The 72,089-nt window shown below is 38.1% G+C and overlaps 1 pseudogene; it reads left to right on the top strand.

Annotated features, from left to right (window-relative positions):
• The first annotated feature begins 17,883 nt into the window (after window positions 1-17,883).
• Window positions 17,884-37,849, top strand: LOC116744752 (annotated as a pseudogene).
• Window positions 37,850-72,089: the final 34,240 nt, after the last annotated feature.

Raw genomic sequence — 72,089 nt, 5'->3', positions numbered from 1 at the left:
CTGCTCTTTGAGATTGATTTAAAAAATGACACGACAGGGCTTCCCTGGTGGCGCAGTGGTTGAGAGTCCGCCTGCCGATGCAGGGGACGCGGGTTCGTGCCCTGGTCCGGGAAGATCCCACATGCCGCGGAGCGGCTGGGCCCGTGAGCCATGGCCGCTGGGCCTGCGCGTCCGGAGCCTGCGCTCCGCGGCGGGAGAGGCCACAGCATTGAGAGGCCCGCGTAACGCAAAAAAAAAAAAAAAAAAAAAAAAAAATGACACGACAACCAAAAGTAAAGAGAATAATGAAAGGTTTGTGGTTCTCATTCTGCTTTGACTTCGATTTTAGGAACATGACACAACTGTACGTCCAAATATAACCTAAAGAAAGCATCAGTAAATGAGAAGCTAAAGAGGTAAACATGAGGGGAGATGTGTCCCCACAGAAGATTCTGCTTCAATGAATATACAATTCAGAGTACTAGCACTTGTAACACTTAACCAAAGCAGTGCATTTTACATATGTGTACACACACACACACACACTCACGCTTGTTTGACTGCTCAGTAATTTATAGTGTTTTAACTGTCTTATATCCCCTAAGCTTGAACAAGCATTTTTGGATACTTTTTAACTGGAGACAACATCTTTTTAAAATTATGAACTGTTTTAACTGTTTTAACTGTTATGACCACATATAAAATCATTAAGAGTTTAACCAAGATAGAGTAACAAGGACGGGATTTACCCTCCCACCTCTTATAAATGAGATGCAATGTGTGAAACAACGGTGTTCAACACACTGGACCTGAGAGGACAAAAGTCAATGATCCCTGAGAAATGGGAAACAAACACGGTGAGCCCTACGGGGCCTGGAGAGAGATTCCAGGTCACACAGCATGAAGCACAGAACCCAGGAACAGCCCAGTGATCCGCTAAGTTAAAGAGATGCAACTGAGAATCTGGGGAGGCCAGGCAGCTAGAGTTCTCAGAACAGGGTGCTAGAGAGGAGAAAGCTGCCTAGTGAGAGAATTTCAGAGATCTCCAGGCTCCTCATCAAGGTTTTCAGGAGAACTGACCAGCACACAGTGTAAAGAAGCTACCCAAAAAAAACATGGCTGGGGAGAAAACCACCTGAAGGATTAGAGGGAACAAAACTTGGAGCTCACACAGGGTCAAGAATAATGCCTGTTCCCATCAGCCAAACTGGGAAGCCTCATAATTCAAAGGGCTTTGGACAGAGAACTCAGAGGGTCTTGCCTTGGTAGTGGAGGATAGTTAGGCCTAGATTATATACAACACTGGTCCTTCCTAACAAATCTTAAAAGGACTGAACAATTTCCAAGAAACTGTGTCCCAAAACACAATTAACAAACTGCCCAAAACCTCAATAATATATAAATACAAAAATATCCGGTACCCAACAAAGTAAAATTCCCAATGTCTGCACGTAAAAAATTACCAGGCATGCAAAGAAGCAGGGAAACAGGATCCATAATGAAGAGAAAACTAATCCATTGAAACCCAGAACTAAAATCCGTAGCAACAGAAACAACTGAGGGACTAAACTCTCATGAGAGTTCTTGTAACCAACTCATTTGCATAGCATAAAATTTTCTCCTTTTTGAAAAAACAAAACCCCAAACCACTAATAGATCAAACCTACTAAGCTTATATAATGCACAACATCTCTACACCACAGAAAATAAATAAATCATGGTGGGGGGGATAAATTGGGAGACTGGGATCGACAAATACACACTACTATATATAAAATAGATAACTAAGAAGGACCTGCTGTATAGTACAGGGAACTCTTCTCAATACTCTGTAATGACGTACATGGGAAAAGAATCTATAAAAGAGTGGATATATGTATATATATAATTGATACACTTTGTTGTACTGCAGAAACACAACATTGTAAATCAGCTATATACTAATAAAAGATTTTTAAAAAGAAAATAAATAAAAGAACAAACAAACCACCCAAAAAAAGTGATAGTTACAATGAAAACGGTAAAAAACTTAAAAGAGCTACTTCAAAATACCGATGACTGGGCTTCCCTGGTGGTGCAGTGGCTGGGAGTCCGCCTGCGATGCAGGGGATGTGGGTTTGTGCCCCGGTCCGGGAAGATCCCACATGCCACGGAGCTGCTGGGCCCGTGATCCATGGCCGCTGAGCCTGCGCGTCCGGAGCCTGTGCTCCGCAACGGGAGAGGCCACAACAGTGAAAGGCCCGCGAAAATACTGATGACCAGCACACGCTGGGATCACACACAATAGCGAGTGTTTCCTGAGACACCTGCCACTGTTCTCACCTCAGTGAAGCACCTGTGATGTGCTATGAACTCAAGCAAACAAGTGCAGATTATTCCTCCTCCTAGAGTAAGTATATGTCCTGGGCCACATATTAAGCATAAAGGGGGCCTAGGGTCATTGCTGCTTAGAAATAAACAGTCTTATGATCTTTCTCATATTCATATTTCCTTCTCTATTAAAAACAATCACCCGTGACAACCTGTTTCCCTTTGTGTTTCTCATTTTCCCAGATCACTGGTTCTCAAACTTTGTCTAACGTGCATCAGAATCCCCAGGAGGACCTGTGAAAACACAGATGACTGGGTTCCAGTCCCAGAGTTCCTGATTCGGTAGGTCTGGGGGGAGGGGATAGGGAGGTCCTAAGAACTTGCTTATCTAACAAGTTCCCAAATGATGGTGATGTTGCCCGTCTGGGGACCACATGTTGAGAACCACTGCCCCTAGATAATGTGTACAGTCTCTGATCTATTGAACCTGGACTTGCAGGAAGGACACAAGCACCAAAATTTTTAGTAGGGCTTCTCTGGTGGTGCAGTGGTTGAGAGTCTGCCTGCCGATGCAGGGAACATGGGTTCGTGCCCCGGTCCGGGAAGATCCCACATGCCGCGGGGCAGCTGGGCCCGTGAGCCATGGCCACTGAGCCTGCGCGTCCAGAGCCTGTGCTCCTCAGCGGGAGAGGCCACAACAGTGAGAGGCCCGTGTACCGAAAAAAAAAAAAAAAAAAAAAATTTTTTAGTAAGCTAGACTCTTTAGGGGTTATGTTTAGTAAGTCACAAGAAGCCAGGAGTTCACTGGGAAAGTGTACAAACCTTCGCAATTTCAAAATTATCTTGTCTCTTCTGATAATGTTCTTTCCCCACCCTCACCTCCATGTCCCCCTCATGTTATGGAGGATAAGTAGGATGCTGTGTTGGAGGGGCTGAAATCAGAAAACTGAGATGTTGTGCTTAGTTAAGGACTTTGTTATATATGTATCACTCTTAGTCCTAGAATGATATGTATAATACATATATAATTCTTTGAGAAGCCTGAGGTACTACACAGGGGATAGGATCTCTCAAGGATTTCACAAACAAAATAAAACCTGCCAACTTACTGTCTTCTTTTAAATTAACCCAGGATCTACTGGACCACCAACTACCGTATTTTATCAGATCTGACCTTCCTCAAATCATTATTCTATGTAACACCAGGAAAGAAAAAAAGAAAGCTACAAACTATGGTACACACCATCAATTATAAGATTGATCTTGATTTCTGAAAGGTTAAAATATGATCTTAGAATCAATAAAACAGTATAAAAAAGTGCCCTGGCCTTGGTAATATATGGTAGCATTTTTTTATGTGTTACCATGCTTTCTTAGAGCAGCTAATATACTAATTGTTTAAAACAATTAATATGCTTATATGAGCCTATATGAAATCAAAGTGGGAAGCTCCAGCAAATCTGTAGATTTTTTTTTTTATGGAGAACACCTTAAAACATTTTATTCTGAAAATTTTCTTAGTTTAAAATTTAAATTTTTAATTAAATTTTTAATTAAAATTAATTTTAATTTAATAAATTTAATTGATTTTAATTTAAAAAATTTTGTTTGTAAGAATAGTATAAAGAACTTCCATAAATTTTTTTTCTTAACCATTTAAGAATAAGTTGTAGACATCATGCCCCTTCAGCACTTAAATATTTTAGAGTGATAACATCTTTGTTCTTAGGAAATACAAAGTCAGAAATTTAATATTAATATCATTATCTATTGAGTAGTCTATATTCATATTTCTCATATTGTCTCACTACTATCCTGTATAGCATTCAATATGAGACGCAATCTGGCCTCACACATTATATTTGGTTGCCGTGCGTCTCTAGTCTCCTTTAATGTGGAGATTCATCTTTGTCTAGATACAGACATTTTTTTAAGATAATAGAGAAATTAGTTTGCAACATGTCCCTCAGTTTGAGTTTGATGATGCTTCCTCCTCAAGATTAGATTTAGGTTATATGGAATACATTTTTGGCAGGAATACCATTGAACTGATATGGTGTCCTAAGTGTATCACATATCAGGAAGCACACACTATCACTTTGTCCCATTGTTGGTAATATTAACTTTGATGACTTGGTTAAAGTGGTGTCTGTCAGGTTTCTTCACTCTAAAGTTATTCTTTCTCCCTTTATAATTTGTAGGAAGAGAGTTTGAGACCATGTCAATATCCTGTTCCTCATCAAACTTTGTCCCAATAGTTTTAGCATACATTGACAATTCTTGACTGAATTATTACTCAGATGAGTGTAAAACATTTTCAAAAAAGATTTAAGCAAATCCTACTTTATTTTAATGATGACTTATTTTCCATATCCATGAAGCTTTCTTTATATTATGGTGCTGTCTTACAGTGTTTGCAAAGTTGCTTTGAAAAATAAAGAGACAGAGGGAGGAACACAACTCTTTTTCCCCCCCGCAGCTTTATTGAGAGAATATGGTTCTTATTCAGGGAAATTCAGAGAAGACTGGTGGTGGAATCCTATCCCACTACCTCACTTTATCTTCACTAGAGTATATAGATCAATAGAGTATAAACAAAACTGAAGCAAATTGGGACAAAAAACAATCCTAATTTGGAAATAGAGATGATTTTTAAAAGGTATAATTTTGAAGTAATGTGTTCAATTGCTTTTTTTAATACTCACCAAGAGTAAAAAAAAAAAAAAAAAAAAACACAGAGGAAATGTGAAACAGAATAGTGTACCAGAGTTGAAAACTCTTCTCCTGAACCGTTTTTATAATATTCCTATGTAAAAATAAACCATATGATGCTGCCATTGTATTTGTTAAAAATGCTTGCATATCAGCAGTTTCATACCCCTGCTAGCTTCCTGACATTCCAAGTGTTTAAGTCAGATGATCCCTGGCCAAGGAGGATGTTACAGAGTAAAGCAATCTATGCATCATTATGAGGAAGGTGGACAAAAATCAACCCTAATGCCTCTTCTAACCACGTTTTTGTGAATGGCTTATGCAATCCTCTTTCAAGCTGAGTCCAAAGAGGGACTTCTCTCTGCTTCCTTAACATGATAGAGTTACCTTTTTCACGCTGTTTTGCAATTGTTTACTCATTTATACCTCTAATTATAGAATATATGAGGGCAGGTTATTTGGGTATAAAGGGAGACGGTAATCCCTGAAGGCTGGAGATTTGTTATAAAAATTATATAAGGTTATAAAATAGAAAACTTTATAACTGGCTGTAGGAAGAAAATCACTGTTTTGTCTACATATTGACTCAGACCAAATACCTAAGTTTCACTCAGTGTCTTTAATGATAAAATTTGAACAAATGACTGCATGTGTAATTTTTACATCTATAAAAGTTATTATTATAACCCCAAACCTTGCCTTCATAACAAATGTTATGGTGCTAACCAGTTGATCATTGTGAAGAATTTGAGTTTCTTGCAGAAAACTATTACATAAAAATAAAGAACGATACACTGCATAGATGTGTTATGTCCAGACTACTCATTTCCCATTTATAAAAGTAGACCTCTAAATACACACAACAAGCTGTAGTTACTAAATTGAAACACCATAAAATGATTTTTTAAAATTTAAATTGTGCTAAATAACCACGATTTAGCACAATAATATTTATTCCTAAATAACCAAATCCTCATTTATACTGCTAACTAACTCTTTAGTACATATGCAAATAGAACATATTACATTCCTATCATCTAACAACTCTCCCATTAGCTACAGTAAATACTCTGCACTTTCATTACCCATCAGTTCCCCCATAGAGTTATGGGTTATAAGTTTAATCGTTTCATTTGCATATCCAGCTGAGGTAAATTAGAAAAAGTCACCACACTCATTACACTTTATTGCATTACAAACACAGATGTCTGTTTTTCTAGACCTGCTTAACCTTGACCTAAAGAAAGAGATTAGAGTAATACAGTGAGAAAATAGACACTGTTCACTTGGCTTCTCACGTCTGAACTACAATGAATTTCCTAGAAAATAAGAGAATTTGTTTTTTAATTAAGAAGGTAACCACAAAAAAAATTGTAATAATCAGATATTGCTTTCCTTAGTTATGGATTATCTGGGTTTTTTAAAATATTTATTCATTTATTTGGCTGCACCAGGTCTTAGTTGAGCATGCGAGATCTTTAGTTGCAGCATGCGGAATCTTTTAGTTGCAGCATGTGGGATCTAGCTCCCTGAACAGGGATCGAACCCAGGCTCCCTGCACTGGGAGCGTGGAGCCCTAGCCACTGGACCACCAGGGAAGTCCCATGGATTATCTGTTTAAAACTCTTTGGCTATTATTTCCCTGGACAAGTAGACATGAAAAACTTCTCTATAAAGAGAAACTTCACTACATTAAGAAAAATATCATTTTCTTTAGTGAAGAAAGTAACTCCCAGCCGCCATCTAGCTTAGTGTGAAAACTTGGGGAGTCATATCACAAAAGTATAGACCAAAAGGCCAAGGAATAGGCAGCCAAGGGCTCTCTGAAGTTTGTGGCTTTCGCTCACTAGTAGTGTCATAAATCTCCATCTCTGGTACTTTTATAACCTCTCCTGGTACCCTCATATCACCCCTAGAAGATTCTTTACAACACGCCTTTATAGTCACAATCACATAGTTCACAGAGGCAGACCATTTGTTTATAATTATGTGGCGAATCTTTGATGAAGGACCATCATCCCAGTTGTCATATCCTCATACACAATGGGGGCTAGCCATTTGTACATCTAACTTGTTAATAGCTGTAATCAAAAATTCAACACAGAATTAATCTTGAAGAAGTATCTTTAAACTTCACATGAAAATCAGCAAAAAACAATGTCTATGATGCTTAAGGTAGCTTCAAGGGAGCCTCTGAAACTCAACCAAATGAACCATTTTCAAGTTTAACTATGAAGGACACGGAAAATACTTGGCTTCACACTCAAGTTAAAATCACATTAAGTACATGAGGCTCAGAGAGATGTCTCCTTCAAGATAAACATATGAATAAAGGGAACCGAAAAAGGAAAAAAAAACACCAAAAAAACAGAAAGAGGTAAGTATTCTTGAAAATATTTAAATGCAAAAATTAACATAGGTAACATATGAAAAATGTATGACCCAGAAAGACATATCAATGACCAAGAGAATACCTCAATAGAACGTATAAAATTGTGTTTTATCTTTACAGCTAAGGCATCTTTACTGTGAAGCTAATAAAGTTTCAGCTTTAGGGCCTCTCACTTGTACAGGCCCCTTTCAAAGCTCTGGACAGGCCTTAGAAATATGTTTTTATAAAATTTTCAAAGCCAAGCTATTTTTTAACCATAATCAGTTAAGACACTGTCTCTTTCCACTCCGACTTCCCTGTCACACTCCCCTTGCGTCAGATGGCATTAGAGTGACTGTAGGCATTTTTGATGTTTAGTAAAGGAGTTAGGAACACACTGATTTGGGGTTTATGGGCTATAGGATGTGTTTTGCTGTCCCTTCCATGTATACTCGCTCATCTTCCCAGAGGAATGGCTTCCAGGAATACTCCTTACTTCCCACTGTGCCCACTCACCCAGCTACATAAAGGAGCAGGGTCAGGAGTTGTATCGTGACATGACAAGGTTTGAAAGGTATGAAGCCAGAAGCTAGTCTGTAAAAAATTCTTCCAATCATTAGATGTATAAAATTGCAAACAGAGGATTCAATTCTCATCAATGCACAGTCAAAATAGAAGCTCTCTCCTGTCAGAAATGATACAGTGTGTACAATTTGAAACACATCATACATATCTTTCTTCTCTTTAATAGGAAAGCTTGAAAATACCATTTTAACCATAATTTAGAAAGATGTCTTATAAGATTTTAATAAATAGGAAGAAATTACAGACCCCTGATTTAGATGAATGTTAAGGATATCTTCTTTGGGCTTCTTTAAATTTATTTATTAAAGAGCTGAAAATTCAGATAAATATAATGGAATATTTAACAAAAGAGGTAAAGATGAGAGTTGAAATCAATAGAAATTACTCTGACATCAAGAAAAGAACTGTATCAAAAATGTTTAAATCATACCAAAAGCAGTAATTCATTACAGGAAGAAATAAATGTTGCCTAGTCAAAATGAATACATTCTTGGATTGTTTGATCACTAAATTGATAAAGAGGAGGAACTCAAATGAACACTTTGGGGAAAGATTAAGTGTCTTCCTGATTCCTTAGGAAGCTCTGATATTGATGAAATAACAAACCTTACAATGCACAAGGATATCCACAACGAGTGTTGTCAATTCAAAGACCAAGACTGTTCACTGTCCAAGAAATGCCTTCAAATCTCATAACCCATACGTATGGGAACAATTTTCCTAAATTTGAATTATAAACATTCTTAAAATATTACATGGCATTACCAATAAAGAGTAAGGACACTAAAATAAACTTTTCTAAGATCAACAATTTTTTTAAAAAATTGTCAATCAACCATGCTAAAAAAAAAAAAAAAAAGACTGAGTTATCTTTCTGTCCTCTCAATAGAAAGCAAAATTATTTAAAAATCACTATCAAATACATGTATTAAATCATGTTGAACACCCTAAACTTTACAATATTATGTATTAATTATATCTTAGTAAAGTTGGGGGAAAAATAAAAATAATCACTGTCAAGACTATGCAGTCAAAAACTATAAGGAAAAAAGTATCACAGAGCTGTGTTGGGCAGTTAATTAATACAAATGATATATAATTTTCCTGGATCATGTGAGTTTTGTTCTATTTGTCCACTTTTTAAGCTTTGTAATTTTGTCTTCTTTTTTCAATCTAAATATTTATTTTCGTACTTAGTTTTGTATCCACCATGTTATGTTTTCTTAAAAGAGGGCTCTAAAATCATATAAGCCCCACTAATCCTGATTCTGCCCCTGCCTCAAAGCCACAGTGTCTATTTCACGTATGCTCAAGAGGTTGCAGCGAACATTCACAATGAAGCAAGGTTTGCCCTGGCATTCTGTTCAGAATCTTGATGGGGCAAAAAGTAAATATCAAAGTGAAACTTCCTCATGAAAATGGGACTGACCTTATATCTCAGTAGATACATCCCTCCCCAAAAGAAACAACAGCAATCCTTGTCTTTGCCTAGAAATTAAGAGTTATAGCTGCTCGCTCAACTGTTGCAATGTTGATCCTCAGCTAAATATCCCAGATCATGATGTCTGAAGAACTGTGCACAAACCATATTGTTCAGGTTATGTTTCCCCCTCTGAAGCACAACATTTTTCTTTATTAAAAAGTTACTAATGTAAAAAAAAAAAAAAAAAGGGTATAGGAGAGTCAAACTATCTCTGATTTTTGTTTAGGTTACTGAAAAAGTGGAATTTTCGGGCTTCCCTGGTGGCGCGGTGGTTGAGAGTGCACCTGCCGATGCAGGGGACACGGGTTTGTGCCCCGGTCCGGGAAGATCCCACATGCCGCGGAGTGGCTGGGCCCGTGAGCCATGGCTGCTGGGCCTGCGCGTCCGGAGCCTGTGCTCCGCAACGGGAGAGGCCACAGCAGTGAGAGGCCCGCATACCGCAAAAAAAAAAAAACAACACAGAAAAAAAAAAAAAAGGTGGAATTTTCACTAGCCTCCAGTGTTTCCAAACACATTAGGTCCACAATTGTTTTCATTCCTGTAAAATTTCTTCGATTCTCATTCCCATTTCCTGTGTTATACCTCCCTCCTTTTGTCTTCCTAAACTTCCTCTCCAGTTTCCTATGTGATAAGACTTAAGAGGATACCAACATGCACTAATGGCAAATTCATTCTGAATGCTTTTGTAAACATAAAATCTTTGGGGGGTATAAAACAAAGCCTTAGAATATAAACTTTACTTTAAGCCAGCTGGTTATCATTTGGCCTGCCTTGAAACCCTTTCATCCCCAGCAATGAGCCAGTCTTTATCCTCAGAGCAGCGAAAGACTCTCAAACGTAAAACAACGAACACTTATGAGTCCCTTGTTGATCTACTTCTGCAAGAGATTTGGTAAGTTTTGCCAGCAACAAATCTTAAAATCACACTACTGAAAAGGGCTCAAAGAGGTCATCTCCTGTACCAGACTGCCAAAAACGACAGCACTTAAAATAATCAAAACAGATAGTCATTGCTCCAGTTCTTAAAATTTTTATGGGACAGGCGTTTCTGTAAAAGACCACTCTGCATTTGTTTTGGATGCACTGTTGCTGAATGAAAATCTATAATGCTGGCAAACTGATCAATAATCCCTCAACTGAGAGAACACTGTAAAGATGTCACATCAGGAGAAACAACTAGCTCAAAGAATTAAGTTAACATGTATAACTCCCAATGGGAAGGTTTCACCTCCTTGAAACATTTAATCAAATTAGGCACGGGAAACCACAGTAGCTTATATGGAAAAGGACCTTTTCATCAACGCTTTAATTAATATCCTTATTAATTATCCATCCAATGGAACACTAATCTATATAGATCAAGCTTTACTGGACTAAAAGGAAATCCCCTGAACAAAGATTCCTTTGGATTTGCCCAATATATTGTAAAGTTTTTTAAATTTTAAAAATAAAGTTACATAACATACCATGTAAAGTATACACAATGACTGGCCCTAAATCTTCACCCTTACTTGTATCTACATCCTTGCCTTACAGTGGGTTTGGGTGAGTGGCACATGGGCAGTAATACCAGTGAAGTATCTCTCCTGAATGTTGTTCTACAACTCCCACAAGGCTGCTTTCTGTGTTTCTGCCCTCTAGTGGGCACAATTCTGTTATTGTGCCATCTACATTCCCTTATTCTATAATCATGGATGCCTGTTAAATGGACACAAGATTTATTTCACTTTCTCTATTTGTCTAATTTATAATCCCACACAGACAGCTAGAACACAAAGTAACAAATGCCAAAAGAATTACTGTTGCCGTGATAGTTTTCACAAATAAATTAAGTGTTAAGCTGCATTCCACAAAGACCTAGTAATTCCTCTTTAAAGATAATTGAATAAATTAGTGGTATTGGCAACTTCTAAAGCTTTAACACATTTTAGAGATCATCATTTAACAGGACTGAGGCTAAATGATTTCTCCAAAGTATCCAATTCTACTCAATGAAAAACCCAGGGAAATAATGTACCCAATGCTGAGAGAAATTCCTATGTCCTTAGACTCAAATCAAATTCTGATAGGAGGGTGAACACCAACACCTTTAAAAAGACAAGTCAGTGTAAACCCAAAGGGTCTCTGGAGAGAAAAAGGAAGAAGAAGAGCATCAGCAGGCTTTGATAAAGAAATGAAAAAGAATTTCACCACAGGCAAATTCATTTCAAAAAATGTCAGTGGTAATAACCAAGTCGATGTTCATCTCAACACAAGATTTTGGGAGCATACATTTTTTACCTTCACAACTCTAATATGATTGCACATATCTTAATGTATTTATCTAATGGCTTTCATCCAGTATTACTCAGGGTTCTCCAGAGAAAAGGAACCAACAGGACATGTGTATGTGTGTGTGTTTGTAGATAGATAGACAGATTTTAAGGAATTGGTTCATTTGATTATACAGGCTGACAAATCCCCAATCTGCAAGACAGGGTAACAGATAAGAGACTCAAGAAGTTCCTATTTCATCTCAAGTCCAGAGGCAGAATTTCTTCTTCTCAAGGGAAATCAGTCCTTTTCTATTAAAGCTTTCAACTGATTGGATGAGGCCCACCCATATTATGGAGGGTAATCTGCTTTACTCAAAGTCTACCGATTTAAATGTTAATCTCATCTAAAAAATACCTTTACATAAACATCTAGAATAATGTTTGACCAAGTATCTGTGTACCACAGCCTAGCGAAATTGACACATAAAATTAACTATCACATATCCATCCATTCATTCAAAAAGCTTTTATTTGATGCTACAATGTGCAAAGCACTGTGCTAAGTGCTGCTGACACAGAAATGTTAGCTTTTACACTAAAATTTTTATTTATAACACTTAATGAGGGGAGCTACATTGGTTTGGCATACTTTTTGACCTACAACTTTTGCACATTTCTTAAAACTGTTATTGTCTTTATATAACTTTCTACAAGATTAATTGGCTTATGTGCTTCAGAAGCACATTAACACTGCTCTTAAGATATGAATAAGAAAAATACCTTAGTGTATACTGCAAATCACAAACAATGCACTAATTTTAATACAGATACATGAAATATAAATATCTTCTTACCATTATGGTGTAAACCAAGGTTTTAAAGTAATTTATTTATAATTCTTTTGAAAATAATGCCTTGAAGTAATTAATTTTTTAATGGCCAACAGAGCTTTGGAAAGTGCAAAATGGTATGGGCAGAAAGGGCAAGAAATAGGTTATTTTTGAAAAAGAGACAGTGACTTAAATGGTAACCTAAACCATGGGGTGTTCTTTTTATCATTCTTTTTTTCTTAGGTTAGGAGGTTATTAACCTGTATCCTGGGGTGAGTGAGCACCAATTACATCAATGGGAGAGATAAATGAAATGCAAATTAAAAATTAAACATTCTGACAACATTAGAGTCCTAACAGTATTTTTAATAAAAAATGAAAGATAAAAATGTTTTCTCCATTTTGATTTTTGATACAGTGATGGGGGAAGTGGTTTGATATATAAACCAATGCCAGCAAAAACAAAAGATTTTTGTTTTTGTGTTTTCCTTCTTTCCTTATTTTACACACAGCAGTTTAACAAATGCATTTCAGTATCATTCAAATGGACCCTCTAATCTGTATTTTTTTAAACAGCTTTCTTTGGGAAATTATTGACTACTCTGTTTCAAATTAGAATGGCCTATCTAAGGGTCAGGCCTGGGTTTTCACAAATATTTAACTACTTAGGGACAAAAGCAATACTTTGCACCAATTGTCACCACTGATGTCATTTCAGAAGCCCTACCTTTTTACCCACTTCACTATAAAGAATACTTTTCCCTGGATAATCAGTCCTGTAGTCTATTAAAGTCCTGCAAATTCCAGGATCTGCCACTTATCAGCTATGTGGCCCTGATCACAGACTTCATCTCTCCCTGCCTCAGCTTCCTCATCCACAAAATGGAGAAATTAGGAAGTTGTTATGAAGAATAAATGAGTTAAGATTTGTAAAGGATTTAGAACAGTGCCTAGTACATAATAAGCACTACATAAGTGTTAGTAACTACAATTTTTATTATACAGACTAAGACCAAAACTAATTACCCACAATGGTAACTTGCATCACAAAGAAATGTTTATTAGCTACCTTCCCTTCCTTTTTTCACTTCCCTAATGCCCTACTGTGCCTCAGATTCAGCTTCTGGGAGAAGCCAAATTAAAGTAAGCCCATTGAAATGACATGTTAGAAAACTCTGCAGTTAAAGAAAAGAGTTTTAGATCACGTTAGAGATGTTAGAATAATTAGAACTCATTGGGAAAAGCATCAGGCAGCCTGATGATATCAGTTTTGATCTTAACCTTTATCATCTATATGTATCCTGACCTTCAAAATCAGTGAGGAAAGGATGAACTAGTCAATAAATTGAAACCACTAGCTAACCATGGTCAGGGAATTAAATTAGACCTCTTACCTCAGATTGTACACCCCTACAAATGCCAAAACTGTAATCTTGATGTGGAAAAGGCCTTCTAAAAACAGAAAGCTTATTTCTGTACCCCAAGGTCTGCTTCCCAGCTTCCCACTGACAATGGAAATGAGGGGATGGAAGGAATAGAAATTGTGAAAGTGGCAGCTATAAGATTTGGAAACATTGCACATGAAGGACCTGAGGTTAAGTTTCAGAGGACTGTGTAACCTTAATCTTGGATGACAATCAAACAACCTGTACAGCATCATCTCTGTCTTACTCTCATGCTCCAAAACCTTCCAAGGCTCTTTACTATCTCTCAAGTGAAGTAAAAAGTCCTTTAGCTGAATATTGTGGATTCAAGACCCTAATCTACTTCTCAGCCTCATTTTTAACACTCCCCTAATGTTTCTCCTACCCCTCAGTCATGCTGATCTTTACATTGCTGTACACACACACACACACACACACACAATGTGTCCTTCCTTACTTCCCTGCCTAGACTTGAGCTAGGTTCCCTACCTAGAGAGTTTTCCCTTTCACATCCCAGGTCCCTCTCAGAGCCACGGTTTCTCCACATACAGTGGAATGCTAATGAGTGTTTAATAATCACCTCTGGGTGGAGGGAGCCCTGAGTTGTAGAGTTTGCCAATTTCTGTGGTGTAAATACTTTCACAGTGGGTGATTTCAACCTAATAAGGTAACATTAACCCACAGGCAAAATTCCTGAAAACATAACGATAGCCTGCAGAGACGCAATATAAGCCGATTACAGCCTGTCATCCTTCCTAATCCTCCCCTTCATGTCCCAGCACCCCTGCACCCAGTAGACATGATTTGAGCCTCCCTGGAACTTCCTCTCCCCTTAGAGCACTTCGTATTTAACTTGCATTATTCTCTTCATATGCTTCTTCAAGAATTTGCTTTATCTCCCTATAGATTAAAAACTATGTGAGGGCTGTTTCATTGTGTGTGTGTGTTTTTTTGTTTTTTGGGTTTTTTTTCCCTTGCTAAAGCCCCTACAGAATTTGAGCAAGGGGGCCTGGACAATGGAGTTCTGAAGCATTGACTTCCCAGGGCCCAGAGCAAGATGGAGCAAAAAAACCAAAGATTCATAGAAAATGGTCAGGGAAATTTTTTACCTGCTCAAAAGTAGTAGTATGAAATTTGTCTTCTACTACAAAAGAACTGACAGTCTGTTGCCTTGAATGTTTGATCCTGCTTATCTACCCAATGTATTGATAGAAGTGAGTCATGGAAAAGAGAAAAGATAATCCAGGATATTTGCCTCCTGCTTTCAGTTTTGTCCTCTAGGCATGCCACCTGGGCCTCAACACCCAAGGAAACGTCTTGTCCTACAGAAAATGAATCCCATTCTCCTCCTCTCCTTATCCCCTAAGGAAGTTTGCTCACTGAGAACATGATAATATTGAGGGTAAGGATCATGTCTTCTTTGTTATTATAATCCCCAGGGCCAGCCTAGTGTTTGGTATCCAGCAGGAATGCAATGAAAGTATAGTAAGTAAGCAAAATAATGTTTTCATCCAAAAAAGGCAATGGATTTGGACTAATAGTAGAGTGGGTGTTATTCATATGATATCCTTCTCAATTGAGCCAAATTTTAGATTCTTACCCAGGGGATAGATTGTAGCAGTCAGGACACCTGTTTGCCCCAAAACCTAAACACTGCAAGACTTCTGAGTTCTCCATGTGCTTGTTATTAGGGTGATGTCAAGACTCAAATGACTTATATTCATTCTTCCCTCCTGCCAATACTTATCTAGTACCTTTCATGTGCCAGACCCAGTGCTAGACAATGAGCACATTTCTTCAATGTTAGCACTCATTTTTGCTCAATACAAAAGAATAAAAGAAAGTTTCATGAAATTCTTGAATGCCCTGAAGACACAAGGCATGACACAATAGCATAACAATCTTAAAGAAAGTACCTACTTCCAAATGCACACTCGGTATATAAAACACACGTAGTTGCCAATTTTTTCTAAACTACACATCTTTGAATTACACACGAAGAGAATTAATACTGGAAGGTTTTGAACACTATTAGTATGGTATTAAACATGTTTTAAGGTATAGTCCTAAGGAGACAATGAGCTCAAAGGGCTTGAAAAATTCAAGAAGGGTTTTCTAGATTTCTCAGAAAGTCTTTCCATCATGCAGCCTAAAATGTTGTCATTTAATGGTGGGATTTATCTGCTAGTCATAGACACTTGTCTGTGACAAACAATATGATAGTTCATTATCAATAAGTATTGTCATTTTTACTGACAAAATGTGTGCCTTATCTAACTTCTCACCACCTCCACTGCTGTCATCCAGGTTAAGCCTCCATCATCTCTTATCTAGACTATTGCAGTAGCCTCCTAACACAGCAGTCAATGTCATCTTCCTAAAGCAGAAATCCAACCCACTCCAATGGCTTCTGTGGACTTAGGGAGTCTCCACATCACTCACTTCTGACACCAACTACAAAGTTCAGGGGTCTCCAAGATCACCAACATTATGACACCAACTGCAAGTTTGGGAGTCACCATGACTACCTTCAGGTTTGATAATTCTCTAGAAGGACTCATAGAACTCACTGAAAGCAGTTATACTCATGGTTATGGTTTATTACAGTGAAAGGATATAAACTGAAATCAGCCAGGTGAAGTGGAATGTGGGAACTCGAGGAAGATTCCATGCACAAAGCATCCAGTTGTCCTTTCCAGGGGAGTCATGTAAAGCACTAACTTCTCCCAGCACTGATGTGTGACAGTACTCTTGGAGTATTGCCAGCCAGAGAATCTCACCCAACACTTGATATCCACAGATTTTATTGGGGTTCAGTCACCTAGACACAATTGATTGCCTACATGGCTGATCTTTAGTCTTCAGTTTATTTGGAGGTTGAGCTGCTCTTGCATGGCCCCAGATCACCATCATAAATCACACTGTTAGACTATGTGGTGTGGCTCAAGATTCTCGGGTAAACAAAGACACTCTAAGTAAGCAGAAAATCACAAGGAGCTGCCAGAAGCCAAAGGCAAGGGCCAGACCTCTCTTTAGGTAAGTTTAATTGTTCCCAATACATTTAAAACAAAAACTTATCACAAAGCCAGGTAAGATCTGGCCCCTACGTGCCTTTCCTACATCTCCATTTCCCCATCGGGTGCTGTGTTCCAGTCACATCAGCCTTCTTGTAGTTCCTGGGACACATCCAGCTCCAGCTCAGGGCTATTGTTCTTGCTGTTCCTTTTGTCTAAATGCCCTTCCCCAGATCTTCACATGGATGCCTGCTGTTTATCAAATTAAATGCCACCTCCTCAGAGGTGTTCCCTAAACACCCTAGCAGAAGCAGCTGCAGCCTGCCTCCTAACACACACATGCACATGTGCACAGTGTACATACACACATGCACACACTACACATATGCACCACACGCAGAGATGTGTACATGCACACACTGCACGAATGCACCACACACACACACACACACACATGCTCTCACTCTACCACATTTCCCTGTTTTTCATCATAGCACTTTTTAGGACCTAAATTATGTTAACTATTTGTTTACTGCCTCTGTTGTTTACAGTAGAATGTTGTAAGCTCCATCTTGTTCACCAATCTTTTCCTGATATACAGATTGGTACCTAATACCCAGTATGTGGATTGAATATGTGCCTGATATTAGACAGATATAGACACACAGAATTATAATTTACCTGAGCTGGTTTCAGATCAAGTATATACCTGCAGCATTAAGAACAAGTCTCATTTTCTTAGCAAGAGACTAGACATTGTATTTATAATAAACCAAGGGAAAATGCTAACAGGAATATATGATCAAATGAATGAGTCTGTTTTCCTACGCGTACTGTTTAATCAGTCTCATTATTTTGTGGCCATATATTACAATGATGACTTAACTATAAGGTCATCAGTGGTAGAAAGAAAATACAAGATGCCAGGATGGACTCAGGAGAGCAAAAGGTGAGTCTCCTTATCTTTTCTTCCGTATGAGAAAATCTGAATTCCTACGCAATGTTACCCAATAAAAAGTACAAGCTGATTATTCAGCGATTAAAAATAAATGAACTGGGCTTCCCTGGTGGTGCAGTGGTTGAGAATCTGCCTGCCAAGCCAGGGGACACGGGTTTGAGCCCTGGTCTGGGGAGATCCCACATGCTGCAGAGCAACTAAGCCCGTGCGCCACAACTACTGAGCCTGCACTCTACAGGCCGCAAGCTACAACTGCTGAAGCCCGTGTGCCGCAACAGAAGCTACCACAATGAGAGGCCCACACACCGCAACGAAGAGTAGGCCCCACTCACCGCAACTAGAGAAAGCCTATGCACAGCAACGAAGACCCAACGCAGCCAAAAATAAATAAAATTAAATAAATTTATTTTTTAAAAAGGAGCTATCAAGCCATGAAAAGACATGGATGACTCTTAAATGCATATTGCTAAGTGAAAGAAGCCTATCTGAAAAGGCTACTTACTGTATGATTCCAACTATATGACATTCTGGAAAAGGCAAAACTATGGAAACAGTGAAAAGAACAGAGATTGCCACCAGCGGTTGAAGGGAGCAGGTAAGGATGGGTAGGATAGTGACAGATGGAACACAGGACAGTGAAACTGTTCAATACGATACTGTAATGGTGGATAATGTATTATACGTTTGTCAAAATCCATAAAAGATACAACACCAAGAGTGAACCCTAATGTAAACAATGGACTTCAGTTAATAATGATATATCAACATTGGCTCATCAACTGTAATAAAAGTACCACACTGTTGAAAACAAGGCAACAGACCCAAAATGAAATCACTTATGCTAAGCCCCACTGCACCAAACCAAGACATAATTACAGTTTTGGCCTCTCCCAAAAATGGAATCTTAAACCAGTCAGTCAGGAATCACCTGATCAGCACTAGTTAGGTAAACTGCCTAGTAGACGCCTGCCACCCCCTAAAGGAAAGTGACCTTGCCATAACCAATCCACTTTTTGCTAGTACTGGTATCCCGCACTTTTTGAAAGTTTGCTTTATGCCACTTTGCTTTTACAAAAGATCTACATTAGTACCTGTTTTAGTTAACCATAAGAAATCTGAAGAGGATTTTCACTTTTACAAAAAAAAGGCAAAAAATGAAAACAGGGTTCAGCATTTGTTTTGCAGCAAGCCTTTATAGAGGCAGCAGGCAAACAGAGCAGCAAAAGTGGCACCACCAAGCTCTTTCCCCAGGAACTACACTCAGCATCTCAGCAACAAGAAGCCATAACTTTGGGCTTCCCTGGTGGCGCAGTGGTTGAGCGTCTGCCTGCCAATGCAGGGGACATGGGTTCATGCCCCAGTCTGGGAAGATCCCACATGCCGTGGAGTGGCTGGGCCTGTGAGCCATGGCCGCTGAGCCTGTGCATCCGGAGCCTGTGCTCCGCAATGGGAGAGGCTACAACAGTGAGAGGCCTGCGTACCGCAGAAGGAAAGAAAAAAAAAGCCATAACTTTGAAATGTGTCTGCAAGCGTCTGTGCTTTATCTAGATTTATTTTGTGCATCTGTTAGCAAGATATGTCTTAAGGTAATTGTTTTTTTTACTTTACACCATTTCGGCTTATGAAAGGTTTCATAAGAATGCTCTATTTTCGGATTGAGAGCAAAACTTGTACAAATTCCTGTCCCACTCCCTTCTGTCTATAAAAGTCTTTAATTTTGTACAGCTCCTTGGAGCTCCTTTCTGTGTGCTAGATGGGATGCTGCCTGATTCACTAATTGTTGAATAAAGCCAGGAAGACTTTATAATTTACTTAGTCAAATTTTGTTTTTTAACAACACTAATGCAAGATGTTAACAGGAGAAAGAAGGCAGGAGCATATGGGAACTCTGTACTTTTCCCTCAATTTTTTATAAACCCAAACTGCTCCAAAAAATAAACCCTATTAATATTTTTAAAGTATAAGCTTCATTTCTTTTCATGGAAATTTAAAAGGCTATTTCATCAATTCTAAATGCATTAAGACACAGAGAATCTTACCCATTTTTTAGCTAATTACAACCCTGTTTTCTCATCACATTTCTAGATTCTATGTAACAGATGGTGAAAATGTCTATTCTAAAGGCCTAAAAAGTACTCCTGTTCAAGAATGGTGGCTATTATCCAGCATCCTCCATGCAAGGGTTAGAATACCCAGGGTAGGATGCGGGGAGAGGGGGCCACACATCGGGAGACAGGGGGATAAACAGAAAGCAAATCCTCTGGGTGCTAACAAGAATAGAGGCAACTCCTAGAGGAATTAAAAGGAACCCCCACAAGGAACCTAGAGAAATCATCTATACAAAGAAAGAAATGACTTGTTTGAAATTCATTCACACTGGCAGGGTCAATAGAAAAATTTCAATGTAAATAACTGGCGACCTTAAATATATGTTTGCTGAATGCTGAAGCATCGGAGGCAGAAATAAGCAGAGGTTTCTGCAATGGCCAAATGTTGCCTCTTATCACAGTGGAAAGGGCATTAAAAGAGAGGCCCTGAGAATGTAGCAAATGTAGATGGAGGTCAATCAGATACCCCTGCGAGAGATTTTTAAAGATTTTTTTTTCCTATTCTCTTTGTTGTCCATTAAGATTGGATAAGATCTGGGGGAGTGATATGCACCATTATTTTAACCTCAGAGTTGAAGCAAAATACGAAGGGATTAATGTGGCTTTTTCCCCCTCCCAGGAACATCTTCACCTTTGCACCACCATCTCCTCATTTGTCATCAGGAAGCTGGGGACAGTTATGCAGGGAACAATGGCAGCAGCGCCACAGCACTGTGGGTTTCATGCTATTTCTGTCTCTATAAAATCTTCAATAATTTGTTTACGACTTCCAAAATTCAACAATAGGGTGCAAATGCGATTCCACTTATGTTAATGTGTGCTTCCTTCTCGCATATCAGATTCTGAATAAAAATTAGGCAAGTACTCTGTTTTGAAAATATATAAGATGTGAACTTGCTGAGAGGGAAAAAAAAAAAAAGGCCTCCAAATGCACTATCCTATCAAACACATTTTTTTTAACTTAATAACTTAAGTGAACTGTTAGTGAAATTACAACCTGCTTGTGACACAATAAATTTACAACAAAATTCATTCCATAAATTATTCAATTCTGCAACTGCAGTCAAGGAGAGAAATATCACCAGGAGTAGGTGATTAGCATGTGAAAGGAAAAACCCATCTCCCCACCGAAACAATCACTGTCAAATTCTCCTATTGGAGTTTTGTAAAAATTACCATTAAGAACACACATTTAAGTCTTTGTAGTTCCTATAAAAGGACTAAGTATTTGATTTACATTAGATTCATTTGTTCTTTCTTCAACTGTCTCTTTCTCCTACAAACCATAACTGCCTCAATAAATACTTGCTCAATCAAGTGTGCATTAAAACAAAAGAATTTAACTTCAATAAAAGTGATGAATCAGGGCCAGAAGTTAACTTTCCTTTCCTCTGTATATTTGGCTTCCAGGTAAGCAAAGCAGAAATTTACATTCGCTGTTCCACAGGGGAGTAATATAGGTTTCTATTGTGTGGTTGGTCACATTTGTAGATTATTTCCTAAATCATTTGAAGCCAGAGTTGCAGGGCAAGGGGGTTTCAACCAAACTACATCAGCGAACATTTTCTGCGGGCAACATATCTATGTAAACGGAACCATACACTTTCTACCAACTCAACGCACAAAAGATGGTGCTAGTGGATTAAGAGTTCCAGGATCCAGATGGCTTTCTGAAATCTGGGTTACAAACCCCTAGGTGTTGGTATTTTTAGCCTACTATTGGGGACATTCCTGGCCCTACATCGTAACTGTTCTTCAATAAACCAAAAGGTAAATGTTGTCACCTTTTTTCCTAAACAACTGAAAAAAGAATGGGTTTATCTTCACATATTAACACATACATTGCTTTCATTTTAGCAGATGCCTTGGAACTTGTTTTTCTTGGGGATTGTTCTTTTTCTCTTAAGTAGTATGTGGTAGGCAGAATAACATCCCCCCCAGCCCCGCCAAAGATGTCCATGTCCTATTTCTCAGAACTTGTGAATATATTACCTGGCAAAGGGGAATTAAGGCTGCAGATGGAATTAAGGCTGTTAATCAACTGACCTTAAAACAGAGAAATTATCCTGGATTATAATCCAGCGTTTTTAATCACAAGGGTTTTTAAAGGTAGAAGATGGAGGCAGAAGAGTGAGTCCCATTGTGATATGATATGAAAAAGACTTAACTGGCCATTGCTAGCTTTGAAGATGGAGGAAGGGGCCATGAACCAAGGAATGTGGGCTGCCTTTAGAAGATGGAAAAGGCAAGAAAAGAAATTCTCCATCAGAGTTTGCAGAAGAAATGTAGCCCATTGACACCTTGATCTCAGACCAATGAGACCCATTTCAGACTTCTGACTTGCAGAACTGTAAGATATTAAATCTGTGTTATTTTAAACTCCCAAATTTGGTGTAATTTAGTAAAGCATCAATAGGAAACTAATACAGAGTACTGAAATACCACTCTCTATTCTGAAAGGCAAATAGTGTGGCGAAAGGAAAAGAATTCTGCCAATTGTTAGCATTTGTTCATAAAGGAAATCATAGAAGAAAAGGCCTAAACATTAATTTTCTACAACTCTTCCTAAAATTACATAGAAAGGAATCATTTGGATGGGTATTTATGTTTTGATTGCTATAACCTTTTTTCGAATTATCAGAAAGATTCCTTAGAATTTATGAGTCTATCTTCCACCAGTAGTGCAATACTTAACCCCATATAAAACTATCCTTTTTTTCTTAGGTAATGCCTATTTTTCACCTATCATCTGGTTCTCCAGAACCATCAGCTACTGCCTGGTATTTAGTTTATCCTTTGATACACAGACACCATCTAAAAGAGCACCTTTACCTACCTATAAGGTAAATTCTTATGAGATTGTATAGGGAAAGAAAAACTCTTCCTCGACTCTCTTAAGATCCCTGGCTGGACCTGAAAACTAAACTAATGAAAAAACTTAGAATAAAGACATAAAAATTTATTTAATATAAGTTTTGAGTTATACTGGAGCCTTCATAAGGAAATGAAGACCTGAAGAAGAGCTTAAGGCTGAGTGTTTTGATACTAGGTGTGATGAAAAGTGGAAAGTCGGGGGGGAATGTGATAGGTTAAAAGGGTACAGGCTAAAGGTAATAACTGGGGAAAATTTAACAGGGCCTGTTCATTGGTACTCCTCTCAGCATTCCTCCATCTTCAGAGATAAAGATGCTCATTCCCTCTGGGTACAGGACGGGTACCTCTCACATGAGGGTCTTATGACTTGCTTCAGCAAAGAAGGGGAAGGTCAGAAAGATTTTCCTGTACCTGCTGTTTCTCAAATTTCTTCAACTTAAAATATTCAATATGCCACGGTACCATATTTGGGGGTATCATGTCCTGAACCCTACCAATTGTCCAGCATGGAAGAAAACAGACATCGAATCACAGTTTGGAAGAGAATAAATAAACCTTATGTGATCTAGTTAAACTTATTTTATTAGAAAAGCAATCAAGATCCAAAAGGTGGAATTCTGTCCCAAGATCACATAGTCCAGAGTAAAAGTAGCTTAGAATACTGGCCTGGACCTCTTTCCACAAGGCAGAGCGCTACCTATATGGGTTGTTCAAATTCACTTCCTCCTTCATCCAACAAATATTTGAGGGACTGCCTGTGTACTGGGCACTGCTTTAGACATTATGTAATGGGGAATGAGAAATAGCTACATAGTAACTATGTGATAACTGCAAAGTAAATATGTAGTTATCTTCATAACAGAATTAACTATGTAAACTTAGTCCAATGGGAGAAAACAGACAATACACAATAAATGAACAAACAAATAAATAACAAGTGCTATAATGAAAATGTAACCAGTTGATGTGACAGAGGACAAGGGACATTTCAGATTGGCTGATCAGCAAAGGATGCAAAAAATCTGAAAGACAAGAAGGAGCCAAACACAATAGGGAAAGAACATTCCAGGTGGAGGTAAGAGCCATTGCCAAGGTTATAGAGCAGGAAGCAATCTGACCTTTTGGAGGAATGTCCTGAAGGCCAGCTTAACAAGAACCTGGTAATAAGGGCGACAGAAGTAGTAGACGGGTGGTAGAAAGGTAGGCAAGGGCCTGATCAAGGTCTAGAATCTCCCTATGTTACATGTGGCAATATTCATCCGTATTTTTATTTGTATTGACTTCCATGTTGTAATGTGAAATGTTCATGGAGACAGGTTTGTTTAATACCCAAAGCACCTAATTTTACCAAGTAAATATGAACTCAGGCCTGCCCTTCTTCTTCATGGAGAAGGACTAGTTTCAAAGAAATCAAATCAACAGTAACAACAGCAACAAAAAATGAGTGGATTATTGGCACTCATGATGACATTGTGCTAGGTTTAATAAAGTGAAGGCTCACAAGGGCACTGTAAGATAGGCATGAAACAGGGCAAGAGAGAGGCATGGACATATATACACTAACAAACGTAAGGTATAGCTAGTGGGAAGCAGCCGCATGGCACAGGGATATCGGCTCGGTGCTTTGTGACCGCCTGGAGGGGTGGGATAGGGAGGTAGACGCAAGAGGGAAGAGATATGGGAACATATGTATATGTATAACTGATTCACTATGTTATAAAGCAGAAACTAACACACCATTGTAAAGCAATTATACCCCAATAAAGATGTTAAAAAAATAAAATAAAAATAAATATGCTATGCAAGCTAAAAAAAAAAAAAAAGATAGGGATGAAATAAGGACTTCTCTGGTAGTCCAGCAGTTAAGACTCCACACTCCCAGTGCTGGGGGCCTGGGTTCGATCCCTGGTCAGGAAACTAGATCCCACATGCTGCAACTAAGAGCCTGTACACTGCAACTAAAAAGCCTGCACACCACAGCCAAATAAATAAATATTAAAAAAAAAAAAAAAGATAGGAATAAGCTAAAGGAAGGCATATGTTCCCTGCATGAGCAAGCCCATTAGTGATTACTGAGCACACATTAAGTGCCAAGCACTCTAGTAAGTTCTTTACCTATATTATCACTAAACAATTTAATATCAGAAGCACTTAAAGTAACTGGCTCAAACCTGCACACTTAGTAAAGGAATAGAAACTATACATTGGTCTGCCTCCAAACATCATACTTTCCCCATTTTACCATCTACCACTGACACTGACCAAAAACTCCCCTGCCCAAGTCACATCACCCCTAAACAACATTTTCTTCATTCTTTTCTTATATGACCAGATGATCTCAAAATCCCTCTCACCTCTAACATTCTGTGATTCCATGATTCTATTATATTGGCACGAATTGCAAACAATACAACCAACAAGGACTTAATTTCCAAACTATACAAACAGCTCATACAGCTCAATATCAAAAAACAAACAACCTTGGGCTTCCCTGGTGGCGCGGTGGTTGGGGGTCCGCCTGCTGGTGCGGGGGACCCGGGTTCGTGCCCCGGTGCGGGAGGATCCCGCATGCCGCAGGAGCGGCTGGGCCCGTGAGCCATGGCCGCTGGCGTCCGGAGCCTGTGCTCCGCGGCGGGAGGGACCGCGGCAGTGAGGGCCCCGCGTGCCGCAAAAAAAAAAAAAAAAAAACAAACAACCCAATTAAAAAATGGGCAGAAGACCTAAATAGACATTTCACCAAAGAAGACATACAGGCACACGAAAAAAATGCTCAACATCTCTAATTATTAGAGAAATGCAAATCAAAAGTACAATGAGGTATCACCTCACAAGGGTCAGAATGGCCATCATCAAAAAGTGTACAAATAACAAATGCTGGAGAGGGTGTGGAGAAAAGGGAACTCTCCTACACTGTTGGTGGGAATGTAAATTGGTGCAGCCACTATGGAGAACAGTATAGAGGTTCCTTAAAAAACTAAAAATAGAAACTAATACAATACTGTAAATCAACTATAGTTTTTTTTAATTTTAATTTAAAAAAAAAGGAAGAAATGCTTCCTTCCATCAAGAAGTCAGATTCTTGCCTACACCCTCTGAACACCAAGGAAAGCAAACCAATCTGCCCCTGCTGGTGGGGAGAGGACAATAACAGGGGTCAGTACTAACTGATGGTGTTCTCTTTTATTTCCTTATCACCAAATCATTATCTACCTTCACATCCACAAGAGTCAACCTCAACAGTGTTTGTGTACTGAGACACCATTATGAGGAAACTGCATTCATAGACCAACTTTAAGTACAGCTCTCAGTAACTCAATTTGTAAATGTCTGTACTTTCTCTCTCCATACTCGGCTAACCGTCTTCTATTCAAAATCAAGTAGCAACAAACACAAAATTTGTTTCTAAGAAGCACAAACTATCTCAGGGAAGTAAAGTTCTCTGCCTTAGAGATTTCTAACAAAAAAGAAAAGATTCAATGGGAAAGACAGGTCAGCCTGGAGCCTTTGGGCACCATCCTGCCAACACAGGTGCTAAGAATAGACCAACACAGGAAAGCAGAGTAAAGAGGCAGAGAGAGTTTTTGAAGTCTTGATGACCCAATTTGAACTCCTGGATCCAACTGTGTCTGAAGCCTATTGTACTTTTCAGGTAGTTGAACCAATATACTCCTTTGTTTTGCTTAAGGGAGTTTAAGTTGTGTTTTCTGTTGCTTGCAAGCAAAAAAAGTCTAATATCCCATTTTATACTACAGTGTTAATATAACATTCTTCAATCACAAAAATTCCATGAAAAACTACTGTGTCTGTAGAACAGACACACACTTAAACTCTTAGAGAGCCAGTGTGAATCCTTTTCAACTAAAAAGAAATGTGTTTATAGAATTACTCTAGAAGCAACTACATAGGAGTATCTATATTCCTATCTCTGCAGCAGAAGAAAACTTCAGCAATATGTTTTTTAAAAAACAGGTTCTTCTGTCCCTCTCCCCATCCTTCATTTTCATTTTTAGTAGGTCACCAGCATGTCATCTTTGTGATACAACATATATGGGACTCCACTGAAAAATAGATATAATGTAGAAAAATACTTAAGATTAAATACAATTTTCTAACAGGTATCCAAATTATGTATACATATAAATACACTGTCCCATGTATGAACAAAAAAAGCCTTCCCCCACTAGACCATGTATGCTTTGCCTTTACATAATTGCATGATTTGGCAAAATTTGTTTTTCCATTCTCCTAGGAAACAAGAACGTTACACTTTAGTAATTAGTAGTAAATCTAACTGTAAAAGCAACCTGTATCTGGAGATCTTAACAAGCGGTGAGATCACAATCCATCTGGAGAAAGACGGACTGATAGAGAAATGTAAATCAGTACACAGTGCCATGAAGGCAAATCCTGTGTAGCCCACTCAGAGGAATGTTCAAGGAGATAATGTAAAGAACAGATGGGGAAAGCAGTGGACATAATCTGCACTGATGTTCACAGTAACATTAAATAGATCAAGAGATGACAATAATGACACCACACATTTATTATGAAAAGCCTGTTCTCAAAAAATTCTAAAGCACTTTGCCAACTCTTAGGTCGAATGCTGATGGTCATAAGCAATATTGAAAGGTGTGATTCCTATTTTTCCTATATTCGAGACCTGAGGCACTCAGATTCTGAGAGTTGAGCCATATGAAAGCATGTGTTGTAGAATATTTCTAATGAGACATTAAAAGACAACCACCAGGGGCTTCCCTGGTGGCACATTGGTTGAGAGTCCGCCTGCCGATGCAGGGGACACGGGTTTGTGCCCCGGTCCAGGAAGATCCCACATGCCGCGGAGCGGCTGGGCCCGTGAGCCATGACCGCTGAGCCTGTGCGTCTGGAGCCTGTGCTCCGCAACAACAGTGAGAGGCCCGCGTACCGCAAAAAGAAAAAAAAAAAAGATATACGATCAAGCTTCCATGAAACAAATGTGAGCTATTGTGTCTATCCTGTGGTTCAGAGTAGAATAGAAATTTAGGTCTCCGGAGCAGGAAATTGTTTACTTGCACACCAATTTTCCAGGACCCATCTTGGAACCACCTTACAGAATGTGAAATGGAAAAGCTGTGTGACAAGATTGAAATGATGAAATCCTGAGATTTCTGCTATATGGGAAGATTGGAAGTAATGCTTACCAGGAAAAGATGGTTCAAAATGTATAAATTATGTCATTAAGATGCACAATAAGATTTTGAAGGGAGGGCTATTACCAAGGAGGGGCATTAAAGGTGATTTGTAGGAACAGCTCAAGTTTGAAATAGTGTGTTGAATTCAATGGGTCCAGTTGGTTCACCAAAGCCTAGTTTTTAACAGTTTGCTAATCATCTTAGTTTTACGAAATATTTTACAATACAACCTTATGCATCACTTAGTAAAAATTTAATTAGTACTTCTACATTTATTAAAACCAGTGGGACCCATGTAATTTAGAAACCACATTACTCTTTGACTACCACCTATTATAATTATTTAGTGACTATTTGATGAAACTTTGAAACACCTAGGAAACATTTATTATATTCTCACAGTCTAGGCACATAATCTATCATTTAAAGTACAGTGAAAGCTATTATCTATAAATTAGCTAAAGAACACATTTCTAAGGGCAATGAAAACTTGAAGTACCACTGATCCTGGAAAGGGAATTCTCAAATTATTGGAGGATTTCAATATCATTACTAAAAAGCAGTCTGTGAATACTGTTGGAGGAATAGCAAAGTTACCATACCTTTCTATTTTCTGGTAGCTTTTTTTTTTTTTTTTTTAATTTTCTGGTAGCTTTGATTGGGCATTGTCACCCCGGCAGGCCTAGTAGGGCATCACTTCCTTCTTATGTTTATAGAAGACAAATCCAGTGAGTCAGCTATAGCCCATTCAGGATTCATCTCTTAGGTCCAGCTCTACAGTACCTCATGTTTGTAATTCACTTTGTTTTCCTAATCTTGAGCCCGCTCGGCTGGTATGTCATTCTCAGTCCCAAGTATATCCATAGTCTACAATCTTCAGCCATGTTTGTCCAGGTGATTCAATTGGCTTTCTGCCTTTGCACAGCCATGTTCCACACTGAGCAATGCCTTGTCTCCAGAATGCCTATTTCAGTCCCAGACTCCATAAATCGTTCTCCATAGCCCCTTTCGCTGAAGCCTAGACCTGTCCCCTGAACTCTTAGCACTGACTCTTGTTCTATATCAAAGGAGGGCCCCTGGAATTAAGACATGAAAAGTGGCCAGGACTATTGTAGGCAAAGAGATCAGCATGAAGGATGCTCAGACATAGGAGGGACTCAAAATGCTCAAGGAACTGCTGGGAGATCACACAGCACATTCAGCATGGCAACTTTAAAAAAAATTTAAAATCTCAAAAGCCTGCACCACCTATACACATAGATCTAAAAGTAATGTTCGAAATCCCCAAGAATCCAGTATTATATTACGTTATGCACTTTCTAAACCAAGAACATAAGTTCATGTATTTTTGTAAAAGTTTTTTTAAAGAATCTTAACCATAAGAATTTAAGCAAAGTGGGTTTGGTGATGGCTTGGGGGTTGGTGGTGGTGGTGGTTATTTCGGAGGTTTTTTGGGGGTTTTGGTTTTGCAGTGGTTGTTTTTGTTTTGTTAATTAGGAAGATCCATTTCCATTTTCTGAGCATTCTGGTTAATTGTGATTTAAGAGCATGTAAATGCTGTGGTCATCTATTGCTGAATAATAAACCACTCAAAACTTAATTGTATAAAACAACCACCAGGGAATCTCCAATATAAAGAAGAACACACAACCAAGAATCACTAAACATTTTAGGAAAACCAACACCACAAAAGAGAAGTATCCAATAGAGGAAGAATGAACACATGGAGAAACTGAAACCCTCTTAAATTGATTGCTGGTGGGATAGCAAAGTTGTGCGGGTGCTCTGTAAAACAGTTTGGCAGTTTCTCAAGATGTTAAACATAAAGGTATCATGTGATCTTGCAATTCCACTCCGAGGTATATGCAAGAGAACTGAAAACATATGTTCACACAAACACTTATACACAAATGTTCATAGCAACATTATCCATAATCACCCCATGTCCATCAACTGATTAATGGATAAACAAAATGTGGTATATCCGTGCAATAGAATACTATTCATCAATAAAAAGGAATAATAAAAAGTTCTGATACATGCTACAACACGGATGAGCCTTGATAATGTTATGCCAAGTGAAAGAAGCCAGCCACAAAGGCCACATATTCTATGATCCCATTTATGGTCCCCAGTAGTCAAATCTGTAGAGACAGAAAGTAGAGTAGAGATTGTGAGAAGCTGTGAGGAGGGTAAAATGAGGAATCACTGACAATGGGTATAGGTTTACCTTTTAAGTAATGAAAAGGTCCTGCAACTAGATAGTGATAATGGTTGCACAGCTTGGTAAATATACTGAAAATTACTAAATTGTACATTTTAAAAGGGTGGATTTTTTGGTATGTGAATTATATCTCAATAAAGCTATTATAAATATATATGTAGTTATAAATAAATATGTCAACAGTAAATATATATAACATATATAAATGATAAAACATTGCATCCATAAAAAAAAGAGTAGGCATCTATGAGAAAAAACAAATTAGAGATACAGTAGACAGAACAATTGTCACCGAGACAAATAGATCAAGAGAATAGAATATAGAGCCACCCAAAATCCACACAAATATAGTCAACTGATCTTTGACCAAGGAGCAAAGGCAATACAATGGCGGAGCAAAGATAATCTCTTCAACGAATGGTGCTGGAACAAGTGGACATCCACATGCAAAAAAATGAATTAGACACAGACCTTATACCCTCCACAGAAACTAACTCAAAATGGATCATAGACCTAAAAGTAAAATGTAAAATTATAAAACTACTAGAAGATAAAGTAGGAGAAAACCTAGATGACTTTAAGTATGGCAATGACTTTTCAGATAGAACAAAGATAAGATCCATGAAAAAACTAATTAATAAGCTGGACTTCATTAAAGTTAAAAACTTCTGCTCTGCCAAAGACAATATCAATAAAATGAGAAAACAAGCCACGGACTGGGAGAAAATACTTGGAAAAGAGACACTGAAAAAGCACTGTTATTCAAAATATAAAAACTCTTAAAAGTTAACAAGAAGAAAACAACCCAGTTTAAAAATAGACAGAAAACCTTAACAGACACCTCACCAAAGAAAAAATACAGATGGAAAATAAGCATATGAAAAGATACTCCACATTGTACATCATCAGGGAAATGCAAATTAAAACAACAAGATACCACTACATGCCTCTTAGTATGGCCAAAATCCAGAACACTGACAACACCAAATGTTAACAAGGATGTGGAGTAACAAGAATTCTCATTCATTGCTGATGGGAATGCAAAATGGTACAGCCAATTTGTAAGATAATTTGGCTGTTTCTTACAAAACTAAGCATATTGTCACCATATAATCCAGCAATCACACTCCTTGTTATTTACCCAAAGGAGCTGAAAACACGTCCACAGAAAAATCTGCTCACAGATGTTTAGAGCAGCTTTATTCATAACTGCCAAAACTAGGAAGCAAGCAAGATGACCTTCAGTAGGTTAACAGATAAACTGTGGTATATCCAGACAAAGAAATATTCAGTGCTAGAAAGAAATGAGCTATCAAGCCACAAAAAGACGGGGGGAAATCTTAAATTCATAGTACTAAACAAAAGAAGCCAATCTGAAAAGGAAATGTACTCTATGATTCCAATTATATGACTGACATTCTAGAAGAGACAAAACTATGGTGATAACAAAAAGATTAGTGGTTGCCAGAGGTAAAGAGTGAGGGGGTGGGTAGGTGGAACACAGAGGATTTTTAGGGCAGTGAAAATATAGTATGATACTATAATGATGGACACATGTCATTTTACATTTGCCCAGTCCCACAGAATGTACAACACCAAGAATGAACCCTAAGGTAAACTATTAACTTTGAGTGATTATGATATGTCAATGTAGGTTCATCAGTTGTAACAAAGGTACCATTCTGGTGAGTGATGTTGATAATGGAGAGGTTATGCATGGGGCTGGGGGCAGAGGGCTGGGGCAGTGGCAGGGCGGGGGTTGGGGGGCAGTAGGGGATATATGAGGAACCTCTATACCCATCTCTCAATTTTGCTATGAACCTAAAACTGCTCTTTTAAAAAATAAAGTCTTTTTAAAAATCATTGAAATTAAAACCTCAATACATGATCTAAAAAGAAAAGCTGACAAAGCTGTAAACTAAAATAGTCAACTGGAAAATATAACCAAAGAGTTGTCTCAAAACACAGCACAAAAGCTATATAAGTTCAGGAAGGAAAAAAAAAGAGATTTGAAGGATAGATTCACAAATTCTAAATCCCTGTGCTGTACACCTGAAACTAACATGATATTATAAATCAACTATACTGCAATAACATTTTTAAAAAATTAAAACTAAATTCTAAAAATTCTACATTTGCTAATAGGAGTAAAAGAAGAACAGAGAGGAATGGGTGAGGGTGATAATCAATACACACACACATAACTGTGGGAAATTTTCAGAATGTCAAAGATAAGAAAGAAATCCTAAAAGACTCCAGAAAAGTTCTCCTTCCATTATGAGCACTGCCTATATGTGTGCCACAAAAGATCCCTTGATTTGAGAGTAGCTCTAGGGGTTCCACTTCATCTGTCCTTAGACAGACTGTTCCAGAGAAGACTAATCAAGAATCAATATAGCTGGGTACCCAGGACCATTTGGGTTAAGAACCCCGTCTTCCTCTAATATAGTTCTATGCAGGCTCTCCACATAAAAAACATGCAGAGTGCCTACCATATGCCAGACGCTGGCCGAGACTTGAACCTAAAAGTCTACTGAAGGTATAATTATTTTTCAAAATAACGATACTTTCAAACATGCAAGGATTCTATTTACCATACACAAACTCACTCTAACAAGAATATCTCAAAAATGTACTCCAGAAAAAAAAAATATCAGAGAGAGACTGGATATAAAAAGCAAGGGTGAACAAAAGAACCAGCAAAACTAATTAAATTTAAATAAACGTTGATTTCAAACAAACAAAAAATGTTAACAGTTTGGAACTCAAGACTTGAGAAGCGTTGGAGAAAGTGGAAAGTGACAAAAGCAAAACTACATCAAGGTTTTCACATTATTTAGAGACAGGGTAGGGATAGCCCATACAATGGCAGAAAGATATACAATCACTATCTATGTTAAAATTTTAAGTGTAATGACTAGAAAAAAAGAAGTGGAACATATAACTTACAAACCACAAGCGGAGTGAAAAAAATGGAATAGAATAATCTGATCAACCAAAGATAGGCAGAAAGAGGGAGAAACAAATAAGGCACTGTATTGTAGAAAAACAAATAGAAAACATAAATAAGTCCAAAACACTGGTAATTATAATCTGGGTGAAGGATCGCTGTCTATTAAGAAAAGGAACTTAAATATTCCAGTAGAAAACCCACAAACTATATTTAAAAGACGTATCTAAAATAAGACAATACAGAAAGAGTGAAGATAAAAGTATAAGATACACTAAGCAATTCTCAGTATCAGAAAAAAGGAAACCATTTTAGACAAATGCACTAAAAGGACAAAAAGAGGTATTTGCCAAGAAAATGTAACACATGAACTTTTGGGCATTTCTAACAACACAGCTTTCAGGAACCAGCATATAAAACAGATAAACAAAAAGTAAGAACACTGAGTATTTGAATAATATAATTAATGAGTTTGACCTAATAGGTATAAAGTAGAACATTGAACACAACAAAGAACATTCTCCTCAGTCAGGGACACTCACAAAAGAATACTGACCACATATTAGGTCATGAAGAAAAATCTCATTGACTCCTGTAAAGCAGAAATCATACAAAGCTATACTGAATGATCACAATGAAATAAACTTAGATTCATCATCAAGAAGATAGCCCAAAAAATCTACATGGACACAGAAACTTTCGCCTAGACAGTAACTCATGTTTAAGAGAAAAATCAATATATAACTCAAAAACTACTTAGAAATGAACGACAATGAGACAATTGTTAAACGCATAGGATTTAGGTAAACAGCACTCAGAGGAAAATTTAGGGGCGTTCCATGACCCTGCTCTCCTACTTCTTGGCATCTTCCCCCAGAAAACATTTCCACTGTGCACAGAGGTATGCACAAAGGTTTTTATTGCATCGTTGTTTGTCGCAGTTAACACTCCCTTAAAGATGGATACTTAGGTTCTTTCCAGATCTTCCTAGCTCCATGTTATAGAATACTACTCAATACTTCAACAGAATATAGTTATACGTATTGAAATGGAAAATTTTCCAATATATAATGTTAAGTAAAATTTTTAATGCAGAAAAATTAAAATATTGTAACACAATTCATGTTAGAATAATTTAACAAAAATTAAAACTAATGTATTTCTACAGGTATAGGTCTACTTTACAGAGAAAAATGTCAGGAAGAATAGCTGAGGACTAGTGTGTTAGTTTTAGGTAAGAGAGAAGGATAGGAAGAATAAACAAACAGTAATGTTTGAATTTTTTTGAACAGGAAAGTATTTACATAAAATCTGTGTAATAGAAAAAGAAAAGTTAGCTATGTGAATTATCATAAAATAATCATAAAATTCTTCTGTTACAGACAAATTTTGCTGGAACCATTCATTCAGCTTACATACTAATTTTTGCTCAGGCAAATTTTGCCCAGAGAAGTTCTTATTAATAAAGCTAGCTTCTTTTCATTTACAACTTGGGGGGAAAGGAAAACATCAGAAAGTTTTCATTAATGGGTTTACTTAATTACATCATTTCACATTCTAAATTATCAGACTAGAAAAGCAGCTAAGATAGAAGGGGCAGAAGACATAAATAAAGCCCAATTTTACAAACCCTATTTATTGCTTAAGAATTGTGATGATATTGTCTGCAAAATAAATCTTCAAAGCACTCAGTTTCATCAGTGTCAACGCATTTTAAACACCTGTACCTTAGACTCAGCCTTAAACACAGGGTATCTTTTAAGAGAAAAAGTCATCAATATCACTAACTGCACAAGACAGGAACCAAAATGTAAACTACAAACATAAGAATGAAATAAAATGTTACATGAAGAAAGTGCAAGAAAAAAACTGCAACCCATTTCTCTAGCTCTACAATAAAATATTAAAATAATTCAGATACACTGGTTGTTAAATGGGGAGGGAGGAGGATGAATAAAAAAGTTATTCTAATTTAAACAAAATTAATAAAGAAATGTCTGCATAGCTTCTTTTCCTGTTTCTACTTCTAATCATTTATCATGCAAATGAAAGCAGTAATGGAAAATGTAAAGAAAACAAATTCTGCAATATAGTGAAACCCGTACCCAGCAAGAGATAAGACTGAATATCAGAAGGAAAGGGTCTGAAAATTAGCTGTCTGTACAATAACTGGGAGGGAAAACTGTTTTATTTAGCCTGGAGGGATTTTTTTGTAGCAAACTGACTAAATTAAAATCCAGTCTATTAAATCCAGTATCATACTAGAAAATGCCTTTTCCTTGCACTTTTAGATAAGTTTTCATTGATCTCATTTTATGCATGATTACATTTTTAATGAGTTGTGCAATATTTCCAGGCTAATTTTAAATCTCCTCTCTCCCCCTCCCCTCCCCCGCCCCACTTACGGCTTGCTGGATTAACATTTCTGATAAATTGTTGGACCAGAAAGAAGGAGCATTACCAAGATGAAATAAACTACCTCCATTTTTTTGCAGCTCTAAAGCGATAATAGAATACAAATGCCCACTGTCTAATTATGTCACATCTTCCAATTCATTTCACAAAAACAATTATTTTATCTTTATATAATAGGCATGTTACCTTGTATTCATTATAAATGACCCTGAACAGTATATAGTCTATTAGAATAAAAAATTCACCCCAACACTGATCAAGTAAACTTAGTGTATGCCAACTAAAAAGGAATGACCAAAAGAAGCAACTTCATAAACTAAAGAAAATGGAGACAATTAGAAAATCTATACACTAAGAAATAGTTTTTTTACATACTGACATTGTTTAAAATTAACTTTCAAATACAAAATAATACTGTTCATAACGCTTTAAAAGATCCATTCTCATATGAGACAGGAGGCTGAGAAAGCATGAAAACCTTAGGAAAGTAAGATAATTTTTCTCCACTAGCATCTTCAGGTCTATATGCCAAGAATAAAGATAATTTGATGGGAGTCGCTTGAATTCCAGCCTCTATTCAAGAAAGAAAGTCAGAAACCATTAAAATTGGGACCTATGACCAAGACTATTGTAAGAGTTCTTAACATCTATGCTTCTCCCACTTTAGCTATTTTTATAACTCTCTGTCTGATTCCTTGTGATGACTGAGAGTAAAATTCCATAAACAGATGAATACTTCTAATTCAAAGACTGATAACAAGAATAAACAAAATTAATTTCATTTCTATAGTGCTTACAAGAGATATACCTAAAAAACAGACCTTGAAAGATTGAAAATAAGAATACAGGAAAAGGGCTTCCCTGGTGGCGCAGTGGTTGAGAGTCCACCTGCCGATGCGGGGGACACGGGTTCATGCCCCGGTCCGGGAAGATCCCGCATGCCGCGGAGCGGCTGGGCCCGTGAGCCATGGCCGCTGAGCCTGCGCGTCCGGAGCCTGTGCTCTGCAACGGGAGAGGCCCCAGCAGTGAGAGGCTCACATACCGCAAAAAAAAAAAAAAAAAAAGAATACAGGAAAAGATTGGCCAAGCTAATACTAACCAGAAGAAAATAGTAATTTTAGTGATTTTTTGTAATTTTAGTATCAAAGTACAAATTAAAGCAAAAAGCTTTAAAAGGAAAATTCCGCAGATTTTATTTATATATATATATATATATATATATATATATATATATATACACACATATGTGTGTATATAGATATACATGCATGTGTATGTATACACACAAACATACATACTTGGACATACATATGTGCATATGCATGCACAAAGTATTAACTTGTATGCTCCTAACACAAAATAGCTTCAAACTATAAAAGTCAAAAACTGACAATAATCAGGGGAAAGACTGAACACGTTAAATGGAGACCTGGAAGGTGTTAAAAGAGACACGTATTGAACTTCTAGAGATGAAAACTATAATGCATGAGATGCAAATATGGTGTATGGTATTAACAGGAGATTAGACAAAGTGGAAGCAAAGATTAATAAATTACAAGGCATAGCAACAAACCATCCAAAATGAAACAGATAGGACCAAGGAAAAAAAAACCCACAAGGAAAAAATGAACAAAGCAGCAGTGAACTGGTGGCCGGCCTGGAGAGTGTCACGAAGGCTTCATGCACACTACAAGAGCATAAGGTGGTGGTGGGCGGGGGGACCTCCCGCCCACTCCCAAATGCCACTCACCACCCCTCTACCACATAAAAATCTCTGTACCTAATCATGCTGTGCTGATACTTTGTGTCTCAACTGAAGAAGATGAAGTCTTCAGGGGAAATTATCTACTGTGGGCAGGTGTTCAAGAAATCCTCCTGCAGGTGAAGAACTTCAGCATCTGGTTGCATCACAACTCTGACAGAGCGCCCACGTGTACCAGGTGTACCGGGACCTGACCATCACAGGCACTGCCACTCAATGCTATCATGACACAGGTGGCCAGCACAGCACCTGGGCCCACTCAATCCAGATCATGATGGTGAAGCAAATCACAGCCAGCAGGTGCCACCTGCCAATAGTCAAGCAGTTCCACAACTCCAAGATCAAGTTTCTGCTGCTCCACTGAGTCCTACATCACCAGCTTCAATCATGCTTCACCAACAAGAGGCCCAACACCTTCTTTTAGATACAGGGCCCTCCCCATCCCTAGGTCAGCCAAAATAAACTCCTTGTGGGGAAAATCCCAAGAAGCTGAGTGAACCCCAACCATAATTATGAAAAATGAAGAAAACTAAAACACATCATAAGCAAATTGCTTAAAATTGGTGATAAAGAGGAAAATGTGAAAAGTAGTCAGGGGCACAGAAAAAGAGACACATTATGTACAAAGGATGAGAAACAGCAGGTTTCTCATCAGAAGCAAGGTAAGCTAGAAAACAGTGCAACATCTTTAAAGTACTGACTAGGGTAGTGGGGGACAGGGAGGGGGAGGCAAGGGGGAGACAGTGAAAATAGATAGAAAAATGAAGGTGAAACAAAGACCTTATCCAAACATAAAAAACTGAAAGAAATAATCACCAATAGACCTGCACTATAAGAAATAGTAAAGTAAGTGCCTCAAACAGAATGAAAATTATACCAGATGAAAAGCTGGAGGTACACAAAAGAAGGAAGAGCACTGGAAATAGAATCTAGAAATGTAAATATAAAGACTTTTTAAAAAAAACTTTAATTTATCTCTTTAAAAGATAACTAACTGTTTAAAGCAAAAATAATAACAAGGTATTGCAGGGATTTCAACATACATAAAAATGAAATGTATGACAATAGTTTAAAGGCCAGGAGAGAGAAGAGAAATGAAAGTATACTATTGCCAGTCTCTTATACTCTAAGTGTACAATAGCAAAGATTGACTATGATATGTCAAAGATGTATAATATAAACACCAAAGCAACCAGTAAAATAAGTTATAATTAATAAGACAAAGAAGACAATATGGAATCATAAAAATATTAATCTGAAAGACTGAGAAAGAAAAGGAGTATAAAGGGAACATAGAACAGAAGGGACATACAGAAAACAAAAGCAAGATGGTCAGTTCAATACAATTATACCAATAACCATATTAAATGTAAATGGTCTTTAAAAACACAACTAAAAAGCAGAGATAATTAGATTAGGAGAAAAAAGGGATAGCACCAAACTCTATGCTGCTGCAAATTAAGAAAAACAAGTAAAAAGAATGAAAAAGATATTCTGTACTAACATAAATTTAAAGGAAGTAGGAGTGGCTATATTAATATCAGACAAAATAGATTTCATCATCCAGTATTTTAGGTCTAAGATACAGTACCAATTTCAATCTTGAATTAAAATCTTCACCCAGGCAGTGAAACAAGAACATGCTGTCATCATTACTGCCCAGCTCTTTTACTCATGCTATAGCAGTTGGAAGTCAAACTTTTAATGGCCTTTTTATGATCTTTTCTACTTCTACATCATGGTACTCTCTGAAAAATAACTAAATTATGGTAAGAGAATTACAATATTTAAACATCCAAATCTGACCAGTTTCTGCATATATTTGTCATTTTTATCACAGAAACAGGCTTCAGGGAATTAAAGAATTATAATAAAAATCCAAAGCCTGCAACTGAGCAATTTAACTATTTTTAATGATGGTGAACAGTAAATACATGATCAGAAACATAAAATATTAACATCAAAGTGAAATACAGAAAGGCTGAGAAAGTACTAATGGCCTAAAGGAATGTAGTAGAGAATTTAAAAGACTATAAAGCTCACAAGAGAACATGACAAGAATCTAACACTCAAAACAGTAAAAACCAAACTTACATTTGCTTAACCTACTGAAAAATTCTCTGTATTCTGGACAGCCACAGTCTAAGACTTCAGCAATGAAAATATAATTAAGATATGCTAATATTGGACAAGAAAATAGTTAAGACCTGGGGATGTGGAAATGTCTTCCATACTGCTCAGGTGGGTAGTATGTGAACATGGGAAGGATTCTAGGGGTGGTGTGAAGAACTGCAGAAGTCCCAGAAAATGTTTTTGCTTTTAAAGAAGGCATAAATCAGAAAGGTGGGAAGTTTCCATTAACGGAAACACTTCATAGACCTTTGCCCTGCTCTGCATGCAGAGAACAGAAATATCTATTTCAGGGAAATTCTGTGAGCAGAACTCAGGGAAATCAACAAGTTTGGTGCAGCTGGCTTTGACAGAAGTTTCAAATAGAAGTTTCAAAATGGACCTAAAAAAACTACCATGTTTCATTGCAAAAGCACCAGCTTTGAAGTTGGAACCCTCCAGTTTTCAAACCTGGCTCTACAAGTTTATAAATTGTGAGAATTTGGTCAAGCCTCTTGCTTGCTCAACATCTCAGCTTTTTTCATCAATAAAATTGAATAATATCTTCCTCACAGGGTTGTTAATAAGGACTTGCTCATATACATAAAGAACTGAAGTCACGGCTGAGCACTTAGTAAGGCCTAACTAAACAATACCAATTATTAAAAAAAATCAGGACCAATCTCACCACTTTGATTCAACATAGTTTTGCAAGTCCTAGCCATGGCAATCAGAGAAGAAAAAGTAATAAAAGGAATCCAAATTGAAAAAGAAGTGAAACTGTCACTGTTTGCAGATGACATGATACTATACATAGAAAATTCTAAAGATGCTACCAGGAAACTACTAGAGCTAATCAATGAATTTGGTAAAGTTGCAAGATACAAAATACACAGAAATCTCTTGCATTCCTATACACTAACAACGAAAGATTAGAGAAATTAAGGAAAACAATCCCATTTACTATTACATCAAGATGAATAAAATACCTAGGAATAAACCTAGCTGAGGAGGCAAAAGACCTGTCCTCAGAAAACTATCAGATAGTAATGAAAGAAATCAAAGATGAGACAAAGAGATGGAGAGATACACTATGTTCTTGGATTGGAAGAATCATTATTATCAAAATGACTATACTACCCAAAGCAATCTACAGATTCAATGCAATCCCTATCAAATTACCAATGACATTTTTCACAGAATTAGAATAAAAAATTTTACACAAAAGACCCTGAATAGCCAAAGCAATCTTAAGAAAAGTGGAGCTGCAGCAATCAGGCGCCCCAATTTCAGACTATACTACAAAGCTACAGTAATCAAAACAGTATGGTACTGGCACAAAAACAGAGATGTAGACCAATGGAACAGAATAGAAAGTCCAGAGATAAACCCATGCACCTATAGTCAACTAATCTATGACAAAGGAGGCAAGAATATACAGTGGAGAAAAGACAGCCTCTTTAATAAGTGGGGTTGGGAAAACTGGACAGCTCATGTAAAATAATGAAATTAGAACACTCCCTAACACCACACACAAAAGTAAACTCAAAATGGATTAAAGACCTAAATCTAAGGCCAGATACTGTAAAACTCTTAGAGGAAACCATAGGCAGAACACTCTCTGACATGAATCACAGCAATCTTTTTTGATCCACCTCCTAAAGTAATGAAAATAAGAACAAAAATAAACAAATGGGACCTAATTAAACTTAAAAGCTTTTGCATAGCAAAGGAAACCATAAACAAAACAAATAGACAACCCACAGAATGGGAGAAAATATTTGCAAACAATGCGACCAACAAGGGATTAATCTCCAAAATATACAAACAGCTCATGTGGCTCAATATCAAAAAAAAACAACCCAATAAAAAAATGAGAAGATCATTTTTGTACCATTTTGTAAATTGGTACAGCCACTATGGAGAACAGTATAGAGGTTCCTTAAAAAACTAAAAATAGAGCTACCATATGATCCAGTAAATCCACTCCTGGGCATATACCTGGAGAAAATCATATTTCAAAAAGATACATGCACCCCAATGTTCACAGAAGCACTATTTACAATAGTCAAGACATGGAAGCAACCTAAATGTCCATCAACAGAGGAATGGATAAAGATGTGGTACATATATACAATGGAATATTACTCAGCCATAAAAAAGAACAAAATAATTCCATTTGCAGCAATGGATGGACCTAGAGATTGTCATACTGAGTGAAATAAGTCAGACAGAGAAAGACAAATACCATATGATATCACTTATGTGTGGAATCAAAAAAAAATGGTACAAATAAACTTATCTACAAAACAGAAATAGAGCCACAGATGTAGAAAACAATCTATGGTTACCAGGGGGGAAGGGGAGAGGGATAAATTGAAAGATTGGGATTGACATATACACACTACTATACATAAAATAGATAACTAATACAGACCTACTGTATAGCACAGGGAACTCTACACAGTACTTCATAATGACCTATATGGGAAAAGAATCTAAAAAAGAGTTGATATATATGTATATGTATAACTGATTCACTTTGGTACACCTGAAACTAAGAGAACTATCAACTAGACTCCAATAAAAAAAATTTTTTAATAATAAAATAATTAGAACCATCTTTCCTAAAGGGCCAGAAAATGCTGACCGGAATTGGCAAAGGAATGTAAGATTGCTGACATAAAGGGAGCTGAATTTGTATGAGAAAAACTAAATTACAAAATTAAATAGTGCTCATTTAAGTAATGAGGCTGTGTTAGTCTTCAAAAATGGCTGCTATCACTTCTTTCCCTTCCTATAAAAGCAAGTCACTCTTCCCATTGAGAAGTAGAGTCTACTTCCCTTCTGAATTTGGGTTGGCCTTATAACTTGGGTAGAAGTGACACTGTTCTAGATCCAGTCCTAGACTCTAAGCTCTGGGTGACGGCTGATAAGAAGTCTGACTAACCTGAGACTACCATGCTGTAAGAAGACCCTAGCTAGCCACATGAAAAGGACATGTGGAGAAGCAGCAAAGCATAAGGCATTCGAGCCCAGCCAAGATGCCAACTGAATGCAAAGAACTGACTAACCCTAGTTGACATCATCTGAGGAAGAAAAAACACCCAGCTAAGCCCACTCACTCAACCCACAGAATCATATAAAAAAATTTTTTTTTAAGTTTTGGGCAATGGATAAATAAAAGAGTCTAAACCCACCAACCATCAACTGTATTTCTCTGGGGCCTCAGACTGTCAGAAGCAGCTCATCAAATTGTCGTTCCTCCCTTAACAGATTTTTATTGGGGTGTGTGCACTAGGAGTTTTGGACAACACTGGAAATGAGCATCATCCTCAAAAGTAAAAGGGAGAACTGCAATTCCTGAAACATTCTCTCTGCAGGACAAGCCTAGACTCAGTGGGTAGGCACTGCAAATAAGAACCGAGCCAGTGAAAACAGCCAGAACACCTCTGGCAGAGGGGTGGATCCTTTCTTATCTACAGCTAAAAGAATGCTTTGTTAAAAAAAAAAAAAAAACTTTTTCTGACAGAGCCCATAGAAAGCCATCTTGCAACTATATCTCACTTTCAGGAAACCTAAATTTACTACCAAAACCACTTTGGTAATTTTTTTCTTTCCCTGCATAGGACTGATACTTAAGAACACAACCACAATCAGTCTTTTCAAATGCATCACCTCACTGGGATTTGATTTATGGTTTAAGAACCTGTTGAAGTCAGGGTTTTCCCTCCCTTTCGTGAATAATAAATTGATTACCATAACTAGTGGTCAATGCTGTGATGCCAGAAGATAGTTCTAGAAACACAAGATAATAAAACAGATGGAGTCCTTGAAATGCTTGGTCTTCCCCTTTGTAATTCTATTCCTTTCCTTAGAGTAAAACCCTTTCTCAGTCTTTAAATGACAGCTGTCTTATTATCACCCTCAACTGATTATGGATTATAAAAAGTTTTCTACCTCTTCCCACAAATTTTCCACGTAACCCATTTCCCACATCTTGTGGCAGGAAACGGCATGAAGAATGATTCTGGGCGTAAAAGCTTTTCAGGTCTTTAATACGGTGAACTCACCTCAATATTTCTCTGATTTGCTGTCAGTGACCTTACTCTAAAGAGCCTTCAATGAAGTCATCTCCAGAATTTCAAGACAGTTATTTATTGGTTTATTCCTTTTACTCCACCATTTAACTTCACAAAATTAAGTTCTAAATTAAACAAATTTTAAGTAGCAGTTACTAACAGCAAGGCCAGGAAGACTTAACTTTTGATCTCAAAATTGCCTGTTTTTATATCCAAAGTAGCATTCATTTTTATACACATCTTCCAAAAAGAATGAAATAAATAGGCTTGGGTTTTAAGAGATAGAAACAAACAACATCAAAAAAAAAAAGAGAAACTCTCATTAATTGAATATTTAATGCTAGCAATTAAGTGCCCATCGCATCCCAAGTAGCAGAAATATAAAGATAAAACAGCCCCAGCTCCCAAGAAGTATATGAGTTAATAGGGATGCAGACACAGAACAAACTATGTACATCTGGGGAAGAGAAAATACAACAACGGGATACAAAGGGTGGACTGTGCATAGATGAAGTGGAAGGGCAAGGAGGAAAGGATTCTGAGGCAGTAAATTTGAGCAGGGCCTACAAACAGATGGTGTGAGAGAAGCAGGAAAAGGCTAGGATAAGGCACATTCCAGACAGAGGAAAAGTCCCAGAACAGAAGCCTGAGAATCACCATGCATCTTCAGGAAATATGATGAATGAGTATAATAAGCAGATGCGGGAAGGGAGGATGTATTAGTTTCATATAAGTTGCTCTAACAAGTTACCACAAACTAGGTGCCTCAAAATAACAACTCTATTCTCACAATTCTAGAGGACAGAAGTCAAAAATCAAGTTGTCAACAGGGTTGATTCCTTCAGAAGGCTCTGAGGGAAAATCTGTTTTATGCCTCTCTCCTAGCTTCTGGTGGTTGCTGCAATACTTGGGGTTCCTTGGCTTGTAGCTGCATCACTCTAATTTCTGCCTCTATTGTCATGGACCCTTCCTCCCGTGTGTCTACAAATGGCCTTCTTATAAGGATACCAGTCATTGGATTTAGGGTCTCCCTAATTCAATATGATCACACCCTAACTAATTACATCTGCAAAGACTATTTCCAAATAAGGTGACATTCTGATATTCCAGATGGACATGAAAGTTAGTTTGGGAAACACTGCTGAACCCAGTACCGAGGCCATGCTGAGGAGCATGGATGCTGTAAGGCTTACGTTTTTGTACTATCTGTGAGCTACCCACTCTTCTATTTTACTTCATTGTATTTAAAAATGTTATTAGGTCAGTTCTCTTCTTTTCCCTTGTATAATTTATTTTAAAAGGAAGCATCCTATCGTTATTATAAATGAAAATCTTTCTTGCCATGAACTATAAGGTATCTATAAAATATTTACTAAATTTTAATGAAAGTATCTCAACAATCAAATATACAAATAATAAATCTGATTGATGTGAAAAATGTCTACCTGTAAATAGGTTCCCTCAGTGATGAGAATGGAACTGTTGGTGACTACTTATAATGAAAGAAATTTGGCTCATCTTCACTGGGTTTAAAAAGATGAGGTTCCACATCAGTAGGACAATTCTCCCCTCACAGGCCGAAAATCCTGATTTATTGTACACATAACTGAAGAGAGCCAAATAAATTTAACCCCCTTGACTGATATAATTGAGAACTGAGAATCCGTTCCTAACCAAAATGATAATCATCACTTCTGCTCAACAATCTCTTGTCACCAGAAGCCATCTGACCAAAGCACTAGAACCTGTTCTACTTCAAAATGTTTTATGTTATTCGATAATAACGGAATAATGGAAAAAAGATTCTCCATAACATTCACCCCTGCCTCACAATTTGAGAAAATTCTTACAAGGATCTTCTAGCAAATCTTTTGAGTATATTCTCATAATGTCCCAAATATTGTTGACAATTTCTTCACGTGGGTTCTTTAGGAGGTTTCATTACCAGGTCTTTCAGACAAGACTTTCAGTATTGTTGAGCAGATGAATGGGCCTGAAAGGCTCTGGGTGTAATCATAACTGCTACCATTTATTCACCACTGCTATGTACAGCCACTACATGAAGCTATCAATATGCTTTTCCTCATTTAACTATCACAATTTCTTCAAAATAGCTACTATTATTATAGTATATTACACTATATTATAGCACTCTATAGCTGAGGAGACTGAAGTTCAGAGAAGCAATGAGATTTGCTGAAACTTACACTGTCCGCAGGGGAAGAAGAGTCATGGCTCCAACCCAGGTGGGTCAGCTTCCAGCACCGGTACCCTGTGAACTCATGGCGACATGAACTGGAATTGGGGCTACAGCCCTTTCTCACCTTTCCTAGGACACTTGGTCCTTAGATTCCAAGACCAGCCTGAGGCACAAGGCCACGGTGTTTCTGCCTGGGAAATCCATGCAACTGGGCTGCAGGGAAACCCATCACAGGATGAGTGGCCAGTGGAAGTTGGTAGGGGGAGCAGAGGAGAAATGTGGGGGCCTGAGCATGGAAGAAGTAAATGTGTCTAAGTTGGGACCATCACCAATGAACCTGATAAAAGGCTCTCCTCCTCCCTTCCCAATCTCTTCTTATCCTCCATGCCTCCACCCCTAACTCAGCTCTGGGCAACTCTGCCTCCCAGCCAGGTCCATTCCAGTAACGCTTAATTCTCTTCAACCACCATGCAAGGCACAAAGAGGGAAACACTGCTGTATTCAATGAAGATCTATCAAAGGTTTTTAAGTAGGGAAGTGGCCTGATACAATCCACCTTTAAGAAATGTGAAGGGGAATGGGAGTCTTCAGGTCTAGAGATGACATAAATTGCTATCGTAACAATTCATCTGGGAGACCACAAAGTCTTAAACTAGAGAAGTGGCAGGGGGAGCAAAGAGGAAGCAGTGGATCTGAAAGCCAAAAAGTAAAATGGTGAAATGGACCCTGGTGCGAGTGGCTGAAGAGTCCAAGTGAGGTAGGTTTCCAGTTTGAGCAGTTGGGTGGATGCTGATACCATTAAGCATAAGAAGGAAGAAAGGAAGAGGTGTGTGTCAGAAGGTAATTGGTTCAGTTTGGGAGGCAGTACCCAGCCTGTTAGAAATGACTAGTAAGTAGATGGAGCTCGGAACAAGCCCTTACCATGAGAAAATGACAACCAAAGCCTTGGACATGGATGCACTAAGACAGCAATTTCAGGAAGAGCAAGAAGAGTCCCAGGGACAGAAAACTTGCAAACACCAGCCTTTAAGAAATAGGGGAGGACCTGGACAAATGAAGGGGAGTGGTCAGAAAGGAAGGGGACCTGGAGAGCAAGGCCACAGAGGCCAAAAGCACAGACATTTTCAAGGAGGGTGTGAGCACAGTGTGAAATAGGGCTAAGAAGTGAAGGAGGATAAAGAATTCAAAGAAGCCTCAGGATGTCGCCAGCAGGGGCTTATTCATGACCTTGAGAAGAGTCACATTTGGGAGAAAATGTCAAAGCCAGGGCACAGGGGGTGCAGAGTAACTAGGAAGCAAAGTGAATGTGGCAGGCACAGACAACTGTTCCAAGAAATTTAGCAGAAAAAAGGGAAAAAATAGAACAGTAACTTAAGTTGGAGCAGACTTGGTGGGAACGGGGTTGTTTGTTAGTTTTATTTTGAATTTAGGGTCAGAACATAAAGGAAAGAACCAGAAAAATAGGATGGGGGAAGGGAGGAGGACTAAAAGCAAGAGAGAAAGAGAAATAAATTTCTGGAAAAAGATCCCAAGGATGTAAAAGAGGATGGGTGGAAGGTTGAAGCAGCAGATAATGGGGGGTCACTCAAGAAGAAAACAGGCACATGAGTGGGGCCTAGGTGTAATCATAACTGCTACCAATTACTCACTACTACTACGTGAAACCACTGCGTGAAGCTATCATGTGTTTTCTCATTTAACTCTTACAACTCTGAAGTAGCTACTATTATTATCTGTACTCTACAGCTGGGGAATCTTAGATTCCAACAGGTGATAAGGTTTGCTGAAGCTTACATTGCCCTTAAGAAAACAAGGGGGATTATGGAGAAAGGAGTTGAAGGCATGAAACAGAAAGTGGAGGATGCTACTTGCAAAGTATAAATTGCTGTGGGTTCCCAAATAGGGAGACAAACCATGCCAGATATGATTAAATGGCATTTCCTGCTCCAGATTGCAGGGATCAAGGCATGGATAGTGAAGTTTCTGTAATTAACTTATGTAACAGTGATCACTATGACCCGTTTGGATGACCAGGGGAAACTGCAAACTCTTTAAAATCCTTTAGATGTGGCACAGCCCTGCCCTAGGCTAGATTCAAGAATAGGAAAGAAGCTTCCCAAATGCCAGTGGCTTTAACCCATTTACATGTAATTTCTCAATAATTTTAAAAACTCTCCACTTTCCTATCACTTTGCTTTCAACCTAATGAAAACACAGCTTTAATCTGAGGGAGGAGAATTGATTACATCTAAATTTATTCAGCTGGTTAAGAGATCCAGAGGCAATTACTAATTTACATTTTTATCACTGCCTTTTTAAACTTGATCTAAACAGGTTCTCTCTATTGGTCCATTGTTTTAAGAAACTCCTCAAAACTTCTTGATTTTTAATCAATCTTTTTTTAATACTGTCGTTTCTCATGGACTTCTGAAGTCACAAAGTCCATGACTCACAGACTTCTGCTTTTTGTCTATGAAAACCTTGGGTGGAAGATTCTATTTTCCCTTATGGATTGTATTCTCTACAGCTAAAAGCATCAAGGAAATTTTAACTTTGTATTTCTATGAGGCTTCTTTCAAGGTGTGTTGACAGTGTAACTGACGGTCTGGTTGCACATCGAGAATTTGTGGTTCTTTCTAAAAACATACTTTCGAGATCAATATCTGAAAGAGTCCCAATGTATAAACATAAGATGACAGTTCCAATATATAATTCAGGAAGTTTCCTTCCCTGGGCAGTTGCCTTCACACATGCATAATATCAACTAATTCTTATTATTCACAAGTAAAATTTAAAGATACACATGCAAGGTCTCTATCCTAGAGGAGTTTACAGATCCCCCCAACCCCTGCCAACATTCATGAGTATATGTCTAAACACACTACACCAGCTCTTCCTGCAAGCATCTGGGACCCTACCTTCAGGCTTTCTCTGGCCACAGGACTATGCCTGAAGTGCTCAGGGAATTAATTCCCTAGGGAGCAGCCGTCAAGCCATGACAAATAAAATACAGTGGAGAGATACCTCAGTTTCCATACCCCTCAGGTGAGACAATTCTGAGACACGCACTGTATAGTTTCTCCAAGGTCCTCAGCAGGACTGAGCCCCAGCTGCCCTCAACAGTCACCTGCTCATCAAGGCATCTTTTATGGGCTTATTCCCTCCCCTCTCACTTCCCTACTCTCTTTCTTGGAGGGTCCTGGAATCTCTCTCCAAATGAACTACTTATACTCAAAGTTGGTGACTGTTGGGGAAACAAGGTAGGTTCAAAAGAACAGTCACCAGGTTAGAGATGGCAGCAAATTACCAGATAAAGTTGCAAAATCTAACTAACCAGACACCCTGTTCCCTGACAATGCTGACAACTTTGTGGTTTCTTCTTATTGGCATAACTGTGGTTTCTCAGTTATGCAAAAGAGAAGAAACTTGGGAGAGGAAATAGCCTTGACTTTCATGAAACCATCTCAGTCAGGGTTCAGTCCAGGAAAGAGAGTTTATGCCAGAGTTCTCTATTTTAATAGAGAATATTTTATACAGGAAGCTAGTCATAAAGGGGCTGGAAAAGCCAAATGGCCAAAGAGGACAATAATGCAGAGATGTGCAACAGAAAGAAGCTACTATCTAGCTCCTCAAGATGTTCAGTGTATAGTTACCTTATGATCCAGTCATTCTACTCCTAGGTCTATCTCTTTTTGCTTAAGAGAACTGAGAATTTCAATCTGAGAATTGAAAACATAAGTTCACACAGAAACTTACAAATGAAACTTCATAGCAGTGTTATTCATAATAGCCCCAAAAATGCAAACAACCAAATGTTCATCAGCTGATGAATGGATAAGTGAAATGTGGTATATCCATACAATGGGAATATCATTCAGCCACAAAATTGAAGTACTGATATATACTGCAACGTGGATGAACCTTGAAGACATTATGCTAACTGAAAGAAGCCAGTCACAAAAGGCCATGTGTTGTATGATTCCATGTACATGAAATATGCAGAAGCGGCAAACCCACAGAGACAAAAAGTAAATTCGTGTTTGCCAGCGGCTGTGAGGAGAAGAGAACTTAAGTGACTGCTAATGGGTACAAGTGTTCTTTCTGGGATGATGAAAATGTTTTAGAAATGTTCTACAATTAGATATTGGTGATATTTGTACAAGTCTGTGAATAATAAAATAAATAACAAATAAGTAAATAATAATAAAAACCAAAGAATTGTACACTTTGAAAGGGTGAATTCTATGGTATCTGAATTATATTTCAATCAGAAGATGAAAAAAAAAAGGAAAGAAGGAAGAAAGGAAACAAGGGAAGTAAAGAGAGAAAGGAGCCACTATCAACCTCTGAGCAAGAGGGGCAAAGGGCTGAGGTGCTTTACCAGAGCCCCCAGAAGAAACTGAGGCCACTGCAGAAGGGACTATGAGGTGGGAGCTGGAACCAAAGAAGAGGCACAGCCACTGTCAGGCACTCAACCTGAAGCAGAAGGAGACAGCAAGAAGTGCCCAGGAAGACATGCCCTGGCTTCTCCCTTCCTCCTGCCCACCATTCTCTTGCTGTTGGCCAAACTTAACTGGAAACCAGTTAGCAAGGGAACCTAAGAAACAGACTGCAGGTGCTGGCCCAATAATAAACAGAAGAGCAAGAGAAGGGCAGGGAATGGGTTTAAGAAGAAACAGGCAAATGTCTTGCATAGAATCCCACCTCTTCAAACGTGAAACTCTTCCCAGTTGAGATTATTAATACAATGTAGCCAACAGGATGGGTATTATTTGTGAAAATCTAACACAATCACTCAATGAATGCTTTTTTGGAAATAATGGAGGAAGAAGGGGATAATTATTTCAATAGCAGTTACATTAAAATGGAAAAGCAAGTGTTACCTTAAGCCAATAGGCACTGTCATTTGGTCTTCCATTCTGCAAATATTACTGAGCACCCTAAGGACACACAGTAAGACTGACACTATCCTTGACCTCAAGGAGATCATTAAGGAACTCTCAGTCTATGGATGGGAAAAAATATTAACCAGGCCTGATTAATATAAATCAAAAATTCAGGGATCATTACAGAATGGGAAGTGTTTAATATGTAAATTTTAATACTGCTTTCCATCCAAATACCTCAGAGAGTTTAAAACTAGAAGGGGGGGCTTCCCTGGTGGCGCAGCGGTTGAGAGTCCGCCTGCCGATGCAGGGGACACGGGTTCGTGCCCCGGTCCAGGAAGATCCCACATGCCGCGGAGCGGCTGGGCCCGTGAGCCATGGCCGCTGAGCCTGCGCGTCCGGAGCCTGTGCTCCGCAACGGAAGAGACCACAACAGGGAGAGGCCCCCGTACCCCAAAAAAAAAAAAAAAAAAAAAAAAAAACTAGAAGGGGAGCCTTTGGAAGGGTGCCAAAGAACCCTCCATTCTCACTCTATTTCAGTCTATCTAAACATCTTTACCTCGGGGCAGGCTGCAGTCTTCTTCAACTATATTCCCACATACCTACTTCCGATTCACTATACTGCAAGGAATAACCACTTAAACACAGAATAGAACTTGTAGCTCAAATTTCCCAATGAAAACAACCTGGGGATAGGGGAACAAAGTCAAATTTAGACTGACCCAAGTTTCTACAAACCCTTCGGGACACTTAAAATCCCCAAGCATATATGGTTCCCACCAACTCTTGACATTCAGATAGTGAGTTATTATTCTGACAGCTGTGAGCTGTTGCACCTTGCTGTTAATTCCATCCCTAGAAACGGTGTTGGCACAGAATCGACTCTTACAGGCATTAATATGAACTGAGGCTAGATTCATGCTGACTATACGAATGCCTTTAATCTAGGGTATATGTCATACCTTGAAGAAATCCTAAAATAGAATTATTAAAGATGTCTTTCTTTAAAAAAAAAAAAAAGGCAGGTGGTTCTTTTTCCTTTATATAAGCAAGTGAATCACAAAAGCAAATGTCCTCTTTTTGCTTAAGGCCAAAACAATGTCAAATAAAGCAAAAGATAAACACATACCTCTGAGGCCATACTTCGCTCATTTCCACCTTTCCTCCTGCATAATTCTCAATATTAACACAGCTTGGGAGGATGAGTGACCAGATTTAGGAAAGGGTAAAGGATAGAATTTAGCAAAGAAAAGCAAATGGGACTACAAAACCCCTGAAAGTATATGCAAATGTTTCCAAGGATAAAATACTTTAAGGCAAATCCATATATAAAAAAGAACTGAATCACCATTATAGTAAAGTCAGACTTTTCAACAGTTTACTTGAAATATAACATTTATTTTAGACTCCAGCCATACATGAAGGCACAGCACAAAGACAACTGTTGTTTCTCAACATGTATTTATGTCAAGCACTCAACGTAAGATCCAAGAACAAAATTGGTTATCAGCTGTGGACACCTAAAGTGAGAGTCCATTTGGCTACAAAACGTCAAAATAATTTTCCTTTGGAGCTCTGGAAAGAAAAACTATCAACATTTGATGATATGTGTGTATGAATCAACAGATATATTAACTTCATAATATATAACATAATTCGTAATAAAGATATTAAGCTATGTTAATATATTTCATCAATATCTTCAAACATAGCAAACGTAAAAACACTACTAAACATAAAATCTTCCCCAGAAGTGACTTTAAATACTTCTTTTAATTTGCTCAATTAAGGTAATTCCCAATTACCAGTTTATTTTGTTTTCAAGATCTTACTGAAATAACCAGAAGAAATTAAAAATTCCTGAAGTTATAGTATTCATTATCTCTTGATTACTTATACTGTATACAGCCCAGCAGGGGGTGTTTTAAGCTAAAATATTTAATAACCTCATTCACACTAAAGAATACATGAAACACAAACGCAGCAAGAACGGTCCATTTTCCTAGGACTATTTGCACCTATCTAATAAGTAAAGAGGAAGATAGGAATATTCTAGGCAGATGAAGGATCATGAAAAGAAAACTGAGCATGTTGGCTGAAGTGTGTGTGAAATTATTAAATATCAAAGATAACTGGTATTCATATAGACACACAATAGCAAATTATTTTGCATAATCTTGTTAATGTGATAATAAAAACTGACAATAAAATTCTGTACTCAGGTTTTTCATTCTAAAATAAAGACATGGACTGTATATGTGCTCTATGTTTGGGATTCTCAGATGATACTGTCAGCACTTTTTATCTGGTACCACACTATTTAGCAAGTAATAATACAATGTCTTGGGTAATTAATTGTTATATTGATCTCATCTTGCTAACTAGATTAAATATTCCTTTGTACTCCCAAATTTCCTTGCACATGTAGCAGCTCAAAAAATACTCCTGACTGATGAGCATGTTTATCTAAATTGGAGGTGTCTAGCCTATAAACATATTGGCTGACATCCAATTCTCCGTTTTATTGTGTTATTTTAATAGCCAAAAGTTGATATCTACATGTCAGGGACAACTCACACCCAAACAATGCATTGACATTCTTTTTATTTCCCAGAAAGTATTCAAGCACAACTTAAATTGTTGTCTTAATCTAGAAAAACACCAACCCATTGTTATCATTGAAGGGTAAAACAGTTTAGCCTATAACTAAGAGAAAGGTTCTTTTTCTGTTTTCTCTTTTTATTGTTACTTGTATGAAATACATGTCTAAAACGTATGTTTAGAAGTTAAAGTGTTAGGAAAGTGACTACCACTAAAAATCCCACCCAGATAAAGAAAGAGAACATGGGCACTTAGAGCCCCTCCCCCATCACATCATCAGCTCTCTCCCAGAGGTAACCTGTACCCTAATTCTTGTTTTGCTCTTCACTTTATTTATAGTTTTGCTACCTGAGCATGTATACCCAAACAGGATATAGCTCAGTGTGGCGACTTTGGGTCTTTAATAAATAAAGACACTCCATATGCATTCTTTCAGTGATGAGCTTCTTTTGCTCAATATGGTCTACTCTCCAAGTCTATTTCCAATGTGGCGGCCAAAGCAATCCTATTAAAGTATAAGTCAAGGTGGGGCACTGACTCTGCTCAGAATCCTACAGTGGTCGCTCAACTCAGTAAAAGCAATAATACCAATCAGGCTCTCCACAATCTGAGTACACAGTTACCCTCTGATCTAATTTCACTCCCCTCCACCTCCGCTCCAGGAATGCCCCTACCTGTGCCTGTGCATTGGCTGTTTCCTCAGCCAGAGGGGTTCCTCCAACCCCACCCCCTGTGGCCCATACCTTACCACCTTCAAGTCTTCTCTAATATCACATTCTCAGGGAAGTCCATCTGACCTCCCTATTTAAATTGCAAACATACACGCAATCTACCCCACTCCCAGAAATTCCTCATTCCTTTTCCATGCTTTCCTTTTATTTTCCACAGCACTCATCACTTTGACATTGCATTTATTTAATATGTTTTTTGTTTGTTCTGTGTGCTCTCCCCACTAGAATATAAGCTCCATCAGGTCTGCCCAGCATGTAGAACGGTGCCTGGCACATAGTAGGGACTCAATAAATTTTGTTAAATGAATGAAAGAACATTATGCTTCTGAGACCATTCATATTGATGGTACAGAGCTAGAATTCTTTTCACATTTCCATTGTATATATAAAACTCAATTCTCCAATCTGTTGGTGGTGGACATTTGGGTTATTTCCAATTTTGTTCTTTTGCTTGGCTCTTATAAGCAATGCTATTATGCACCTTTATATATGTGAATCCTGGTGCATATAATGCAGGAGCTTCTCAAGGGTGGACACCTGAGAAGGGATTTATAGGACTATTGAGTATGCAAATCTCAAACCCCCTAGGAGTGCCTGTCTGCCAAAATGGTTGTGCCAGTCTGGACCCACCAATATGTAGAGCTCACTTTACCCCAGACCCCACCTCAAGACTTGTCAGGTTGTTCATATTTGCCAACCCAGTGAGTATATATGTAATCTCATTGTGCTCTTGCTTTGTATTTCTCTGATTATTAATGAGATTAAGCATGTCTCCCTACATTTATTGGTCTTTGCTTCATTATGAAGTGCCTATTTCAGACTTTTGCCCAGATTTCTATTAGCTTGTCTTTTTGTTGTTGATTGCTAAGTTGTATAAGTCAAGGTCCAGTCAGGAAAACCAAAACCACACAGGATGTTTTAAATGGAAGGGATTTAATTCAGGGGATGGCCACACAGGTGTTGGAAGGCTGAAGGAACAATAAAGGATGGAGGGGGAAATCCTGAGGTAACCAAGATATTAATAATATCAGGAAGCAGCTTATGCCCCTAAGGAAGAGGAGACAAGAGAGATGAGACTCTGGACCTCTGGGGCGATCGGTCCATACCTTGACCCAGTTAGTACACAAACACCCCAAAGGTGAGTGAGGATTTGGCATTACATCTGTCATGGAGAGGCGTGGTGTATACCCACTGGTACCTCCATGGGGTGAAGGAAGGTCAATGCTGAAAGCAGGCTCATCCCTCCTACTTACAGGATTGGGGTTGAGAGTACAGTTGCAGGCCCACATACATGTCTACATTTAAACAGTAAAATTATGTACTATCATCACATTTTAACAGATGTAGCTTTGTAATGTCCTAGAAGGCCAGGAGTGAATTTAGGTGAATGGTACTCCAAGTATGGCCTGCAATGCAAGTTTGCAAATTATTTGTTATTGGTCCATGCCGAGTAAGTATAGAAACTGAGAGTGTTTAGAAATTTTTATAGCAACTTGACAGTAATGTTATGTTGGTTTTATACTTTTTAAATTTGATTTTTCTTACAATTTATATTTATTGTAGTTAACAAAAGTATTGGTTTGTGATAAATATGAAGTTTAAAATTAAGAAAGAAAACCTGGATTTTCACCAGTTTGAGAAGCACCGTTTTAAAGTTCTCAACATCTCAAAACTTCTGGCTAGAATGTGGCAGCACCTGGCCATACTCTAGACTCAGAGCCCTGGCCCATGAGCCAGCCTCTCTCATCCAGCACCATCCTGTTCTATAAGGGGCCTCAAGGACATACATGTGATCTCACAAGCCCACACATACAAGTTCCAGTCACCTGCATATGCACACAATTATGTACAAATAGCCACCCCTAACCCAAAATGTACCTGCTGGAGGCATGGCCCACCCTTGGAAGAAGGGACTCTGTTTTGCACAGGGAATGTCAGGAGCAGGTAGGCAACAGACTCCATGTAGTGACACCCCTTTGGCCCTGCAGACTCCCTGCTCCATAGGCAAGAAGGCAGTCAGAAGCAGCTCAGAACGGGGCTCTCTAAAGAACAGGGCTCAGTACAGGGACACTCTCACATAGTTGAAGGGCAGAAATGGCTGGATGTGCTAAAAGCTGGAAGTTGGAGTCAACTGTATGCTGTGGCCGAAGCCATAGTGACAGGAACAAAAAAATGGGAAGGAAATACTTCATCTCATCCTCCTGAGCCTCCCACCAGGCCTTCATTTGCAGAAACTAGCCAGAAGCCCCCTGGTGAGAAGTCTGGGAAACAGAGCTCATGAAGTCTCAGCTCCAGCCACAGAGGGCTCTCTGTATTCCCTGCATACTAGTCCTATGTTAGATTCTGTGTTACAAATATCTTCTACATCTTTACAGAACTTTTTGTTTACTGTTATTTTGCTCCCTTCGTGCTAGCTTTTGAAGAATTCTCAATTTTAATATTGTCAATTTTTGATAAATTCTCATTTTTAATATACAAACTCATCCATCTTTTCCTTTATGCTTAAAGTTTTTCTGTCACGTTTACGAAATCCCTCCCAACATCAGGTCATGAAAATAATCTCCTATGTTAGTTTCTAAAAGCTTTCTTGTTTAAAACACTACTTAAAGACTCATTAAGTGCTAAATATGATAGTGATTTCTGTGTATAATGTGAGATAGGGGTACATTCTTTTTCCATTTACAAAGCCAGATGTCTCATCACTACTGACCATCGACTCCATCCTTCCCTCCTTTAATCTAAGTTTATCTTATCTGTCATGTATCTAACATCATTATATGTGTGGATCTCTATCTGAGCTCCTTTATGCTCTCCTATAGCTCTGTCCCTCTAACACCACCAAAGTATCTCAAATACTATAGCTTTATACATCTTGATCTTGCAAGCCAATTTCCTGAACTTTGTTCTTTGTCTTTAAGAATACTGTGGTTATTCTTGGTCCCATGCATTACCTTATCAAATTTCACAAAAGAAAAATAAATCTTGTGTGGATCCTAAACAGAATTGCATTGAATCTAAATCAATTAGAGGAGAACTGACATGTTTACAATATTGAATCCTCTGATCCATAAGCCTGGCCTCTTTCTCCATTTGATTAGGTCCTCTTTAATATCCGTCAATAAAATTTTATGATTTTTCCATAAAGCTCTTGTACCTTTTTTGTTATATTTATTCCTCAGTGCTTCACATCTTTGTATTATAAGAATCATGTTTATTCCTTTTCTGAATGTTTGTTACTTTCATGTAGAAATGCAATTAATTTTGTAAATTTTAATATTCAACTACTTTTCTAAACTCACTTATTAATTCTAATAAACTATCTGCAGATTTCTTTGTATTTTCTATGCAATCATATCATCTGTAAACAGTGACAGTTTTCTTTCCTTCCACCCAGTTCTAATACTTTCTTCTTCTTATTCTTCTTCATGGTGCTCATCAAAACTTTCTATAAACTACTGAAGAAAAGTAGCTACAGGGACATCCTTGTCTTTTGCTAATCTCATATACAAGGCTTCAAAGTTTCACAAGTATGCAAGTTACTTTATTTTTTATTTTTATTTTTATTTTTAGAAACCCTTGATCAATTTAAGGAATTTCCCTACTGGTCTCACTTTGCAAAGAGTATTTCCTAACTGTACAGTGAATTTCAAATTGTTTGTATACATCTATTGAGGTGATCGTTTGATTTTTCTCTTCTAATCTACTAATGTAATAAATAACATTAATAGTCTAAAGTTAAACCAACCTAGTATTCCTGGGACAAACACCACTTGGTCATGATTCTTTGCCCTTTATATATATCACAGGTTTTGATTTGCTAATATTTTGTACAAGATTTTTGCATGTATTTTCATTATAATACTTGGTCTATGATTATTTCTTGGATTATCTATGTCAAGTTTTGGTCTCAAAGATATGCTAATGTTTTCTTCTATGCTCTGGAATAGAATACGTTGGACTTACTATTCCTCGAATGTTTGTAGATTTTGCTGGAAATAGAGTTTTCTTTGTGGGAATATTTTTTTTTCTATTAATTAAATTTCTTTAATGGTTTTCTTATTGTTTCAGTTTTCTATTTATTCTTTTTGTTAACATCTTTATTGGAGTATAATTGCTTTACAATGTTGTGTTAGTTTCTGTTGTACAACAAACTGAATCGGCCACATGAATACATATATCCCCATATCCCCTCCTTCTTGCGTCTCCCTCCCACCCTCCCTATCCCATCCCTCTAGGTGGTCACAAAGCACCAAGCTGATCTCCCTGTGCTATGCAGCTGCTTCCCACTAGCTATTTTACATTTGTTAGAGTATATATGTAAATACTACTCTCTCACTTCGTCCCAGCTTACCCTTCCCCCTCCCCGTGTCCTCAATTCCATTCTCTACGTGTGCATCTTTATTCCTGTCCTGACCGTAGGTTCATCAGAACCTTTTTTTATTTTTTACATTCCATATATATGTGTTAGCATATGGTATTTGTTTTTCACTTTCTGACTTACTTCACTCTGTACAACAGACTCCAGGTCCATCCACCTCACTACAAATAACTCAATTTTGTTTCTTTTTATGGCTGAGTAATATTCCACTGTATATATGTGCCACATCTTCTTTATCCATTCATCTGTCAATGGACACTTAAAGTTGATTCCATGTCCTGATTACTGTAAATAGTGTTGCAGTGAACACTGTACTACATGTCTCTCTTTGAATTAAGGTTTTCTCAGGGTATATGCGCAGTAATGGGATTGCTGGGTCATATGGTAGTTCTATTTGTAGTTTTTTAAAGAACCTCCATACTGTTCTCCATAGTGGCTGTATCAATTTACATTCTCACCAAGAGGGTTCCCTTTTCTCCACACCCTCTCCAGCATTTATTGTTTGTAGATTTTTTGATGATGGCCATTCTGACTGGTCTGAGGTGATATCATATTGTAGTTTTGATTTGCATTTCTCTAATGATTAGTGATGTTGAGCATCCTTTCATGGGTTTGTTGGCAGTTTGTATATCTTCTTTAGAGAAATGTCAATTTAGGTATTCTGCCCATTTTTTAATTGGGTTTTTTGTATTTTTGATATTGAGCTGCATGAGCTGTTTGTATACTTTGGAGATAAATCCTTTGTCAGTAGCTTCGTTTGCAAATATTTTCACTCATTCTGAGGGTTTACTTTTGTCCTTGTTTATGGTTTCATATGCTGTGCAAAAGCTTTTAAGTTTCATTAGGACCCATTTGTTTATTTTGCTTTTATTTCCATTACTCTAAGAGGTGGGTCAAAAAGGATCTTGCTGTGATTTATGTCACAGAGTGTTCTGCCTATGTTTTCCTCTAAGAGTTTTACAGTGTCTGGCCTTATGTCTTTAATCTATTTTGAGGGTTTTTTTGAGTATGGTGTTAGGAAGTGTTCTAATTTCATATTTTTTCATGTACCTGTCCAGCTTTCCCAGCACCACTTATTGAAGAGGCTGTCTTTTCTCCATTGTATGCTCTTGCCTCCTTTATCAAACATAAGGTGACCATATGTGCATGGGTTTATCTCTGGACTTTCTATCCCATTCCATTGATCTATATTTCTGTTTTTGTGCCAGTACCATACTGTCTTGATTACTGTAGCTTTGTAGTATAGTCTTAAGTGAGGGAGTCTGATTCCTCCAGCTCTATTTTTCTTTCTCAAGATTGCTTTGGGGGAGATTGGTTAAAGATAGCAGCGTAGAAGGACGTGCTCTCACTCCCTCTTGCAAGAGCACCATAATCACGACTAACTGCTGAACAATCATCGACAGGAAGAGACACTGGAACTCACCAAAAAAGATACCCCACATCCAAAGACAAAGGAGGAGCTACATTGAGACAGCAGAAGGAGCGCAATCACAATAAAATCAAATCCCATAACTTTTGGGTGGGTGACTCACAAACTGGAGAACAGTTATACCACAGAGGTCCACCCACAGGAGTGAAGGTTCTGAGCCCCACGTCAGGCTTCCCAACCTGGGAGTCTGGCAACGGGAGGAGAAATTGCTAGAGAATCAGACTTTGAAGCCTAGCGGGATTTGATTACAGGACTTCAACAGGACTGGGAGAAACAGAGACTCCACTCTTGGAGGGCACACACAAAGTAGCGTGCACATCAGGACTCAGGGGAAGGAGCAGTGACCCCATAGGAGACTGAACCAGACCTACCTGCTAGTGTTGGACGGTCTCCTACAGAGGTGTGAGTAGCTGTGTCTCACTGTGAGGATAAGGACACTGGCAGCAGAAGTTCTGGGAAGCACTCCCTGGAGTGAGCCCTCCTGGAGTCCGCCATTAGCCCCACCAAAGACCCCAGCTAGGCTCCAGGGTTGGGTCGCCTCAGGCCAAACAACCAACAGAGAGGGAACCCAGCCCCATCTATCAGCAGACAAGAAGATTAAAATTTTACTGAGTTCTGTCCACCAGAGCAACACCCAGCTCTACCCACCACCAGTCCCTCCCATCAGGAAAATTGCAAGGCCCTCTTAGATAACCTAATCCACCAGAGGGCAGAGAGCAGAAGCAAGAACTACCATCCTGCAGCCTGTGGAACAAAAACCAAATTCACAGAAAGACAGACAAGATGAAAGGCAGAGGGCTATGTACCAGATGCAGGAACAAGATAAAACCTCAGAAAAACAACTAAATGAAGTGGAGATAGGCAACCTGCCAGAAAAATAATTTAGAATAATGATAGTGAAGATGATCCAGGACCTCGAAAAAACAATGGAGGCAAAGATCGAGACGATGCAAGAAGTGTTTAACAGCGACCTAGAAGAATTAAAAAACAGAGATGAAAAATACAATAACTGAAATGAAAAATACACTAGAAGGAATCAATAGCAGAATAACTGAAACAAAACAATGGATAAATGACCAGGAAGGCAGAATGATGGAATTCACTGCTGTGGAAAAGAAAAAAAGAATGAGAAGAAATGAAGACAGCCTAAGAGACCTCTGGGACAACATTAAACGCAACAACATTTGATTTACAGGGGTCACAGAAGAAGAGAGACAGAAAGGACCTGAGAAAATATTTGAAGACCCGAAAACTTCCCTAACATGGGAAAAGAAATTGCCACCCAAGTCCAGGAAGCACAGAGAGTCCCATACAGGATAAACCCAAGAAGAAACATGCTGAGACACATAGTAATCAAATTGGCAAAAATCAAAGACCATGAAAACTTATGGAAAGCAGGAAGGGAAAAATGACAAAACAATATACAAGGGAACTCCGATAAGGTTAACAGCTGATTTCTCAGTAGAAACTCTACAAGCCAGAAAGGAGTGGCATGACATATTCAGAGAGATGTAAGGGAAGAACCTATAACCAGGATTACTCTACCCGGCAAGGATATCATTCAGATTTGATGGAGAAATCAAAAGCATTACAGACAAGCAAAAGCTAAGAGAATTCAGCACCACCAAACCAGCTCTACAACAAATGCTAAAGGAACTTCTCTAAGTGGGAAACACAAGAGAAGAAAAGGACCTATAAAAACAAACCCATAACAATTCAGAAAATGGTAATAGGAACATACATATCAATAATTACCTTAAACGTGAATGGATTAAATGCTCCAAACAAAAGATGTAGACTGGCTGAACGGATACAAGAACAAAACCCATATATATGCTGTCTACAAGAGACCCACTTCAGACCTAGGGAGATACACTGAAAGTGACGGGATGGAAAAAGATATTCCATGCAAATAGAAATCAAAAGAAAGCTGGAATAGCAATACTCATATCAAATAAAATGGACTTTAAAATAATGACTGTTACAAGAGACAAAGAAGGACACTACGTAATGATCAAGGGATCAATCCAAGAAGAAGATATAACAATTATAAATATATATGCACCCGACATAGAAGCACCTCAATATATAAGGCAACTAAGCTGTTTTTAAGCTAACAGCTATAAAAGAGGAAATCAACAGTAACACAATAATAGTGGGGGACTTCAACACCTCACTTACACCAATGGACAGATCATCCGAACAGAAAATTAGTAAGGAAACACAAGCTTTAAATGACACAATAGACCAGATAGATTTAATTGATATTTATAGGACATTACATCCAAAAACAGCAGATTACACTTTCTTCTCAAGTGCACATGGAACATTCTCCAGCATACATCACATCTTGGGTCAGAAATCAAGCCTCAGTAAATTTTCAAAACTTGAAATCATATCAAGCATCTTTTCCGACCACAATGCTATGAGATTAGAAATAAATTACAAGGAAAAAATACATAAAAACACAAACACATGGAGGCTAAACAATGTTACTAAATAACCAAGAGATCACTGAAGAAACCAAAGAGGAAATCAAAAAATACCTAGAGACAAATGACAATGAAAACATGATGATCCAAAACCTATGGGATGCAGCAAAAGCAGTTCTAAGAGGGAACTTTATAGCTATACAAGCCTACCTCAAGAAACAAGAAAAATCTCAAGTAAACAATCTAACTTTACACCTAAAGGAACTAGAGAAAGAAGAACAAACAAAACCCAAAGTTAGCAGAAGGAAAGAAATCATAAAGATCAGAGCAGAAATAAATGAAATAGAAACAAAGAAAACAATAGCAGAGATCAATAAAACTGAAGTCTGTTTCTTTGAGAAGATAAACAAAATTGATAAACCATTAGCCTAACTCATCAAGAGGGAGAAAACTCAAATCAATAAAATAAGAAATGAAAAAGGAGAAGTTACAACAAACACCACAGAAATACAAAGCATCCTAAGAGACTACTACAAGCAACTCTATGCCAATAAAATGGACAACCTGGAAGAAATGCACAAATTCTCAGAAAAGCACAACCTTCCAAGACTGAACCAGGAAGAAACAGAAAATATGAACAGACCAATCACAAGTAATGAAATTGAAAGTGTGATTAAAAATCTTCCAACAAACAAAAGTCCAGGACCAGATGGCTTCACAGGTGAATTCTATCAAACATTTAGAGAAGAGCTAACACCCATCCTTCTCAAACTCTTCGAAAACACTGCAGAGGAAGGAACACTCCCAAACTCATTCTATGAGGCCACCATCATGCTGATACCAAAACCAGACAAAGATACTACAAAAAAAGAAAATTACAGACCAATATCACTGATGAACATAGATGCAAAAATCTTCAACAAAATACTAGCAAACAGAATCTGACAACACATTAAAAGGACCATACACCATGATCAAGTGGGATTTATCCCAGGTATGCAAGGATTCTTCAGTACATGCAAATCAGTATGATACACCATATTAACAAATTGAAGAATAAAAACCACATGATCATCTCAATAGATGCAGAAAAATCTTTTGACAAAATTCAGCATCCATTTATGATAAAAACTCTCCAGAAAGTAGACATAGAGGGAACCTACCTCAACACAATAAAGGCCATATACATAAACCCACAGCAAACATCATTCTCAATGGTGGAAAACTGAAAGCATTTCCTCTAAGATGAGCAACAAGACAAGGATGTCCACTCTCACCACTATTATTCAAAATAGTTTTGGAACTTTTAGCCACAGCAATCAGAGAAGAAAAAGAAATAAAAGGAATCCAAATTGGAGAAGAAGTAAAACTGTCACTGTTTGCAGATGACATGATACTATATACATAGAGAAACCCAAAGATGCTACCAGAAAACTACTAGAGCTAATCAATGAATTTGGTAAAGTAGCAGGATATAAAATTAATGCACAGAAATCTCTTGCATTCCTGTACACTAATGATGAAAAATCTGAAAGAGAAATTAAGGAAACACTCCCATTTACCACTGCAACAAAAAGAATAAAATACCTAGGAATAAATCTACCTAGGGAGACAAAACACCTGTATGCAGAAAACTATAAGACACTGATGAAAGAAATTAAAGAGGACACAAACAGATGGAGAGATATACCATGTTTTTGAATTGGATGAAAAAATATTGTGAAAATGACTATACTACCCAAAGCAACCTACAGATTCAATGCAATCCCTATCTAACTACCACTGGCATTTTTTTTTACAGAACTAGAACAAAAAGTCTTAAAATTTGTATGGAGACACAAAAGACCCCAAATTGCCAAAGCAGTCTTGAGAGGAAAAAAAAACAGAGCTGGAGGAATCAGACTCCCTGGCTTCACACTATACTACAAAGCTACAGTAATCAAGACAATATGGTAGTGGCACAAAAATAGAAACATAGATCAATGGAACAAGATAGAAAGCCCAGAGATACCCCCATTCACCTATGGTGAACTAATCTATGACAAAGGAGGCAAGGATATACAATGGAGAAAAGACAGCCTCTTCAATAACTGGTGCTCAGAAAACTAGACAGCTACATGTAAAAGAATGAAATTAGAACACTCCCTAATACCACAAAAATAAACTCAAAATGGATTAGAAACTTAAATGTAAGACAGGACATTATAAAACTCTTAGAGGAAAACATAGGAAGAACACTCTTTGACATTAATCACAGCAAGATCTTTTTTGATCCACCTCCTAGAGTAATGGAAATAAAAATAAACAAATGGGACCTAATGAAATGTAAAAGCTTTTGCACAGCAAAGGAAACCATAAACAAGACGAAAAGATAACCCTCAGAATGGGAGAAAATATTTGAAAATGAATCAACAAAGGATTAATCTCCAAAATATATAAACAGCTCATGCAGCTCAATATTAAAAACACTAACAACCCAATCCAAAAATGGGCAGAAGACCTAAATAGAGATTTCTCCAAAGAAGACAGATGGCCAAGAAGCACATGAAAAGCTGCTCAACATCACTAATTATTAGAGAAATGCAAATCAAAACTACAATGAAGTATCACCTCACACCAGTTAGAATGGGCATCATCAGAAAATCTACAAACAACAAATGCTGGAGAGTGTGTGGAGAAAAGGGAACCCTCTTGCACTGTTGGTGGGAATGTAAACTGATACAGCCACTATGGAGGACAGTATGGAGGTTCCTTAAAAAACTAAAAATAGAATTACCATATGACCCAGCAATCTCACTACTGGGCATATACCCAGAGAAAACCATAATTCAAAAAAACACATGCACCCCAATGTTCACTGCAGCACTATTTACAATAGTCAGGTCATGGAATCAACCTAAATGCCCATCAACGGATGAATGGATAAAGAAGATGTGGTACAAATATACAATGGAATATTACTCAGCCATAAAAAGGAATGAAATTAGGTCATTTGTAGAGACGTGGACAGATCTAGAGACTGTCATACAGAGTGAAATAAGTCAGAAAGAGAAAAACAAATATTGTATATTAATGTATATATGCAGAACCTAGAAAAATGGTACAGATGAATGTCTTTGCAGGGCAGAAATTGAGACACAGATGTAGAGAATAAACATATGGACACCAAGGGAGGAAAGTGGTGGGGGGGTGGTAGTGTGATGAACTGGGAGATAGGGATTGACATATATACACTAATATGTATAAAATGGATAACTAATATGAACCTTCTGTATAAAAAATAAATAAACTCAAAAAATAAATAAATAAAAGATTGCTTTGGCTATCCTGGGTGTTTTGTGTTTCCATACAATTGTGAAATTTTTTGTTCTAGTTTTGTGAAAAATGCCATTGATAGTTTGATAGGGATTGCACTGAATCTGTAGATTGCTTTGGGTAGTATAGTCATTTTCACAATGTTGATTCTTCCAATGTAAGAACAAGGTATATTTCTCCATCAGTTTGTATCGTCTTTAATTTTTTCATCAGTGTCTTAGAGTTTTCTGCATACAGGTCTTTTGTCTCCTTAGGTAGGGTTATTCCTAGGTATTTTATTCTTTTTGTTGCAGTGGTAACAGGGAGTGTGTCCTTAATTTCTCTTTCAGATTTTTAATCATTAGTGTATAGGAATGCAAGAGATTTCTGTGCATTAATTTTATATCCTGCTACTTTACCAAATTCATTGATTAGCTCTAGTAGTTTTCTGGTAGCACCTTTAGGATTCTCTATGTATATTATCATGTCATCTGCAAACAGTGACAGTTTTACTTCTTCTTCTCTGATTTGGATTCCTTTTATTTCTTTTTCTTCTGACTGCTGTGGCTAAAAGTTCCAAAACTATGTTGAATAATAGTGGTGAGAGTGGGCAACCTTGTCTTCTTCCTCATCTTAGAGGAGATGCTTTCAGTTTTTCACCATCGAGAACAATGTTGGCTGTGGGTTTGTCATATATGGTCTTTATTATGTTGAGGTAGGTTCCCTCTATGTCTACTATCTGGAGAGTTTTTATCATAAATGGGTGTTGAATTTTGTCAAAACCTTTTTCTGCATCTATTGAGATGATCACATGGGTTTTTTCCTTCAGTTTGTTAATATGGTGTATCACATTGATTGATTTGTGTATATTGAAGAATCCTTGCATTCCTGGGATAAACCCCACTTGATCATGGTGTATGATCATTTTAATGTGTTGCTGGACTCTGTTTGCTAGTATCTTGTTGAGGATTTTTACATCTATGTTCATCAGTGATATTGGCCTGTAGCTTTCTTTTTTTGTGACATCTTTGCTTTTCATACCAGGGTGATGGTGGCCTCGTAGAATGAGTTTGGGAGTGTTCCTCCCTCTGTTATATTTTGGAAGGGTTTGTGAAGGATAGGTGTTAGCTCTTCTCTAAATGTTTGATAGAATTCGCCTCTGAAGCCATCTGGTCCTGGGCTTTTGTTTGTTGGAAGATTTTTAATCAGTTTCAATTTCAGTGCTTGTGATTGGTCTGTTTATATTTTCTATTTCTTCCTGGTTCAGTCTTGGAAGGTTGTGCTTTTCTGAGAATTTGTGCATTTCTTCCAGGTTGTCCATTTTATTGGCATATAGTTTCTTCTAGTAATGTCTCACGATCCTTTGTATTTCTTCAGTGTCTGTTGTTATTTCTCCTTTTTCATTTCTAATTCTGTTGATTTGAGTCTTCTCCCTTTTTTTCTTGATGAGTCTGGCTAATGGTTTATCAATTTTGTTTATCTTCTCAAAGAACCAGCTTTCAGTTTTGTTGATCTCTGCTATTGTTCCCTTTATTTCTTTTTCATTTCTTTTTTATTTTATTTTATTTTTGCAGTACGCGGGCCTCTCACTGTTGTGGCCTCTCCCATTGCAGAGCATAGGCTCCAGATGCACAGGCTCAGCAGCCATGGCTCACAGGCCCAGCCGCTCCGTGGCATGTGGGATCTTCCCGGACCAGGGCACAAACCTGCGTCCCCCGCATCGGCAGGCAGACACTCAACCACTGCGCCACCAGGGAAGCCCTCACTTATTTCTGATAGGATCTTTATGATTTCTTTCCTTCTGCTAACTTTGGGTTGTTTTCATTCTTCTTTCTCTAATTGCCTTAGGTTAAGATTAGGTCGTTTGATATTTTTCTTGTTTCTTGAAGTAGGATTGTAGTGCTATAAAGTTCCCTCTCAAAACTGCTTTTGCTGTATCCCATAGGTTTTGGGTCATCGTGTTTTTATTGTCATTTGTTTCTAGGTATATTTTGGTTTCTTCAGTGATCTCTTGGTTATTTAGTAGTGTACTGTTTAGTTTCCATGTGCTTATATTTTTCAGTTTTTTTCCTGTTATTGATACCTAGTCTCATAGCGTTGTGGTCAGAAAAGATGCTTGATACAATTTCAATTTTCTTAAATTTACCAAGGCTTGACTTGTGACCCAAGATATGATCTATCCTGGAGAATGTTCCATGAGCACTGGAGAAGAAAGTGTATTCTGTTATTTTTGGACGGAATGTCCTATAAATATCAGTTAAGTCCATCTTGTCTAATGTGTCACTTAAAGCTTGTGTTTCCTTATTTATTTTCATTTTGGATGATCTGTCCACTGGTGAAAAGTGGTGTGTTAAAGTCCCCTACTATGACTGTGTTACTATTGATTTTCCCTTTTATGGCTGTTAGCATTTGCCTTATGTATTGAGGTGCTCCTATGTTGGGTGCATAAATATTTACAATTGTATCTTCTACTTGGATTCATCTCTTTCATCATTATGTAGTATCCTTCTTTCTTGTAATAGTCTTTATTTTAAAGTCTATTTTGTCTGATATGAGAATTGCTACTCCAGCTTTGTTTTGATTTCCATTTGCATGGAATATCTTTTTCCATCCCCTCACTTTCAGTCTATTGGTCTCCCTAGGTCTGAAGTGGGTCTTCTGTAGACAGCATATATATGGGTCTTATTTTTGTATCCATTCAGTCAGTCTATGTCTTTTGGTTGGAGCATTTAATCAATTTACATTTAAGGTAGTTATCAATATGTATGTTCCTATTGCCATTTTCTTAATTGTTTTGTGTTTGTTTTTGTAGGTCTTTTCCTTCTCTTGTGTTTCCTGCCTAGAGAAAAGTTCCTTTAGCGTTTGTTGTAAAGCTGGTTTGGTGGTGCTGAATTCTCTTAACTTTTGCTTGTCTGTAAAGGTTTTCATTTCTCCATCAAATCTGAATGAGATCCTTGCTGGGTAGAGTAATCTTGGTTGTAGGTTCTTCCTTTCGTCACTTTAAATATGTCCTACCACTCCCTTCTGGCTTGAGAATTTTCTGCTGAAACATCAGCTGTTAACTTTATCGGGATTCCCGTGTGTGTATGTTTTTTTTTTTGCGGTACGCGGGTCTCTCACTGTTGTGGCCTCTCCCGTTGCAGAGCACAGGCTCCGGACGTGCAGGCTCAGTGGCCATGGCTCACGGGCCCAGCCGCTCCACGGCATTTGGGATCCTCCCAGACCGGGACACGAACCGGTGTCCCCCCAACATCGGCAGTCAGACTCTCAACCACTGCGCCACCAGGGAAGCCCCGTTGTGTGTTTTTTGTTGCTTTTCCCTTGCTGCTTTTAATATTTTTTCTTTGTAATTAATTTTTGATAGTTTGATTAATATGTGTCTTGGCGTGTTTCTCCTTCAATTTACCCCATATGGGGCTCTCTGCACTTTCTGGACTTGATTGACTATTTCCGTTCCCATGTTATGGAAGTTTTCAACTATAATCTTCAAATATTTCCTCAGACCGTTTCTTTTTCTATTCTTCTTCTGGGACCCCTATAAATCAAATGTTGGTGCATTAAGTGTTGTCCCAGAGGTCTCTGAGATTGTCCACAATTCTTTTCATTCTTTTTCTTTATTCTGCTCCCTGGCAGTTATTTCCACCATTTTATCTTTCAGGTCACTTATCTGTTCTTCTGCCTCTGTTTTCCTCTATTGATTCCTTCTAGAGAATTTTTAATTTTATTTATTGTGTTGTTCATTTGTTTGCTCTTTAGTTCTTCAAGGTCCTTGTTACCTGTTTATTGTATCTTCTCCATTCTATTTCCAAGATATTCTATCATCTTTACTATCATTACTCTGAATTCTTTTTCAGGTCAACTGCCTATTTCCTCTTCATTTGTTTGGTCTGGTGGGTTTTTACCTTGCTCTTTCATCTGCTGCATACATCTCTGTCTTCTCATTTTGTTTAACTTACTGTGTTTAGGGTCTCCTTTTCGCAGACTGCAGGTTCATAGTTCCCGTTGTTTTTGGTGTCTGCCTCCAGCAGGTGAGGTAGGTTCAGTGGCTTGTGTAGGCTTCCTGGTGGAGGGGACTGATGCCTGTATTCTGGTCGGTGGGGCTGGATCTTGTCTTTCTGGTGGGCAGGACTGCATCCGGTGGTGTGTTTTGGGGTGTCTGTGAACTTAGTATGAGTTTAGGCAGCCTCTCTGCCAATGGGTGGGGTTGTGTTCCTGTCTTCCTAGTTGTTTGGCATGGTGCGTCCAGCCCTGGAGCTTGCTGGCCATTGGGTGCAACTGAGTCTTAATTTTGAGACAGAGATCTCTGGGAGAGCTCCTGTTGATTGATATTATGTGGGGCCGGGAGGTCTCTGGTGGTCCAATGTCCTGAACTTGGCTCTCCCACTTCAGAGGCTCAGGCCTGACAACAGCAGGCCAGAGCACCAAAACCCTGTCAGTCACAGGGCCACATGTACAAGAAGCGTATTGATCTCTGCACTTCTGGAGAGCCGGGTCAGCTCCACAGACATGTCCCCAATGTCAGTCCTCCTCTGGGGGTGACCAGGGGCCCACAGCACGGTAGGAGCTGGGTGCTGATCTGGGCCAACCTTGGGCTGGGCTGGCTGCACTGGACCAGTCACCACGCTGTGGCGGCCACACTGCCCCTCAAACAGATGGGCTGGGCTCCCTGAATGAAGCGAAACCACTCCAAGGCCTGAGGAAGGGGCTTCCCAGGGCTAGCGGCCCCATGGAGGGCTGGTCCTAGAGACCCTGGGGACCACTGACCCCCCAGGTGACCAACTCTCTATTTATTCTTGCACCCATTTTGGTAAATTTTCCAAGATTTTGTCCACTTCTTATCAACTTTCAAAGTTATGTCCTCAATATTTATCATTAGAGCCTGCTGTCATCATTTTAACATCCAGAACTTCTATACTTAAATTTTCTTTTTCAACTCCAATGACTACTTTTTGCTAATTGCAATAGGGGGTTGTCAATTATATTAATCTTTTCAAATAACTTAATTTTGTATATCCTCTTCGTTAATAGCTTAATTTCTATTGTATTGAATTCTGCTCTTATGCATATTACCTTCTTCTACTTTCTTTGCATTTAGTTAAGATGGAAGCTTATTGAGTTTTTACTTTTCTCTCTTTTCTATAACAGCATTTTTTTTTTTTTTTTTTTTTTTTTTTTGGGTACACGGGCCTCTCACTGTTGTGGCCTCTCCAGTCCCGTTGTGGAGCACAGGCTCCGGACGCGCAGACTCAGCGCCCATGGCTCATGGGCCTAGCCACTCCACTGCATGTGGGATCTTCCCAGACCAGGGCACAAACCCGTGTCCCCTGCATCGGCAGGCGGACTCTCAACCACTGCGCTACCAGGGAAGCCCTATAACAGCATTTAATGCCATAAAATTCCATCTAAATTCTGCTTAAGCTGCATTCCACCAGTTTTGACATTTAATAATTTTATTATAAATCAGTTCTAGGTATCTTCTAATTCTCATGATGATTCCTTCATTGACTCTTTGTTTAGAAGCTATTTCTTATTTCCTAACATATGCTTTTTCCAGTTTTATTTTCATTATTAATTTCTATGTTAATTACATTATAGCAGCCAAGCATATTTTTCCTTGCTTATTACCTGCATATTTGTATATTTTAATCCTTTCCCTCCTTTCTCTTTCCTGTCATTGTATTTTATGTTGGTAGTGGCTAAAATTATGGTCTTTTGTTTACAGGATAACCAAGTGGGATTGTTACAGGATTAGAAGGGTAATTAATATCATCCAGTGATGAATTCTGTGACAGGATTCTGTATACCACACACTGTTTAACTATAGCCGGACCAACATCACCTTGTATCTGAAAGGGAAAGAAAGCCCTTTCTGTCAGTTTAAAGAGCATCTTCCTTGCTGTGCTGATCAAGACATTATAATATGAATCTGCCTATGTCCACTTTAGAGCAGAAGCATGTTTTCTCTGCAGATGCTTAAGAGTACTTTCTATTCAAAAAGGTATTTAATATATGCTTCCTGAATAAGAAGTTGACTTTCTATATCCCCATAATATAAAAAGGAAAATCACCGTGTTCTTAAAGCCAAAAGCATTCTCAGTGAGATATTAATTCAAATCGCCACCTATTAGTAGGACCTCACATAAAGTCAGTTGTCTGGTAGGCATCAAGGGACAACATATCTGATATTCCACTGCTAGTCCAATATTTCAACAGTTCCTACTATTAGAGAAGTTGTGATTAATCCACAGCTTTGTCTCTGGCCCCTTATACCTCAGGTACTACCTGAGACTAGACAGCCAATAAAAGACAGTTTAGGCCAGATGAATTTGAGTCTGTGCTAGGACCACCCAGATGACCCAGGACCAGCTGCCTAGACTAGGCTTTTTACTACCTGTATCCATATCCTGGTTTCATGCTTTGAAATTTGATGCCTGACTGACTTCATTGATTCAGTGACCTATTTGGCCAATGGTCCTTGGATTTCTCTTACTATGCATGTCCCTGATTTCAGCATTACCCACT

This window comes from Phocoena sinus, chromosome 19, assembly GCF_008692025.1.
Source record: "Phocoena sinus isolate mPhoSin1 chromosome 19, mPhoSin1.pri, whole genome shotgun sequence".
In the NCBI taxonomy this organism is placed as follows: Eukaryota; Metazoa; Chordata; class Mammalia; order Artiodactyla; family Phocoenidae; genus Phocoena; species Phocoena sinus.
This window is presented reverse-complemented; position numbering and strand designations above follow the sequence as displayed.